Source organism: Triticum aestivum, chromosome 1A (genome assembly GCF_018294505.1).
Source record: "Triticum aestivum cultivar Chinese Spring chromosome 1A, IWGSC CS RefSeq v2.1, whole genome shotgun sequence".
Classification (NCBI taxonomy): Eukaryota; Viridiplantae; Streptophyta; class Magnoliopsida; order Poales; family Poaceae; genus Triticum; species Triticum aestivum.
The window spans coordinates 510,190,567-510,262,655 of record NC_057794.1 but is presented as its reverse complement, the minus strand read 5'-3'; the positions used below and the strand labels follow the sequence as shown (position 1 = coordinate 510,262,655).

At 46.9% G+C, this 72,089-nt stretch overlaps 1 protein-coding gene and 1 long non-coding RNA gene across 5 annotated transcripts; one reads left to right on the top strand and one right to left on the bottom strand.

Moving 5' to 3' along the window:
- The first annotated feature begins 43,630 nt into the window (after window positions 1-43,630).
- LOC123061239 (probable serine/threonine-protein kinase PBL7) lies at window positions 43,631-46,452 on the top strand. Of its 2 annotated transcripts, XM_044484249.1 has the most exons (6): window positions 43,647-43,813; window positions 43,923-44,389; window positions 44,710-44,891; window positions 45,009-45,198; window positions 45,311-45,702; window positions 45,857-46,452. In XM_044484249.1, exons 1-6 carry the CDS (start codon window positions 43,653-43,655, stop codon window positions 46,169-46,171), a joined length of 1,707 nt encoding a protein of 568 aa, XP_044340184.1. In that variant the 5' UTR covers window positions 43,647-43,652; the 3' UTR covers window positions 46,172-46,452. The 2 variants fall into 2 exon arrangements, with proteins under 2 accessions (XP_044340177.1, XP_044340184.1); XM_044484242.1 differs by having other exon boundaries at window positions 43,631-44,389; window positions 45,857-46,449.
- Window positions 44,445-47,468, bottom strand: LOC123061250 (uncharacterized). Of its 3 annotated transcripts, none has more exons than XR_006428819.1 (3): window positions 47,078-47,433; window positions 46,781-46,983; window positions 44,445-44,625 (listed from the first exon to the last, which is right to left on the bottom strand). It is a non-coding gene; the product is annotated as an uncharacterized lncRNA (long non-coding RNA). The 3 variants fall into 3 exon arrangements; XR_006428821.1 differs by having other exon boundaries at window positions 46,836-46,983; XR_006428820.1 differs by lacking the exon at window positions 44,445-44,625 and having other exon boundaries at window positions 46,574-46,983; window positions 47,078-47,468.
- Between the last annotated feature and the right edge of the window lie 24,621 nt (window positions 47,469-72,089).

The window sequence follows — 72,089 nt, the reverse complement described above, 5'->3', positions numbered from 1 at the left end:
GTTTATTATGACACGCATCATCATTGACATATTGCCTTGCATGATCATGTAGTTGACATCGTATTTGTGGCAAAGTCACCGTTCATCATTTTTCATACATGTCGCTCTTGATTCATTGCACATCCCGGTACACCGCCAGAGGCATTCATATAGAGTCATATTTTGTTCTAAGTATCGAGTTGTATTTTTGAGTTGTAAGTAAACAGAAGTGTGATGATCTTCATTATTAGAGCATTGTCCCATGTGAGGAAATAAAAAAGAAAAATGAAGTCCAAATAAAAAAAGAAGGCCCAAAAAAAGAGAGAGAAAAGAGAGAAGGGACAATGTTACTATCCTTTTTCCCACACTTGTGCTTCAAAGTAGCACCATGATCTTCATGATAGAGAGTCTCCTATGTTGTCACTTTTATATACTAGTGTGAATTTTCATTATAGAACTTGGCTTGTATATTCCAACGATGGGCTTCCTCAAAATGCCCTAGGTCTTCGTGAGCAAGCAAGTTCGATGCACACCCACTTAGTTTTTCATTTGAGCTTTCATAAACTTATAGCTCTAGTGCATCTGTTGCATGGCAGTCCCTACTCACTCACATTGATATCTATTGATGGGCATCTTCATAGCCCGTTGATACGCCTAGTTGATGTGAGACTATCTCCCTCTTTTTGTCTTCTCCACAACCATCGTCTACTCCACCTATAGTGCTATGTCCATGCACGCTCATGTATTGCGTGAAAGTTGAAAAGGTTTGAGAACATCAAAAGTATGAAACAATTGCTTGGATTGTCATCAGGGTTGTGCATGATTTAAATGTTTTGTGTGATGAAGATGGAGCATAGCCAGACTATATGATTTTGTAAGGATAAGCTTTCTTTGGCCATGTTATTTTGAGAAGACATAATTATTTTGTTACTATGCTTGAAGTATTATTGTTTTTATGTCAATATTAAAATTTTGTTTTGAATCTTACGGATCTAAACATTCATTCCACAATAAAGAGAATTACATGGATAAATATGTTAGGTAGCATTCCACCAAAAATTCTGTTTTTATCATTTACCTACTCGAAGATGAGCGGGAATTAAGCTTGGGGATGCTTGATACGTCTCCAACATATCTATAATTTTTGATTGTTCCATGCTATTATATTATCTATCTTGGATGTTTTATATGCATTTATATGCTATTTTATATAATTTTTGGGACTAACCTAGAGCCTAGTGTCAGTTTCTGTTTTTTTCTTGTTTTTGAGTTTCGCAGGAAAGGAATATCAAACGAAGTCCAATTGACCTGAAACTTCACGATGATTGTTTTTGGACTAGAAGAAGCCCCCAAAGAAAAAGAGTTGGGCCAGAAGAGCCATGAGGCCTCCACAAGGGTGGAGTGCACGCCCTCCGATCTTGTGGTCCCCTCATGGACTCCCCTGACTTGTTCTCGACGCCAACACCTCTTATATATCCCCAAACCTCCAGAACAGAACCTAGATCGGGAGTTCCACCGCCGCAAGCCTCTATAGCCACCAAAAACCAATCGGGGCCCTCTTCATCATCCCAGCAGTCTCCATGACGAGGAGGGAGTAGTTCACCCTCGGGGCTTAGGGTATGTACCAGTAGCTATGTGTTTGATCTCTCTCTCTCTCTCTTGTGTTCTTGATATGGCACGATCTTGATGTACCGCGAGCTTTGCTAGTATAGTTGAATCATATGGTGTTTTTCCCCTCTACCTTCTTGTAATGGATTGAGTTTTCCCTTTAAAGTTATCTTATCGGATTGATTCTTCAAGGATTTGAGAACACTTGATGTATGTCTTGCATGTGTTTATCTGTGGTGGCAATGGGATATTCACGTGATCTACTTGATGTATGTTTTGGTGATCAACTTGCGGGTTCTATGACCTTGTGAACTTATGCATAGGTGTTGGCGCACGTTTTCGTCTTGACTCTCCTATAGAAACTTTGGGGCACTCTTTGAAGTTCTTTGTGTTGGTTTGAATAGATGAATCTGAGATTGTGTGATGCATATCGTATAATCAAACCCGCGGATACTTGTGGTGACATTGGAGTATCTAAATGACATTAGGGATTTGGTAAGGTGTTATTTTAGTACGAACTCTAGGGTTGTTTGTGACACTTATAGGAATAGCCTAATAGATCGATCAGAAAGAATAACTTTGAGGTGGTTTCGTACCCTCAATAATCTCTTTGTTTGTTCTCCGCTATTAGTGACTTTGGAGTGACTCTTTGTTGCATGTTGAGGGATTGTTATATGATCTAATTATGTTATCATTGTTGAGAGAACTTGCACTAGTGAAAGTATGAACCCTATGCCTTGTTTCCAAGCATTGCAATACCATTTTCGCTCACTTTTTTTACTTGCTACCTTACTGTTTTTATATTTTTAGATTACAAAAATCCATATCTACCATCCATATTGCACTTGTATCACCATCTCTTCGCCGAACTAGTGCACCTATACAATTTACCATTGTATTGGGTGTGTTGGGGACACAAGAGACTCTTTGTTATTTGGTTGTAGGGTTGTTTGAGAGAGACCATATTCATCCTATGCCTCCCACGGATTGATAAACCTTAGGTCATCCACTCGAGGGAAATTTGCTACTGTCCTACAGACCTCTGCACTTGGAGGCCCAACAACGTCTACAAGAAAAAGGTTGCGTAGTAGACATCATGGCCCCCTCCTAGTATTTCTTCCTCCAATATTTTTTATATATTCAATAATAATTCTCCATAATTTTTCAGGTCATTAGGAGTTGTGCAGAATAGCTATCTCTGTTGTAGCATTTCTAGTACTTCACTTATATCTTTTTAGAGCACGGCGATGGTTTTATTTTATAGAAATTAATAAACTCTCATGCTTCACTTATATTATTTTGAGAGTCAGCATGGTAATTTGCTTAGTTGTGAATGTAGTCCTAATATGATGGGCATCCAAGGGAAATATAATAAAAACTTTCATATAGAGTATTGAATACATGAGAAGTTTTATTCCTTGCATTTGTTTTGAGATACGAAGATGGTGATATTAGAGTCATGCTAGTAGTAAATTGTGGAGTCAAAGAAATAATTGTGTTAAGGTTTGTGATTCTCGTAGCATGCACATATAGTCTTCTAGTTATGTGATGAAGTTGGAGCGCAATTTATTCTTGATTGTCTTCCTTTGCATGAAAGTCGGGAGCGCATGATGGTTAACTCCTACCAACCTCTCCCCTAGGAGCATGCGAGTAGTACTTTGCTTCGAGGGCTAATAGATTTTTTGCAATAAGTATGTGAGTTCTTTATGACTAATGTTGAGTCCATGGATTATACGCACTCTTACCCTTTCACCTTTGCTAGCCACTCTTGTACCGCGCAAATTTCGCCAGTGCATTAAACCCACCTTATACCCTTCCTCAAAACAGCCACCATACCTATCTACTATGTCATTTTCATAGCCATTCCGAGATACATCGTCATGTAACTCCACCATGATGACCCACAAGTATAGGGGATCAATTGTAGGTCTTTTCGATAAGTAAGAGTGTCAAACCCAATGAGGAGCAGAAGGAAATGGCCAGTAGTTTTTAGTAAGGTAATGTCTGCAAGTGCTGAAATTGTAAGTACCAGAGTAGTTCGATAGCAAGATAATTTATAACAAGCAAGTAATGATAGTAGTAACAAAAGTGCAGCAAGGTAACCCAATCCTTTTGAGGCAAAGGACAGGCCAAAACGGTCTCTTATAATAAGTAAAATGTTCTTGAGGTACACGGGAATTTCATCTAGTCACTTTCATCATGGTGGTTTAATTCGTGTTTGCTACTTTGATAATTTGATATGTGGGCTGACCGGTGCTTAGGTGTTGTTCTTACTTGAACAAACCTCCTACGTATGATTAACCCTCCCGCAAGCATCTGCAACTACGATAAAAGTATTAAGAATAAATTCTAACCATAGCATTAAACTTTTGTATCCAATCGGTCCCTTACGGGATAGCGCATAAACTGGGGTTTAAGTTTCTATCGCTCTTGCAACCCATCATCTAATTTCTACTCCACAATGCATTCCCTTAGGCCCAAATATGGTGAAGTGTCATGTAGTCGACGTTCACATGACACCACTAAGGGAATCACAACATACATACTATCAAAACATCGAACGCATTTCAAATTCACATGATTACTTGCAACATGATTTCTCCTGTGACCTCAAGAACAAAGGTAACTACTCACAAATGATAAACATTCTCATGATCATAGGGGTATTAAATAGCATATTGGATCTGAACATATAATCTTGAACCAAATAAACCATATAGTAATCAACTACAAGATGTAATCAACACTACCAGTCACCCACAAGTACCAATCTATAGTTCCGGTAACAAGATTGAACACAAGAGATGAACTAGGGTTTGATAGGAGATGGTGTTGTTGAAGATGTTGACGGAGATTGCCCTCCCCAAGATGGGAGAGTTGTTGGTGATGATGATGACGATGATTTCCCCCTCCGGGAGGGAAGTACCCCCGGCGGAATCGCTCCGCCGGAGGGCAAAAGTGCTCCTCCCAAGTTCCGCCTCGAGACGGCGGCGCTCCATCCCGAAAGTCCTCTCCTTATTTTTTTTCTAGGTCAAAATGACTTATATACCAAAAGATGGGCACCGGAGGTGGGCCGAGGAGGGCACAACCCACCAGGGCGCGCCTGGGCTCCCTGGCACGCCCAGGTGGGCTTGCCCACCTGGTGGGCCCCATCTGGTAGTTATTTGCTCCAATAATTCTTAAATAATCCATAAAAATCTCCGTGAAGTTTCAGCTTGTTTGGATTTGTGCAGAATAGGTGGCCTGGCGTAGCTTTTCCAGGTCCAGATTTCCAGCTACCAAAATTCTCCCTCTTGGTGTATACCTTGCAAATTATGAGAGAAAAGGCTTAGAATTACTCCAAATAGCATTGTTATGGATAAAAACATTATAAATAACAGTAAGAAAACATGATGCAAAATGGATGTATAACACCGTTCCGTTTATTATGACATATACCATCATTGACATATTGCTTTGCATGATCATGTAGGTTGTGTAGTATTTGTGGCTTGGCCACCTTACTCTTTATCATTGCACATCCCGGTACACCACCGGAGGCATCCATATAGAGTCATATCTTTGTTCTAGTATCGAGTTGTAATTTTGAGTTGTGAGTAAATAAAAGTGTGATGATCATCATTATTAGAACATTGTCGCATGTGAGGTTATAAAAAAAGAGGCCAAAAAGAGCCAAATAAAAAAGAATAGAAAGGAAAAAAAGAGAAGGGACAATGTTACTATCATTTTCTACACTTGTGCTTCAAAGTAGCACCATGTTCTTCATGATAGAACTTTTCATTATAGAAATCGGCTTGTATATTCCAACGATGGGCTTCCTCAAATGCCCTAGGTCTTCATGATCAAGCAAGTTGATGCACAACCACTAGTTTTATTTTGAGCTTTCATACACTTATAGCTCTAGTGCATCTGTTACATGGCAATCCCTACTCACTCAATTGATATCAATTGATGGACATCTCCATAGTCCATTGATTTTCCTAGTTAATGTGACACTTTCTCCCTTATTTTGTCTATTACCACCTTCTACTCCACCCATGGTGCTATGTCCATGGCTCACGCTCATGTATTGCGTGAAGAGTTGAAAAAGCTGAAGCGTGTTAAAAAGTATCAAACAATTGCTTGGCTGACACCAGGGTGGGCATGATTTATACTTTGTGTTAAGAAGAGAGAGCATAACAATACTATATGATTTTGTAGGGATAACTTTCTTTAGCCATGTTATTTTTTAAGCTTAATGATTTGCTTTTTAGTGTGCTTGAAGTACTATTGTCTTTGTGTCAATGAACTTTTGTTTTGAATCATACGGATCTGAATATTCATGCCAAATAAAAGAGTTTGCGTTGATAAATATGTTAGGTATCATTCCACATCAAAAAAATTGTTTTTATCATTTACCTACTCGAGGACGAGCAGGAATTGAGCTTGGGTATGCTTGATACGTCTCCAACATATATATAATTTTGTATTGTTCCATGCAATTATATTATCTGTTTTGGATGTTTTATATGCATTAATATGCTATTTTATATTTTTTTGGGACTAACCTATTAACATAGAGCCCAGTGCCAGTTTCTATTTTTTCCTTGTTTTTGAGTTTTGCAGAAAAAGAATATCGAATGGAGTCCAAATGGAATAAAAATTTACGACGATTTTTCTTAGACTAGATACCCGTAGGACTCGAGAACCAAGTCAGAAGAGTTCCGAGGCAGCGGCAAGGGTGCAGGCCGCGCCCTAGGGGGCGCCCCTGCCTTGTGGCCCCCTCGGGAGTCCACCGACCTACTTCTTCGTCCTATAAATTCATATATATTCCAAAACCCTCAGAAGCACCCATGAAAATACTTTTCCACCGCCGCAGGTCTATGACCTTGTGAGATCCCATCTGGAGGCCTTTTCTGGTACTCTATCGGAGGGGAATTCGACCATGGAGGGCTTCTACAGCAACCCTATTGCCCTTCCAATGTAGCGTGAGTAGTTTACCACAAACCTTCCGGTCCATAGCTAGTAGCTAGATGGCTTCTTCTCTTTCTATGATTCTCAATACCATGTACTCCTCAATGTTCTGTAGCATCCCAAATTTTCAATTTGGATGTTAAACATAGGTCATCATATGCATATCATATTTTATTTGCATTTTGGTTGTGATCCTATAAATCTTAAGCAACTCAAGGACCCAAGGAGAGAGTTGGAGATTTCATTTATTTTCATATTTGAATTTTCTCAAATTTGAAAAGAGGGTCATTCTAATTTTAATAATTTTTCTCTCCAAAATATTTCCAATATTAAAATAAATGAGAGGAGATAATATGACTTCTCCAAATCAGAGGGGAATATTGGAGGAAAGATTTTAAAATCAAATTAATATTTTATTTGGATTTTATTCGAGATTTTATTTGAATTAGAAAAATATGCATTTTTCAAAAATTGCATTTTTAGGCCGGAAAAATGTTCACTTTGTTCTAAATATTTTATTTAGACAGTAAAAATTGTTTTTGGCATTTTTAGATTTTTTTATATTTATCTAGGATTTTTTGGCGGAACCTATTTATAAAAAAAGTTCAGGGACGGTGTCGGTGTCAAAACCGGCGGATCTCGGGTAGGGGGTCCCGAACTGTGCATCTAAGGCGGATGGTAATAGGAGGCAGGGGACACGATGTTTACCCAGGTTCGGGCCCTCTTGATGGAGGTAAAACCCTACATCCTGCTTGATTGTTCTTGATGATATGAGAAGTACAAGAGTTGATCTACCATGAGATCAAAGAGGCTAAACCCTAGAAGCTAGCCTATGGTATGATTGTATGTTGTCCTACGGACTAAAACCTCCGGTTGATATAGACACCGGAGGGGGCTAGGGTTACACAAGGTCGGTTACAAAGGAGGAGATATACATATCCGTATTGCCTAGGCCTTCCACACCAAGTAGAGTCCCATCCGGACACGGGACGAAGTCTTCAATCTTGTATCTTCATAGTCCAATAGTCCGGCCAAAGGATATAGTTCGGCTGTCCAGAGAACCCCTAATCTAGGACTCCCTCAGTAGCCCCCGAACCAGGCTTCAATGATGTTGAGTCCGGCGCGCAGTATTGTCTTCGACATTGCAAGGCGGGTTCTTCTCCAAATCTTGAATGTCTGTTAAGTAGTTTCCGGCCCATAAATGCTGGACTTCTTGGCTTCTGTGCTCAATAAGGGTTATCTTCCACGCATCGAACAAATACGAGGAGCCAGGGCATTTTTACATTCGCCCCCCTAGCTAGGTAAATAAATTGTCTATTAAAGGGATGGGGATTCTTAGATCCAATCCATACCATCCTCCCACGGCGAGAATCCATCGGAGCGCGCTTCGGAAAAATCCACTTCAACATGGCCGACCATCGCAGCTCCTCCTCCCGCCCCCGTAGCCCTAAGCCCGGTGATTGGGAGACGTGTTCCGTCCCACACAGTCAATTAGTAGAGCTGCAGGCTCAAGGATTTCTCCCTCCAGCGTATATGGTCCCCGTCCGAGTCGGGCTCGCCACCTATAATGGCGGGGAGCAAGCGGAGAGCTTCCCCGGCCCCTCTAAGGGGGAGCGGGTGTGCCTTGTTCCTTACTTACTAAGGGGACTCGGATTCCCAATTCATCCGTTCCTCCGCGGGCTCCTGGAGTTTTCCGGCCTCCAACTGCATAATTTCACCCCTGCTTCCATATTACACATCACCGGCTACGTTGCCCTTTGTGAGCTATTTCTGGGCTGCGAGGCTCATTTCGAGCTGTGGAAAAGGTTATTTTGCCTTGTGCCCCGCACACAGAAGGGGTCACTTTATCAAGTGGGCGGAGCCGAAATATGGCGCATCGCCGAAACCGGATACCTATTTGGTACTCCGAAGAAGACATCCGAAGACTGGCCTTCGTAGTGGTTTTATATGGAGGACGTCCCCCTTCCAGACCCTATTCGGCGGGGTCTTCCTGAGTTCAACAATGCTCCTCTGAAGAAATGCCGAAGCTGGCGCCCACGGAGCCCCTAGGAGGAAGACAACGGAGAAGTCCTTTACCTGATGAACCGGATTAAAGCACTGGCTCAATCAGGATTGACAATAATCGAGGTTATGTCAATATGCATAATGCGGGGAGTGCAGCCACTTCAATATCGAGGGCACCCCCTGTGGTGTTTTAACGGGGAAGATGATGCCACCCGTTGCGGGCGTAAGGGACCGGACTCCGCTGCTGCTTTCGCAAAAATTTTGTTCGAGTTGTTCAAGGGAGAGGAAGAGGAGTTCATCAGTATCAAGCCACGGGATGGATTCTCCATGTACAACCCTCCAAGCTGGGTGAGTTATACCTCTTTACTCTCATTCTTCCCGCATTCTTCGTCGTAGGTACTCACCTTGCCATTTTACGGCAAGAACTGCAAAAAGCTGTAAGGGAGGTCAACAGCCCATCTCCACAACCAGAGGACCCTGGCCGGGCCCTCGGTCCCAGACTCGAAGAGAATCCGAACATATTCGTGGAGCTGATAGATAGGCAATTCTATCAATTGAGCTGCGATGACGCCATGGTGGCCATAACGGCCGACTATCCCGGGCTGCTCCCTGCGTCGCACGTAAGAAAAAACAAAATCCCAACTCCAAAAATAGGATCTCCTTTTATACACTTCACCTACCATACACATATGGTGTTTTACAGGGAAGGCATTTGGGACGCCATGCCAAACCCGCAACAACTCGCCAACAAGAGGCACCAAAGCCGGGTAGGCCAAAAAGGAAGGCGATTAGGACGGAGACGCCGGAGCAGAGGTATGACACAAAACCTCGCTCGTGGTTGTCGTCTTTCTCAAAATGCAATGACATCCATGCTTCTTTAATAAAAAACACTCGCCGGAGTATATCGGGAGAGGCTGCCGATCACGCCTCCACCAGTCGGGCTCCAGGGCCGGACATAGAGGCGGAAGCCAACATGGGGGGACGCTGGATGCTCCTCCTACAGAGGATGCGGATAGACTATACGCTACAAATTCAGAAGTGGAGAGCGCCATGAATCATAGGCGTCGCCGGGCGGTACTCCGTGATGCTTGCTTCTCACCAGAGGCATTTGATGCCTTCAATTCTAGAGACGCGTACCTCCGTGTTGCTCAAAATGGTGTAGCCAGAGCCACGGACTAGTATGTAAGGGATATACGGGTAAGCAAATCTGACGATTATATGTATCAGTAGCCCCTGAGACTTGAAACAGTTGACGCAACTGATTTAAGGATCATTATTTGTGCAGGTTCTTACGGAGAAGAATTCCCAACTGTCTCAAGAGCTGGAGGAGTGCAAGGCCCAGCTGGAAGCCATTGTTGCCGCATTGAAGGAGTCCAAAAAGGGCCCCCCTGGTAACTTTTTGTCTATTGCAAAGAATATCGGTACCAGGTAGTATGCGGCATGTATGCACACCTAACAATAGATGTTGCAGGTGGCCCCGGAGTGAATCCGGAGGCCATGGAGGCGAATACGGCATGTGATGATCGACAGCTAAATGTTGGCGAGCGCGTGCTGACGCGAGTCAGGCAGGAGAAAAGTGATCTCCAAGATGCCAATATTCGGCTGGGCATGGAACTGAAGGATGTCTGGGCCCAGCTTGCGGACTCCGTGAAGGAGAATAAACGGCTTTGGCGCGGCATTTTTAGTAAGTGCTTGAACGAACTTTTTAAAGGAGTTCGGCAAAGAAGCCTGCTAACAGCGTTATGTCTGCAGGTATGCTGATGGGTCGTCCCGCGGAGGAGATGCCCGGGTCTTCGGGTGATCTTCTACCTGAGCTCTCAAAACTGTACGAACAAGTTCGGTAGGTGATGCAGAGTATTGCTCAAGCCTTGTGGCCATCCGCGTCCCCGCCAGGAGGCATGGGGGAGCTTATAGAGAAGCTCAAGGGAGCGCGACGGCACTTCCGATTATGGAAGATATCAGCCTGCCGACAAGGTGCGAGGGAAGCCTAGGCTATGGTGAAGACACGATATACCAAGGCTAACCCAAACCATATGGCCGAGGTCAGACCTGTGGGGTCCAATGGGAAAGAGATCCCCGTTAGTTTAGTGTATGATCAAGTAGAATTATCCACAAAGTATTCCCAACAGGATTGTAGGCTAGACAGCCTGTTGGATGGTATAGAAGAAGAATTTAATCAGTCTTAGTGACTGTGTACTTCAAGTGACATATCTAATGTCCCTAGCCGGATTGTAAATCATTTGTCATGGCAGACCTTTTCGCTTCAACCTCTGTGACGTCCCTGATTTGACCGTACACTAATCATGCACGCAAATGTGTACGATCAAGATCAAGGACTCACGGGAAGATATCACAACACAACTCTACAAATAAAATAAGTCATACAAGCATCATATTACAAGCCAGAGGCCTCAAGGGCTCGAATACAAGAGCTCGATCATAGACGAGTCAGCGGAAGCAACAATATCTGAGGACAGATGTAAGTTAAACAAGTTTGCCTTAAGAAGGCTAGCACAAACTGGGATACAGATCGAAAGAGGCGCAGGCCTCCTGCCTGGGATCCTCCTAACTACTCCTGGTCGTCATCAGCGGGCAGCACATAGTAGTAGGCACCTCCGGTGTAGTAGGAGTCGTCGTCGACGGTGGCGTCTGGATCCTGGGCTCCAACATCTGGTTGCAACAACCAGGTAGAAGGGATAGGGGGAAAAGAGGGAGAAAGCAACCGTGAGTACTCATCCAAAGTACTCGCAAGCAAGGAGCTACACTACATATGCATGGGTAAATGTGTAAAGGGCCATATCGGTGGACTGAACTGCAGAAAGCCAGAATAAGAGGGGGATAGCTAATCCTGTCGAAGACTACGCTTCTGGCCACCTCCATCATGCAACATGTAGAAAAGAGTAGACTGAAGTCCTCCAAGTAGCATCGCATAGCATAACCCTAACCGATGATCCTCCCCTCGTCGCCCTGTGAGAGAGCGATCACCGGTTGTATCTGGCACTTGGAAGGGTGTGTTTTATTAAGTATCCGGTTCTAGTTGTCATAAGGTCAAGGTACAACTCCAAGTCGTCCTGTTACCGAAGATCACGGCTATTCGAATAGATTAACTTCCCTGCAGGGGTGCACCACATTCCCCAACACGCTCGATCCCATTTGGCCGGACACACTTTTCTGGGTCATGCCCGGCCTCGGAAGATCAACACGTCGCAGCCCTACCTAGGCACAACAGAGAGGTCAGCACACCGGTCTAAATCCTATGGCGCAGGGGTCTGGGCCCATCGCCCTTTGCACACCTGCACATTGCGAACGCGGCCGGAAGCAGAACTAGCCCCCTTAATACAAGAGCAGGCTTACGGTCCAATCCAGCGCGCGCCACTCAGTCGCTGACGTCACGAAGGCTTCGGCTGATACCACGACGCCGGGATACCCATAACTACTCCCGCGTAGATGGTTAGTGCGTATAGACCAAATGGCCAGACTTAGATCAAATACCCAGATCTCGTTAAGCGTGTTAAGTATCTGCGAATGCCGACCAGGGCCAGGCCCACCTCTCTCCTAGGTGGTCTCAACCTGCCCTGTCGCTCCACCACAAAGTAACAGTCGGGGGCCGTCGGGAACCCAGGCCCACCACTACCTGGATGGAGCCACCTGCCCCTTCAGCCCCCATCTCCGATCAGTATCACAGGTAATGTAACTGTGTAAAGTATATTGTATATGCCCGTGATCACCTCCCGAAGTGATCACGGCCCAGTAGTATAGCATGGCAGACGGACAAGAGTGTAGGGCCACTGATGGAACACTAGCATCCTATACTAAGCAGTAGGATAGCAGGTAATGGTAACAACAGTAGTAGCAAGGATAGGCTATGCATCAGTATAGGATTAACGGAAAGCAGTAACATGCTACACTACTCTAATGCAAGTAGTATAGAGAAGAGTAGGCGATATCTGGTGATCAAAGGGGGGGCTTGCCTGGTTGCTCTGGCAAGAGAGAGGGGTCGTCAACACCGTAGTCGTACTGGGTAGCAGCGGCGTCGGTCTCGGTGTCTAGCAAGAGAAGAGGGGGAAGAAACAATAAATATAATGCAAACAAATGCATGACGATGCATGACATGACAAAGCGTCGTGCTAGGTGTGCCCTAACGCGGTACGAGGTGGTACCGGTGAAGGGGGGAAACATCCGGGAAAGTATCCCCGGTGTTTCGCGTTTTCGGGCAGAGGAGCCAGAGGGGGGAAGTTGCGAGTTCGATAGGTTAGGGAGGTGTGGCGGACGAACGGTTTGCGTATCCAGAATCGTCTCGACATTCTGAGCAACTTTCATGTTGAAAATATTTTAATCCGAGTTACGGATTATAAGATATGATTTTCTAAAGATTTTATTAATTTCTGGAATTTAATTAATTATTTAAATTAATTCAGAAAACAGATTAATGACATCAGCATGATGTCATGCTGACATCAGCAGTCAACAGAGTTGACTTGGTCAACCTGACCAGTGGGTCCAGTGGGACCCACCTGTCATACATTGTTTATGTTAATTAGCGTTTAATTAACCTAACTAATTGATTAGATTAATTAACAGGATTAATTAACTTAATTAATTAATTAATTAATTATTTTAAATTTTTTTTTTTATTATTCATCATTTATTTTTCTGGGGCGGGGCCCGTTGTCATAGGCCCAGGGGGCCTATTGGGCGCGGTTAACGGGCGTGCGCCCGTGCGAGGGCACGGGGCAACAGGGGCGTCGGCGAGGCCATAACCCGGCACGGTGGTGCAAGGCCGTGGCCTCGGAGAGGCCAGCAGGGGGCACGGGCGCGGCGCGGCCTGGGGCCAGGCGCGCGACGGCGGTCGACGGCGGTGACCGAGGCGGCTTGAACGGCGTCGAGGAGGGGTACAGGCGCGGCTGGGGGCGGCAAGGGCCATGGTGACCGTGAGCGGGAGCTCGTGCGGCGGCAGAAGCAGATGCAGCAGAGCCGCGGGCGAGCGCGGCACGCGGACACGGGAAGGAGGAGGACCGGGACGCGAGGCGCTGGGGGGGCGCCTGACGCGGCCAGCGGGCGCAGGGGCCATGTTGAGCGTGGGTGCTGGGGCGCACGAGCTCGCGCGGTCGCGCGTCGAGCAGGGGAGGGAAGGAGAAGGGGGGCTCATGGCGCGGAGCAGGGTCTGGGGCAGTGGGGGTCGGGGATGACGGGCGGCGACGGAGTCGTGGCGCGCGGTGGTTCCGGCGAGCGGTGACGGCGGCCTGGGACGGCACCAGCGACGGTGTCGGGGAGGCGACGAGCAACGGCGTCGGCGGGCAACGGCAAGCGGCGTCGGGCAGCACCGGGTGGCGGGGCACGGCCGTCGGGGCGGCGTCAGGGGCAGCGGCCTCGGGCGCTGGGGGGGTTCGATCCCGCCCCCAGATCGGATCGGGAGAGGGGGAGAGGAGTCGGGGTCGTGGGGTAGTGGGGGGGAGAGGGGCTAGGGTTTCTGGCGCCCGAGGGGATTAGTAGCGGGCGCGGTTGGGCCGGCCTGGCGGCCCTGTAGCCTGCTGGGCCGGGGCCCAGCTCGGGGGGGGGGGGGTCTTTGTCTCTTTTATTTTTTTGTTGTTTATTTTCTCTTTTCTTTTATTTATTCTTTTAGTTCTTATTTGTTTTATTTTAGTTTCCAAAAATACAAAAGTGGCACCTAAAATAGTGTTACAATTCATGCCACTGCCACAAACCGTTTAGCACTCAAATAAAAATAGTTTTAAATCGTTTATTATTTTAAAGCATTTGAATAATTGCTTTGCTGCTGTTTTATTCATCTCATATTATTTAAACATTTTATAAAGGTGTGGTTTCTCCACCATAATTATCTATGCAATATTTGGTTCACTCCGAACATTTTAGTTTTAGTATTTGAAAACGTCTATTGTTTGCTTGATTTTGAATTAGAATTTGAATCGGTTCCGAACTAACACGAGATTAGCGACAGTAATCGAAGTGACGTGGCATCATTAGCAAAGAATTACTGTAGCTTAAATATTCGGGCGTCACAATTCTCCTCCACTACAAGAAATCTCGTCCCGAGATTTAGGAGGGAGTAAGGGGGAGGGATTGGGTTACGAAAAACCTAACGGATCTTCTCGGTCTTGGTTGCTCTTCTCGAACAGGTCGATCCATAGCGTCGATGTCTTCATTCCTATGCATCAATGCATCATGATGAAGTTGTCGTCCTTTCTTCGGGAACTCCATCGTACTTACAAAAGGGTAAGAAGGGAAAACTCTATATGGATGGATTCTAACAAGATCGAGCATCAGACGGTTAACTCAGGGAAGAAGCATAAGTATCTCTCGAATTGAAACTTAAGAAGATATCGAGAGCAAAGTAAGAAGGTACCATGAGAAGTTTCAAACGGATAGGCAATCATTCGATGCCTAATCAGAAGGTGAAAGGGTTTCAGGGCAACGAGAATAGGTATTGTGCCACATACCAGAATAGATCATTAGACAGGTGGTCCGTGAATTACATACGAAGTCAAGTGCGAGGAACAACCTTGGGAACAGGTGGTGTACAGGAGTGTCAGGTTTCGATCCTATGAAACTGTGGGTTATGGGCCCACCATGTTGTTCTTTTTTTTTATAGGAGCAGTGACATCTTGCACGGTCATGATAGCAAGGCATGTCAGGGAGTACCATGTCAGCTATGTCGGCAACAACGTTGGTACCAAGGGCGAGGGACGAAGAGAACCATTTTCCTGCTCGTTGAACGAGGCGGGCCAATAGGCAAGGTTCCCATCCATCGGTGGCTACCGAAATGTCATCAACAACAGTAACAGGGTCTTGGTGACAGAATTGTACACCAAGGTATATACATAAGCAGGAGAATATTACTGCTTAGATCATATAGATCACAAGAAAGGTTAAACCAATTAATGGAAAGGAAAATGCGTTTAAATACATATATCAGGGGTATATCCTCCCCAAGGACAAGCAGAGCATGATATCCTTGGCAGGATATAATAAAAACTCTTTAGGAAAGGGGAAAGAAATTTCATGACATTACCCATGCAATGGTGTTTGGATAATTGAGCAGGTAACATTTAGCATTATGCTTCAAATGTTTTTATTGAAAATCGAAGTACCACAGACATGCTTCGAGATAGCATCGACATGGTCTTCAAGCAAAGATCGGACTTTGGATATGCAAAGGATCCATCAGGAACAACTTATAGAATAAGTCTTATAGTTTCCTCGTGGAAGAATGGCTAACCTTGCTAATAAGAAAACTATAACAGTAGGTCCTCCGGCCAGGTGTGCTGGCATGACATCACCTTACCAGGTCATATGAGGATCAATGTTATAACTCTTGAAAGTATGTTCCAACCATCATATATGACCGAGATTCAGATCTGATCGGTGTTAGGAAACCTCGGACTCAAGATTCCTGAGAAGAAAAGGTGCAAGACAAATTGACGAGACGACATTGTAAGATCCTCGGGAATTGAACTATGGAAGCAAGTTCTGAATCATGAGTTCATTATTAAATCAAGGATATAATGAGGAGGTGGCTAAGGGAATCAGCGACAATTCATTGAGATTAACAAAACATGGATTTCCACAATTAAGTGAACAAGGAGATAACATTTGTCAGATCAAATGATATAAGGAAGTATGCTCACGGAAAACATACACAATTAAACATTGGTTGAAAGGTGCGCCCAAAATATGGGTTGGGTTGCACGACCAATGTCAGAATGGTGATTCAATAATCAATAGTCTAAGAATGAACGGCCGACCATTAACTTCAAAGCAATAGGGTTGCTAGAAGTGCAGAATCCAAACAACACTGTTCACTTGTTGGTACCCCGGTTGGAATCAACACGAGGACCAAGAAAGAATGGTGATGGTGAGAAGTATCACAATACCAAGAATCCTTAAGAGGTGGTGAAATTCTCACAACATTCTTGACATAAAAGATGGTAATACTCCAAGGTAAAGGAGAACAAATGCTGGATAGCAAGGATCTCAAGGTATAACACCAAACACGAACAAGTTTGTGTTGAACGGAAGGCAATCGAGTGGTCGATGATAACACAAATCATCGAGGGCAAGGATGGTATTTCTCATCAGGAATTCAATTGATATCCTTGAGGAGCTCGAAATGTTGATGATGATCATGACAATTTCTGTCGAGAGGTTTCATGGAGATGTAATCGGTCGGCGATGACATCAAGTCAAACGAATGATGAAGCGAAAGGTTATTGGAACCATGGGTGCGACACAAACTTGAAATCAAGTTTGTTGTTTGAGGTGAAACAATAAGACAAGGAAGATCGATGTAAGCTTAGCCCATCGTCGAAATTGTGCTCCGGAAAGAAGGACCAGGTAGCACAGTTAAAATTTGGCACGATAATGATATAGCCGAGTAGGCTCGGAATGACGTGATCGAGTTCAGACTCGTAAGTAATGAAGGTTACCAAGAGTTGTTGAATCATAGTGCGGACTCAATTCAGTTGTCGGTGTCCTTGAGGGGTTCTAACAACTGAGAACCCGTTGGAAAAATGGAATCAGCAAGAATATTAGTTGATGAAGAACTCATAAGAAGTTATGTATCCCGTGGTATCCTCGAGATACCAGGGGGGGTAATACTTGATGACAGATCAAAGTAGAGGTTGGACTGGGGTATTGCTCTACAGAAGACAAGCGCTTAAACTTGCACGCGAAATGGTATTTAAAGGAGAACATGGTCGGAACCACGATTGAAAAAGGTCAGATCCCAGATATAAGATGAACTTATACCAAAGGAATAATTTAATCTAAGAGAAGCTTTAATGATAAGATCTACATCGTGTCCATGGGCATGAACACAAAGTTCAAGGTTGACTCCCACTTCTTCAATGCATAACCTTACATTTACCTCCCCTTTTCGAAGTTGTAGTGTTGAAAAGTTATCTGACGAAGCGTCAGCAGGGTATAACCCGCATAAATTTCGAGGTCACACAAATTAAGGAAGGCATAGGTTCAACCCGTCAGGGTATCGTGGAAACATATACCACAAGCTTTGAGAGTAAATATTACCAGCTCGAAAGCAGAGCATGGTTGGCAAAAGGAGAGGATACAAATTACCAAAGGCATTATGTATCGGAGACAGAACTCACAAGGTCATTAATTATGAAGGACATCGTCGGATAATAATCCAACAGTGGATATGGTGATCCACAATGGAGCTGATGTGAGTATCGATACCCAATCAGAGGAATAAAGAATGCAAATGCATCGTTTTACAGAACATCTGAATAATTCAACGTTTAAATAACAAAGGAATTATGATTTTCAAATCAAGGGATCAGGAGCAAACGCTCCGATCAAGGACGGACAAGTTGGATAGACTTAGGGGTACAATCGATGGCAATCTGATTGGTCGAGAACCAGCTCATGCTTAAAATGATGTCTGAGCCGGAAAGATGATTTAAAAGGATCAACTGATGATTGCGTGCATTCGCACTCATGTTGAATCAATAGGATCAAAATGATGGTGTCTAACGATACTAACGAATATTGCCAGACATATGGAAAGCATCCATAATGCAAGCAGACAAGTATTGCAGAGCAATAAGCTACTAAGGATTTTTGGAGGATCGAATAGTATTTCGAAGACCATTGCGAAACACATGGACAACTGGGGGATGAGCAGATACTCGATAAGCGCGAGAATTATCCATAGGGGTATTCAGGTGACAAAGAACATCAAGGCAGTAAGCTCAAAGGATTATTGAAACTACGACGAGTATTTCGGGGTATCCTGTAATAACAAGACCAACTGGGAATGATTGTAAGATTAACAACTGAAAGTAGTTATCCATAAGGGTTGACGGTGGAAGGGGAATTGCAAACGCGATGAATACAAGTCCTCGGGTTAACAGCGGAGAGTATCTTCAGGGTCTTCACGTGCAGCAGACGATCATCAGTAATAAGGGGCTCTCCAGGTTGAAGTGATAACGAGATCCTAATGTTAGATTTATCAAAATTCATTTAACCCGAATAGAAGAGAGGTTAGAGTCCCAGAGTAAGGGTCGAGGAGCAAAAGATCCTAGTAACACCCGATGGCGACATGGGCCCAGGGGCCGCACAGCCATGTTAGTAAAACTTTTTGCAATGTCTAGACTCGACTTCGGCCAAGGAGTGTGGAAGGGGGATTCCTACAGGCAGTCGGCTCTGATACCAACTTGTGACGCCCCCGATTTGACCGTACACTAATCATGCACGCAAATGTGTACGATCAAGATCAAGGACTCATGGGAAGATATCACAACACAACTCTACAAATAAAATAAGTCATACAAGCATCATATTACAAGCCAGGGGCCTCGAGGGCTCGAATACAAGAGCTCGATCATAGACGAGTCAGCGGAAGCAACAATATCTGAGGACAGACATAAGTTAAACAAGTTTGCCTTAAGAAGGCTAGCACAAACTGGGATACAGATCGAAAGAGGCGCACGCCTCCTGCCTGGGATCCTCCTAACTACTCCTGGTCGTCATCAGCGGGCAGCACGTAGTAGTAGGCACCTCCGGTGTAGTAGGAGTCGTCGTCGACGGTGGCGTCTGGATCCTGGGCTCGAACATCTGGTTGCGACAACCAGGTAGAAGGGATAGGGGGAAAAGAGGGAGAAAGCAACCGTGAGTACTCATCCAAAGTACTCGCAAGCAAGGAGCTACACTACATATGCATGCGTAAATGTGTAAAGGGCCATATCGGTGGACTGTACTGCAGAAAGCCAGAATAAGAGGGGGATAGCTAACCCTGTCAAAGACTATGCTTCTGGCCACCTCCATCATGCAACATGTAGAAAAGAGTAGACTGAAGTCCTCCAAGTAGCATCGCATAGCATAACCCTAACCGATGATCCTCCCCTCGTCGCCCTGTGAGAGAGCGATCACCGGTTGTATCTGGCACTTGGAAGGGTGTGTTTTATTAAGTATCCGGTTCTAGTTGTCATAAGGTCAAGGTACAACTCCAAGTCGTCCTGTTACCGAAGATCACGGCTATTCGAATAGATTAACTTCCCTGCAGGGGTGCACCACATTCCCCAACACGATCGATCCCATTTGGCCGGACACACTTTTCTGGGTCATGCCCGGCCTCGGAAGATCAACACATCGCAGCCCTATCTAGGCACAACAGAGAGGTCAGCACGCCGGTCTAAACCCTATGGCGCAGGGGTCTGGGCCCATCGCCCTTTGCACACCTGCACGTTGCGAACGCGACCGGAAGCAGAACTAGCCCCCTTAATACAAGAGCAGGCTTACGGTCCAATCCGGCGCGCGCCACTCAGTCGCTGACGTCACGAAGGCTTCGGCTGATACCACGACGCCGGGATACCCATAACTACTCCCGCGTAGATGGTTAGTGCGTATAGACCAAATGGCCAGACTCAGATCAAATACCCAGATCTCGTTAAGCGTGTTAAGTATCTGCGAACGCCGACCAGGGCCAGGCCCACCTCTCTCCTAGGTGGTCTCAACCTGCCCTGTCGCTCCGCCACAAAGTAACAATTGGGGGCCGTCGGGAACCCAGGCCCACCACTACCTGGATGGAGCCACCTGCCCCTTCAGCCCACATCTCCGATCAGTATCACAGGTAATGTAACTGTGTAAAGTATATTGTATATGCCCGTGATCACCTCCCGAAGTGATCACGGCCCAGTAGTATAGCATGGCAGACGGACAAGAGTGTAGGGCCACTGATGGAACACTAGCATCCTATAGTAAGCAGTAGGATAGCAGGTAATGGTAATAACAGTAGTAGCAAGGACAGGCTATGCATCAGTATAGGATTAACGGAAAGCAGTAACATGCTACACTACTCTAATGCAAGCAGTATAGAGAAGAGTAGGTGATATCTGGTGATCAAAGGGGGGGCTTGCCTGGTTGCTCTGGCAAGGGAGAGGGGTCGTCAACACCATAGTCGTACTGGGTAGCAGCGGCGTCGGTCTCGGTGTCTAGCGAGAGAAGAGGGGGAAAAACAATAAATATAATGCAAACAAATGCATGACGATGCATGACATGACAAAGTGTGGTGCTAGGTGTGCCCTAACGCGGTACGAGGTGGTACCGGTGAAGGGGGGAAACATCTGGGAAAGTATCCCCGGTGTTTCGCGTTTTCGGGCAGAGGAGCTAGAGGGGGAAAGTTGCGAGTTCGATAGGTTAGGGAGGTGTGGCGAACGAACGGTTTGCGTATCCGGAATCGTCTCTACATTCTGAGCAACTTTTATGTTGAAAATATTTTAATCCGAGTTACGGATTATAAGATATGATTTTCTAAAGATTTTATTAATTTCTGGAATTTAATTAATTATTTAAATTAATTCGGAAAACAGATTAATGACATCAGCATGATGTCATGCTGACATCAGCAGTCAACAGAGTTGACTTGGTCAACCTGACCAGTGGGTCCAGTGGGACCCACCTGTCATACACTGTTTATGTTAATTAGGGTTTAATTAACCTAACTAATTGATTAGATTAATTAACAGGATTAATTAACTTAATTAATTAATTAATTAATTAATTATTTTAATTATTTATTATTATTATTATTATTATTCATCATTTTTTTTGTTCTGGGGCGGGGCCCGTTGTCATAGGCCCAGGGGGCCTATCGGGCGCGGTTAACGGGCGTGCGCCCATGCGAGGGCACGGGGCAACAGGGGCGTCGGCGAGGCCGTAGCCCGGCACGATGGTGCAAGGTCGTGGCCTCGGAGAGGCCAGCAGGGGGCACAGGCGCGGCGCGGCCTGGGGCCAGGCGCGCGACGGCGGTGACTGGGGCGGCTTGAACGGCGTCGAGGAGGGGTACAGGCGCGGTGGGGGCGGCAAGGGCCATGGTGGCCGTGAGCGGGAACTCGTGCGGCGGCAGAAGCAGATGCAGCAGAGCCGCTGGCGAGCGCGGCGCGCGGGCACGGGGAGGAGGAGGACCGGGACGCGAGGCGCTGGGGGGCGCCTGACGCGGCCAGCGGGCGCGGGGGCCATGGTGAGCGTGGGTGCTGGGGCGCACGAGCTCGCGCGGTGGCGCATCAAGCAGGGGAGGGAAGGAGAAGGGGGGCTCACGGCGCGGAGCAGGGTCTGGGCAGTGGGGGTCGAGGAGGAGTTGGGGATGACGGGCGGCGACGGAGTCGTGGCCCGCGGTGGTTCCGGCGAGCGGTGACGGCGGCCTGGGACGGCACCAGCGACGGGGTTGGGGAGGCGACGAGCAACGGCGTCGGCGGGCAACGGCAAGCGGCGTCGGGCAGCACCGGGTGGCGGGGCGCGGCCGTCTGGGCGGCGTCAGGGGCAGCGGCCTCGGGCGCTGGGGGGGTTCGATCCCGCCCCCAGATCGGATCGGGAGAGGGGAAGAGGAGTGGGGGTCGTGGGGTAGTGGGGGGAGAGGGGCTAGGGTTTCTGGCGCCCGAGGGGATTAGTAGCGGGCGCGGTTGGGCCGGCCTGGCGGCCATGTAGCCTGCTGGGCCGAGGCCCAGCTCGGGAGGGGGGGTCTTTGTCTCTTTTATTTTTTTGTTGTTTATTTTCTATTTTATTTTATTTATTCTTTTAGTTCTTATTTGTTTTATTTTAGTTTCCAAAAATACAAAAGTGGCATCTAAAATAGTGTTACAATTCATGCCACTGCCACAAACCGTTTAGCACTCAAATAAAAATAGTTTTAAATCGTTTATTATTTTAAAGCATTTGAATAATTGCTTTGCTGCTGTTTTATTCATCTCATATTATTTAAACATTTTATAAAGGTGTGGTTTCTCCACCATAATTATCTATGCAATATTTGGTTCACTCCGAACATTTTAGTTTTAATATTTGAAAACATCTATTGTTTGCTTGATTTTGAATTAGAATTTGAATCGGTTCCGAACTAACACGAGATTAGCGACAGTAGTCGAAGTGACGTGGCATCATTAGCAAAGAATTACTGTAGCTTAAATATCCGGGCGTCACAACCTCTGGACCCGATAGTCCGGAGTGTATCCGAATACCCACTTGGTTATATAAAAACCGGGGTATGCATGGAAACCAGGCGTAGGGGTCATAAGTGCTTGAACAGACAAGTACCCAACTAGCTATGTTATATTACGTGGATAGTAAGAAACATCTTCCAGGGAGAATAGTTTCGTTAAGGGTTCCTTTCCCTGGGTACGCATGCCCTAATGTGCATGTCCGAACTGCGAGATGCAAGCAAAAAACATCTGGGGGCGTGTAGTAATTGAAATGAAAGTCATCTTTTATTCACCGACCGAATATTCCCTTAAGAACGCTAGCTTTCGGCTTCACCCAGTCTGAGGTACACATCCGGCTGACCCGACAGTAACAATCGCAGAGGTGCTCCCCTTATGCCCTAGCCGAATTAGCTGGAATGTAGGGCATAAATACATGAGCCAGGCAACCCAGCTTGGACAAAACTTAAGTCATATTGATGCATATAATGGCGAAAAAACGTACATGCAGAAGAATAACACATGTGCGGGGCATAAAGCCCGGAAAGGTAATTAAATTAAGCTTCTGTATAGGAAGCCCCCAGGTATATTGAGCGCGGTTAGCGCGTCAAGATTGTGTAACCAAGACACAAGTGTAGCTCTTTAGGGCCTTGAAGAGAAAAGAGAGAAAGAAAGAGAGAGAAAACAGATGTGCAAAAAATTCATGGAGGTAAGGAGACGAACATAGAGTCCGGCGCTAGGCATAGAATCTTCGGAGTCTGGCTACGTTCCATGGGTTTGGCTCGAGTCAATTATTCGATGCATCCCGCAGTCGGTACGCTCCACCGGTCAGAACCTGGTCGATAATGAAGGGACCTTCCCATTTGGGCTTGAGCTTGTTCTTTTTCTTCTCCAGTAGGCATAGAACTAGTTCGCCAACATTATAGGTTTTGGCCCGCACTTCTCTGCTTTGATACCTTCGAGCCTGTTGCTGATAGAATGCGGAACGGGCTTTTGCCATGTCGCGCTCCTCCTCCAGGGCATCCAAACTGTCATGCCGATCAAGCTCGGCCTCTCTTTCTTCGAACATGCACACTCAAGGTGAGTCATGAATTATGTCACAAGGCAGCACCGCCTTGGCGCCGTACACCATAAAAACGGTGTGTATCCAGTAGTGCGATTCGGCGTGGTCCGCAGACCCCAAAGTACGGAGTCGAGCTCCTCTACCCAATGAGTGTCTGATTCCTTTAAAGACCGGACTAATATGGGTTTAATGCCGCTCATGATAAGACCATTCGCTCATTCGACTTGACCGTTAGTTTGTGGATGATAGACGGAAGCATAATCGAGTTTGATGCCCATGTTGCTGCACCAAAGTTTCACCTCGTCGGTTGTAAAGTTCGTGCCGTTGTCAATGATGATGCTGTGGGGGACGCCATAACGGTGTACAACCCCGGATATGAAGTCTATCACCGGTCTGGATTTGGCCGTTTTGACAGGTTTGGCTTCTATCCATTTGGTGAATTTATCCACCATGACCAGTAAGTATTTTTTCTTATGGGTTCCCCCTTTGAGGGGTCCGACCATATCGAGCCCCCAGACCGCAAAGGGCCAAGTAATGGGGATTGTTTGGAGGGCGATAGGTGGCATGTGGCTTTGGTTTGCAAAAAGCTGGCAACCGACACAATGTTGTACCGGATGTTGTGCATCTGCCCGGGCCGTCGGCCAATAAAAACATATACAGAAGGCCTTGCTTACAAGGGCCCGGGCTGCGGCATGGTGGCCGCCGAGTCCGGCATGGATTTCTGCCAAAAGCTTCCGCCCTTCCTCTTCGGAGATGCACCTTTGAAGGACTCCGGTTGTGCTTTTCTTATAAAGCTCTCCCTCATGGACCTTGTAGGCTTTAGATCACCGCACTATGCAGCGGGCTTCATTTTGGTCCTCGGGTAATTCTTGTCTAGTTAGGTAGGCCAGGAATGGTTCTGTCCACGGGGCGATCACGGCCATTATCTCGTGGGCTGAAGGTGTTATTTCGGTGGCAGAGCCTCCGATTGTGTCAGAGTATTCGGTATCTGGGGTTGAGGCCGGGTCCGGACTATTTTTGTCGGTGTCCCCTTCCCATACCACCGATGGTTTAAACAGTCTTTCTAGGAAGATGTTCGGTGGGACAGGGTCGCGTTTAGCGCCAATACGGGCTAGGATGTCCGTCGCCTGGTTGTTTTCCCGAGCCACGTGGTGGAATTCGAGCCCCTCGAACCGAGCTGACACTTTGAGGACGGCGTTGCAATATGCCGCCATTTTCAGATCCTTGGCATCGAAGTCTCCATTTATTTGGGATATTGCGAGGTTCGAGTCCCCACGCACCTCTAGGCGTTGGATGCCCATGGATATTGCCATCCGGACACCATGTAATAGGGCCTCGTATTCGGTTGTGTTATTGGAGTCTGTATATAGTATTTGGAGCACGTATTGCACCGTATCTCCAGTGGGGGACGTCAAGACGATGCCAGCCCCCAGACCAGCCAGCATTTTAGAGCCGTCAAAGTGCATGATCCAATTGGAGTATGCGTTGTACTCTTTAGGGAGTTCGGCTTCTGTCCATTCGGCTACGAAATCAGCCAGTACTTGCGACTTAATGGCTCGTCGTGGTTTATGTGTTATGTCGAACGGGAGGAGCTCGATGGCCCATTTGGCAATCCGGCCCATGGCATCGCGGTTGTTTATTATGTCATTGAGTGGTACTTCGGAGGCCACCATAATCGAACACCCTTGAAAGTAGTGTCGTAATTTCCGGGATGCCATAAATACCGCGTATGCTATCTTTCGGTAATGTGGGTACCGTGATTTGCATGGAGTGAGGACGGTGGATACATAATATACCGGCTTTTGAAGTGGGAATTTATGTCCGTCCATCTCTCGTTCGACGATGAGCACTGCGCTTACAACTTGGTGAGTTGTCGCTATATATAATAGCATTGGTTCGCCAACAGTTGGCGTGGCCAGGATTGGGTTGGTGGCCAGGATGGCTTTTATTTCTTCCAGTCCGGCCGTGGTTGCGTCCGTCCACTCGAAGTGTTCGGTGCGCCGAAGAAGGCGATAAAGGGGGAGTGCCTTTTCTCCTAATCAGGAGATAAAGCGGCTTAAAGCCGCCACACATCCAGTCAATTTCTGGATTTGCTTGAGGTCAGTTGGGATAGCCAACTGCGACAGAGCTCGGATTTTAGCCGGATTTGCTTCAATTCCTCTACTGGAGACGATGAAGCCCATGAGCTTTCCGGTGGGAACACCGAAAACGCATTTTTCTGGATTAAGCTTAATGTCATATGTTCGGAGATTGGTGAACATGAGCCTCAAGTCGTCTATTAAAGAGTCGACGTGTCTGGTTTTAATGACCACATCGTCTACATATGCCTCCACAGTATTACCGGTCTGCTTTTCCAGACATGTCTGGATCATGCGCTGATATGTTGCGCCGGCGTTTTTTAGCCCGAAGGGCATTGTGTTAAAACATAAGGGGTCGTATGGCGTGATGAATGTCGTTGCGGCTTGATCAGACTCTGCCATCTTAATCTTGGGGTAACCGGAGTATGCATCGAGGAAGCACAATGATTCGTGTCCTGCGGTAGCATCGATGATTTGATCGATGCGAGGGAGTGGGAAGGGATCCTTTGGGCAAGCCTTATTAAGGTCTTTGAAGTCGACACATAGGCGCCAGGATTTGTTCTTCTTTGGTACCATCACCAGGTTTGCTAGCCAATCCGGATGTTTTATTTCTTTAATGAATCCGGCTTCCAGTAGCTTGGCCAGCTCCTCTCCCATGGCTTGTCGCTTAGGTTCAGAGAAACGCCAAAGAGTCTGCTTGACCGTCTTGAATCCTTTTAGAATATTAAGGCTATGCTCGGCCAATCTGCGTGGGATTCCTGGCATGTCTGAAGGATGCCAGGCGAATATATCCCAATTCTCGCGCAGAAACTCCCGTAGTGCAGCGTCTACCGTGGGGTCTAACTGTGCCCCGATGGATGCTGTTTTTGTAGGGTCCATTGGATGGACTTGGAATTTAACTATTTCGTCCGCTGGCTTAAAGGAGGTGGACTTGGATCTTTTGTCTAGTATCACGTCGTCCCTGTCTACCGTGGAGCGCAGCGCAGTTAACTCCTCCGCCACAAGGACTTCGGATAATGCCTCGAGGGCTAGTGCAGCTGTTTTGTTCTCGGCGCGGAGTGCTATGTACGGATCACTAGCTAGAGTGATAATTCCCTTGGGTCCGGGCATTTTGAGCTTCATGTACCCGTAATGGGGTATGGCTTTAAAAATCGTGAATGCCTCCCGCCCTAGAAGGGCGTGGTATCCGCTACTGAATGGGGCCACTTGGAATGTAATTTCTTCGGACCTGTAATTCTCCGGAGTGCCGAATACCACATCAGTGTGATTTTCCCAGCGCAACGTACCTCCCAACTAGGGATGATTCCTCGGAAGGTCGTACTGCTTTGCTCAATACGGTTGCTGCCTATTTCCATTTTTTGGAGAGTCTCCTCATAAATGAGGTTTAATCCGCTGCCGCCGTCCATGAGCACCTTAGTGAGCCGAAAGCCGTCCACAATTGGACTGAGGACCAAAGCGGCTGGTGCTCAGGCTGTTCGGAATTTAGGTTCGTCACTGGCATTGAAGGTGATAGCCGTGTCGCTCCATGGATTTATTGCTGCCACGTGGCAGACTTCGGCAAGGCTGCGGAGTGCTCGTTTGCGCCTATTATTTGAGGCGAAGGTCTCGAAGACCGTTAATACTGTATTGTTATCCGTGGGAAGATGCTCTGAGGTATTTTGGGTGAGAAGATCATCACCGCTTTTGGCCACCTGCCGGAGTACCCAACATGCTCTAAGGATGTGTGTTGATATGGTATCCGGTGTACTATGGATTTTGCAGGGCCCGTTAAGCCATCCCTCTAATACGGTTCCACGCCCTGTAGTGGGTGTTTGCTTCTTTGTAATTGAGTCAGGCGACTTATGAGAGTGCACCCTTTTAGTTCGTACTGGGGGTTTTGTCAGAGCCGGATTATCCCAAAATTGCGTTTGGGTTTTCCAGGAACCTTTCATCGCACAGTATTTTCATACTATGGCCGCCAGGTCAGCGAAGTGTGCTACGTCACGGCGACTTATGGCGTTGAGGACTCCCTTGTCCGTGCAATTGTTGCAAAAGAATGAAATTGCATCTTCCTCGCGACAGTCCTTGACCTTGTTCATTACAAGGAGGAATCTGGCCCAATAGTGATGTACTGTCTCTTGGGGCGCTTGCCTAATGTGGGAAAGATCATTTGTATCTAGGTGGGTGGGTGGATTTAAGTCCAGACCTTGACCCAATCTATGATCCCGGGGTAGGGGAGTTTCCGATCTTGGAAGTTCAGGCTCCGAGATGTTGCCCTGTGGGTTCGGTATGCAGCCTGATTCTGGATTCAGGGTTAGGGCGGTGTCCTCCCGTGAGAGAGTATCCTATTCGGAGAGCTCGGGAATACGGACATAGTTCGTCCTCGGGATAGAAGGAGAATCGCCGCATTGCTCCTCCACCACCGCTATCTGATGGGTGACCGGCAGAGAGTTAATCTCCCTTTGGTCGGGTTTAAGCCCGATCCGGTCGTAGTCCGTAGTGACTCCCAGAGCGGCAATGCGATCCAAGAGCTCGTTCAAAGAGGAGAGCTCCATTTGATCCATCTGCTCGGCAAATTTCGAGCAGATGTGGAGGCTTTTTTCGATGACCCGAGAGGTCATCGTCGGCGCAGTGGCCGAGTGGGCGGTCATGACGAAGCCGCCTAGTCGGAGAGTTTGGCCTATAGCCAGGGCTCCCCCAGGGATGATGTTGTCCTTGACAACGAGGCGAGCCATCCTCCTTATGATGACGACACAGTGGAACTCTCAATGAAAGCACCAATGTCGGTGTCAAAACCGGCGGATCTCGGGTAGGGGATCCCGAACTATGCGTCTAAGGCGGATGGTAACATGAGGCAGGGGACACGATGTTTACCCAGGTTCGGGCCCTCTTGATGGAGGTAAAACCCTACATCCTGCTTGATTGTTCTTGATGATATGAGTAGTACAAGAGTTGATCTACCACGAGATCAAAGACGCTAAACCCTAGAAGCTAGCCTATGGTATGATTGTATGTTGTCCTATGGACTAAAACCCTCTGGTTTATATAGACACCGGAGGGGGCTAGGGTTACACAAGGTCGGTTACAAAGGAGGAGATATACATATCCGTATTGCCTAGCTTGCCTTCCACGCCAAGTAGAGTCCCATCCGGACATGGGACGAAGTCTTCAATCTTGTATCTTCATAGTCCAACAGTCCGGCCAAAGGATATAGTCCGGCTGTCCGGATACCCCCTAATCCAGGACTCCCTCAGACGGCCCGAGCCAAGCCGGGCCACGCCCATCGCGCCGCCACCTCCCCTCTCCGACTCGGGACAGAGTCCCGAGCCGCGCCGCCGCACGCCGCCGTGTCCCACCCGGACACCGCTGCCCATGCCCCCTCCCACAAGCCGAGCCCCCCCTCCTATAAGTAGCCGCCGCCGCCCCTCTCCACCCCATCCGGAGCCGCCGCAGCCGCCCACCGCCACCGCTGCCGTCGCTGCAGCCCGCGCCGCCGCCCGCCGCTACTATTGCTGCTGCGCCGCCGCACGTCGCCGCCGCCGGAGCCCCCCTAGCCCCGCCGCCTCGCCGTTGACCACACCGCCGACCGGTTTTTCTCGGTTTTTCATCGATTTATTCGGTAAACCCTAGATCCCACTAGGTTTTTTATAGATCAGTTTTCCCGGTTTTCTTTGGTTTCGTCGTTCGCCCGTAAGCCTCTGTTTACGAACACGTTCGTTCGTTTGTCTCTATTAACGAACGTTAGTTCGTTAGTCTTTTCTTTTTATTTTATTTTCGGCCAGGGACCTATTTGCGATTATTTTTATAGTAGATTAGCCGCTGACCTTCAAACCCTCACAGTTTTTCAACCGTTCGTCCAAATCTAGTGAAACCAACGCCAAAATCTTCGCCTCGAACCCCTCTTTCTAGTTAACCAACTTGAACATGATTTTGACAAATTAAAATTTGGTTGCAAGCAGATTTGAATTCGAACTTCTTTTGACCGCAGTTTGAGTTTCGTAGCTCTGATTCAATTGATTCTTTTTGCAAATTGAAGCACTTCAGTTGAACTTTCGATTTGGATATTTTCTCTTGAGTTTTACCATTGCATCTATTGCTTGAGTGCTTATGTATGTTATTGCTTGTTTGCGATAGAGTTTCCGGAGTGCGAAGCGTGCTACTACGAGTCACTAGGGTTTTCAGATCGTCAGCAAGGCAAGTAACACTTTGATCATACCCTTTATTACCCAGTTTTTATACATTAGTTTAAACCCTCAAACATTGAATGGTTAGGACTTGATAACATGTGGGTATTGGGAAGTAGTAGTTGAGGTAGTACCTATTGCCCTTTTCATTCAAACCCTGGGAGTTACTTCTACGTTATGCTTATACTGCTATGCTATGCTCGTAGACGTGGTTTGGGTTGAGTGATTCATGACAGTTGTGAGTATTATTATAAACTAAGGGTTTATTTAAGGTGGCTACGTTAACACACATCTGGGTGGATTGTTTGTGGGCACCTGGGTCAATCCAGTGCTGTCCAAGGAGATCTCGGGGAATCCGTGTGATCATCCTATGGTCCGCCACCCAGGCTCAAAGGGATCATATTGTTATTCATGCTGGAAACTTCTGTGTGCAACCACAAGCCATTATGGGCTCTGGCATAGTTGAGTATGTTGCGTGACCTCTTTCAGTGGTAAACTAGCAGATGTAGGGGATGTAGGTGGTACGATTTACCCGTCGAAAGGGCTAATGCTTCTGAAAGACTGTGTCTCGGTCATCCGTTTCTCAAACATCATGTAGTGCGAGAAATTCAACGGAGGAGATCGAGTCTTATGGGGAAAAGTGCGCAAACCTCTGCAGAGTGTACAAACTAATCATGATTAGCTGTGTCCCCGGTTATGGACATCTTGAGTATCTGGTGCTTGAATTATTATGTTGATCTCATCACAATAATGAATTAACTTGTTGGGTTAATGATTACTTTAATTGGGATTGAGATGGGGTTACCATTCTCAATGTTTATCAACTACCATGATAGTTAAACAAAATATATTCCTTTTTTGTAGGAAAAATGGCTTTTCGCAAAAACATGAAAACCGTAGAGCCTCCACCAGCCAAATATGCATGTAGTTATAATTGTTTCATGTTCATTGCTCTACAGTGTTATTTTGCCAGCATATTCCATGTGTTGTATTATGTTGCAGACTTTTCAGGCGAAGATTAAGGTGCGCTAGGTCATTGTCGTGCACCCAGCTATGCCGTTGGAGTTGATGGACTCACTTTAGCTTCGAAGCCTTCCGTTGTTATCTTATTTAGATGGGCTTAAGCCATATTATTGTAATAAGTTCTCTTTTGAGACTATCGATGTATTAAGTGTGTGATTGAAACTCTGTTATAAATCCTTCAAGTACTGTGTGTGTCAGCATTACCGATCCAGGGATGACACTTATGCACAGAGATTTGATCGTTTGAGATCGGATCGCTACATGTTCTTGGAGATCTATTCGATGTAATCTTCTTTTGTGGTGTGTTTGTCAAGATCCGATGAATTGTGGATTTATGATCAACTTATCTATGAATATTATTTGAATCTTCTCTGAATTCTTATATGCATGATTTGATATCTATGTATTTCCCTTTGAATTATTGGTTTGGTTTGGCCAACTAGATTGGTATTTCTTGCAATGGGAAAGGTGCTTAGTTTTGGGTTCAATCTTGCACGATTTCACCCAGTGACAAAGTAGGGGTAGCGAAACACGTATTGCATTGTTGCCATTAAGGATAAAAAGACGGGGTTTTCATCATATTGCTTGAGTTTATCCATCTACATCATCTCGTCTTACTTAAGGCATTACTCCGTACTTTACGAACTTAATACTCTAGATCCATGCTGGATAGTGGTCGATGTGTGACGTAATAGTAGTAGAGCAGAATCGTTTCGGTCTACTTGACACGAACATGATGCCTATATGCATAATTATTGCCTTGGATATCGACATAACTTTGCGCTTTTCTATCAATTGCTCGACAGTGATTTGTTCACCCACCATATTATTTGCCTTCAAGAGAGAAGCCTCTAGTGAAACCTATGGCCCCCGGGTCTATTTCCGTTATATATTTTCAGATCTATAAATCAAAAATACCAAAAATATATTGCTGCAATTTATTTACTTTTATTTTGTTTTACGTCTTAGCAATCTTTTATACCTATCTCTATCAAGTATCACCTTCGCAATTGACCTTGAAGGAATTGACAACCCCTTTATCGCATTGGGTGCGAGTGTTTGATTGTTTGTGCAGGTACATAGATTGGAGACTTGCTTGTACCTCCTACTGGATTGATACCTTGGTTCTCTAACTGAGGGAAATACTCATCTCTACTTTGCTGTCTCACCCTTTCCTTTTCATGGAAAAAAATGACGCAAGCTCAAGAAGTAGTAGTGTGATGTACTCCTTCTGTTGCAAAATAATTGAAGTTCCAGAATTGTCCTAAGTCAAACCTCTTCAAATTGGACCAAGCTATAGAAAGAATGCTAATATCCACAATGTCTAATATATATAATATGACAATATATTTCATAATGAATCTAATGAAGCAAATTTGGTGTCGTAGATGTTAATATATTTTTATATAAACTTGGTCAAACTTAATGAAGTTTGACTTAGGACAAACCCATAACTTCAATTATTTTAGAACAGAGGGAGTATACATTATATGATTAAATATTTCTTTGAATCCCGGTCGCCTGTCTTGATAGCATTTTTAATGCAAATACATTTAATCTAGTAATAAATTGGATAAAATCTTAGGTCAAATTTCGTAAAAAGACAAACAAAATGAAGTGAGTACATATTCTAAGGGTTTATTAGTTACATCTCTTGTATACACATACTAATTATCACTATTGATGTTTATATTATGGGGCCTCGGTTCTAAGTTTCACGGGGCCCCGAAATCCCAAGATCCGCCATGTCATTCCCTTCTCTCCCCATTGCGGGGCAGCTCCTGGCCTCCACGTGTGCGCCCAACTCCATGGTCTTCCCACGCCGCTCGTCTGGTGCACTCTCCTCCTACTTGTCGGGGTCACCACAAGGACCGGTCATGCAACCTGCTACAAGCGGGACACGCCTTGTTGTTATTCATCCACTATTTCTGCAAAGCGGGTGACGCATGATGTTGTAGGTGGCGGTCGCCGACGATGGAAGCTAGGAATCGTGAGCTGCAAGGTCACACGACGATGCTAGAGCTGAAGCCAACCACGCTACAAGGTTTCCCGACAATGCTCCATGTCCGGGTCAAAGATTCCCGGAGCGGCAACAATAATGTTGCATGTTCGCCTCGGCGGTGTTGTGGGCGGTGGTAGCGATAGGTCGAACTCACCACCACTGTTGCATGTCGACGGGCAACAATTGCAAGCTTGGCAAGTTTTTTCATGCTGCCAAGTGAGATGTGGTTTTTTTTCTCGCCATGTGCATGGTAGGAGGGGCGAACGGGACAATGTGGCGGTGAGGTTATCGCTCGGCTGGCAAGGCGGCCGATCGGGCGATCCGGTTGCTCCTAACGCTGAAACAACACATTCTCGCCACAAATAGTGAAAAAACAACACTCATAGCAACTTGTGTTGTATATCCGGCAACGTGGTTGCTCCTGGTTCTCCTTTCCAAGTACGGAAGTAAACCCATTGTGAGATTCCCACATGATCTCGTGCCTAAATATTCCCTCACCTGTTGCGGGAAGCCGTCGGCGAGGGCTCCCATCCAACCGAAGTTGAAATAAGGCAGTGGTCGGACGACGTAGCGGCACCTCACCGAAGTGGACCGGAGTAGTATCGACATATATTCTCGTCTTATCAGTTAAGTTTTTCGTTTGGAAAAGAGAATCAGAAATACCACTCAAAACCAAACTCGAGAGGAAAAGTACAACTAAAGCTGATCGATTCACCCTTGCATTGTTCCTGTGTCAGATTAGAAAACCTTCAAAATTCATTTGTGAAATGTACAAAGTACAAACAAGATTATCATACGTGACACTTCTCAAGGAATTATTATTATTATGGATAAAGTCGATACATGATCCTCATCATCGTGACTCATGACTAGTGCAAAAGACGTTAACATGCTAAGGACATCCATACTACACGATAAAGAGTGTTGGCAGTAAAAGCAACTTTCCAGCTCATCCAACATCATCCGGAAAACATGTTTCAATCTCAATCTCTTCAACATCTCACCACACAACAAATAAACCACAAACGGAAAGGCAGTCACATTTCATACTGGAATCGATATATGTAAGTTCGTCATCCGGAAAACACGGCGCCGAACATGTACACCTCGGCGCAAGCGCCACTTAGTTTGGCGCCGATGTGTACATGTTCGGCGCCATGTTGTGCGGCGCTGATCCCAGGGGCCAGATTCCGAAATAGTTTTGCCTGGAGGCTAGACATGCCTGAAGTTGCTCAAAGGGGCTAGATTTGTCAAAAAATACTTCCAATTGTAAGGCTGACAGAGCCAGACAACTGATTGTGTGGTGGTCCCTCCCTCGCTCAGCCCATCTCTCTTGCTGGACACCTCACAATTTCTCTTTGTTCATTAGGATACCCAGCCGAAGGAGAGCGCCGCCGCACCAGAGCTCGACCTGCATAGTCGGCCGCCACCCCCGCTCCATGTCTCCCTCGGATCCCGATGCTCTCCATTCTCGTGATGCCGGCTACTGTCGTTGCCGCTTTTTTCATCATCTCTCCTCCACAAATCTCGCACATCTGGCAGTGATTCAAGAGGAAGAAGATCACAGGTTCACGGTGGTCTTTGATGGAAAAGGGTTTCCCCCCGCTTTAGATTATAAAGCAACCGCACCAACAACATCGAGCTCAAGATTCAAGCAGAAACAAAAGCAAAAGCAAAGTCGAAGAATGCAAATAGGTTCAGCTGGGGACACAGCACAACAAACCCCTATAAAAGAAGCAATGAACTAGCTAATCCGGCTCTGGCAGTGGAGGGGGCAGTGGCGCAATGGATCCGGCAGTGGAGCGAAGTCCCACAATGATCATGTCGATGTTGTCCCGATCGTATCGCTTGCTAAGCGGTCTCCAGAGCTGTAAGAAACCACACAGTTTATATATCGCGTCAGTCGCACAAGAAGGAATCACATGCTCAATCACTAGTTTATTGCGCACATTCCATAATGTCTAGGCAAGCGAGCCCATCACTACCCAAAGGGCGGGGCGCATCCTACAATCCAGACTTAGGATCTCTTGGAACAAATCAGGAAGATTGTCGTGGCACCAGTTGCCACCAACAGTAACTTGAAGGCAACTCCAAAGGAAGATCGCCGCCGGACAACGAAAGAATATATGGTTAGAGTCTTCCGGCACTCCGCATAATGGGCATAGCCTGTCCCCGGGGCCGTTACTTTTAAGGACCTCTGTACCCGAAGGAAGGCGGCCATGCACCCGTTGCCAGAGGAAGATGCGAATCTTCAGTGGCAGCTTAATCTCCCATAGAGGAGTCAGCTCGGTCGAGCCCAAGGTGGCCATAAGTGCATATAGGGATTTTGTGGAAAACCTCCCACCTGGTTCAAGTGACCAGGAAATCGCATCCTCCTCAAGGGTGGGAGAATGGAGGGCTATGCATTGAAGCAGCTCCTCCCACTGGTCCTGCTCAAGCAGGCCAAAGGTGCGGCGGAAGGCGATGCACCCCAGGTCCTTTAGGGCCGCACTCACCGTGAGTTGTGGGCGAGCACAAATACTAAATAGTGCATAGAACTCTTCGGCGAACGGTCTATCGCCCGACCACCGATCTAGCCAAAACAGAGTGTTGGTACCCATCCCCACTGCGATCGAAGATCCTATCCGAAGAACTGGCATCAGCTGAATGATAGATTACCAGAACTAGGATCCACCCGTTTTGGGTGCAAAAGCTAGGGCTTTCCCATGCAAGTATTTTGCACGGATAATCTGAAGCCACAACCTGCCTTCACCAACCTCAATGCGCCATAACCATTTGGACAACAAGGCAATGTTCATCCACTTGGATGAAATGACCCCTAGATCGCCTTGGTCCTTTGGTTTTTGCATATCTCAGACCATTTCACCATGTGGTATTTCTGCCTATTGCCCTGACCTGCCCAAAAGAATCTGGACAAGTATTTGGCGATTTCCTGGTGAAGGGATTCATGCAGGCTATAGAATCCCATCATGTACATCAATAGGCTAATCAATGAGTACTTCATCAAAACTACCCGCGCCGCTTTGGAGAGCCAACGCCCCTGCCACGGCTCGACATGGTACTGAACCTTAGCCACCGTGGGACAGAGATCTTTCTCCTGGAGCTGGGAGTCACTAATCGGCAAGCCGAGATAGGTAGTTGGGAATGATCCTAATCAATAGTTAAGCCGGTTGGCTATGCGAAGGGAGTCCTCCGCGGAATAACCTAGTACCATCACCTCGCTCTTAACAGTGGTCTTTATGAGGGAGATGAAGATGGAGGATTTGTAGGGAAGTTGTGTGTTTGTTTCAGGTTGGGGCACACCTGGGGCAGGTAGTGGAGACGGTGACCTTGTTGCGGGGTGTACAAGGCGAAGCTGGCCAACATCGAGCTGCCCCTGCTGCTCGAGGGAAAGAACTACAAGACGCTGGGTCATGCAATCCTATCGTGTGGCACATCGGGGTTCAGAGGTGAGCGGCACTAGAATTGGTGCCTCTCCGAGCCTTAATCAGGGATGGATGTACTACTTCATCCGCCGAACACTCCATGACCTCCTCCACCAGGGTTATTTATTTGGTGAAAGGATTTGTGTTATTTCTTTGATCCAAGTGGAAGACAACTTTTTTCAAGATTGTTGGTGACCTGCTTGTTTTGTCCATTATTTTCTACAAAGAATTTGTATGGATTGGTGCTGGTGTTCATCCATTCCCTGCAAATGTTTTGATCCGAATGCTACAGGTGGAGACCTCATCATTTAGATGTAGCCTAGGAGAAATTTGTTTACAGTACCATCTTGACTAGATATATATGGGATGATATGATTTTGAACAAAGTTCGGTTAGGTGATATCAAGCAATACTCTCTTTTTATTAGAGGCGAATGTGGTCTGCTGGTACTGATTTCAGTTTCAAAACTGTTCAGGATCTAATTTGATATGTAATTGCTTCCTGTAACTGATATCTTATATTACCCCTAGTTTTGTGCAAGCCGATGATTGGAAATTCATGTACGAGTGATGTTTAATTATCATCAGTTTCTTGGTTTCTCAAAGCAGCGACATCAACAGACAATGGCCCTTCTAGCACAGATTTACTATTCTAAATGGACAAGCAAGACAACAAATTTTGTGTATGTTAATTTGTGCTTCTGTATATCTTTAGAAGATTGCAGGCTTTGGTTGTTCTGTTCATACCTTTAACCAAAGAACCAACCATGCCTCCTGAAATGGGAACTTTCTTTCCATTTACTTCAATGTCAGAGTTGATTCGTGCTGAAATAGACTACCACAGCTTGTAGAAAACTGAAGTGAACATTTATGTTCGGGGAAGCGAAGAGCATCTTGCTGATAGAGGGCTAGTTCGAGAGGAAAAAGAGCTAGGATATAGAGATTGAAAGTAATTTGTTCGCATGCTTGAATTGATGCGATTAGCACTATAGAGAAATATGCGGTGCATGTCTATCATGCTTGAATTGATAATTTGTAGTAGTGCCACAAGTTGACTGGGGTTGACCTAGATAAGGCTTTCATTAGGCGGTTCACCCACAGGTAGTAACTGTAATTTCATCTCTCATGCATTGGGTTGGGATCACTGAATTGTTGCCTATTGGTTGCTAATCATTTGATTGGTAATTATTATCACTATTGTAGGCCGATGATAAAGTTACGTGATGCATCAAATAGAGAGAATTTTTTTGAAGTAATTTTGGAAGAAGTGGGTGAAGACTCTTATCTAGAGTCACTTGCCATTGCCAATATGAATTATGGATATTGAGGAGGTGAGCTGAAGGTGTGTTTGGTCTTATTTCGGCCTCTTATAGATGATATCCTCCTAAAAATAACAAATTAATAAACGGAAGTTGTTTTCATACTTGTCAAACCAGTTTGGTTGTCAAAGTTTGCATCACATATTCACAACACATCCCTGGAAATAAAATGTATGCAACTGTTGATGTGCCCTTGCTTGAATTCAACATGTGTTGTAAATTAAGTGCTACTAAAAAAGTCGTATGCATTGTCAGTTTCTTCTTCTGCCAAACGGAATTTAAGCCTTTGTGTAAACACACATGAGACTACTACAAACAACATCTCTGAAGAATTTAGCCAAATACATTGTAAACTATCTTAGGATATGTGCAAGGTCTGCTGGTATCTCCTTGCATGACGCGATAGTAAAGTAGCTTCTTGAATAAGATATGAAAAGTTGCTTCTTTTGTCTAGCGAATATACTTTTGTCTCGAGATAATGGCCAATCATTTACACTGGTGTTCTGGTATTTGTTGTAAAAGAGATATTCATAGTGACCGGCAAGACCAGAGGCAACGATTATGGGGCTGCAAGGTGCAAGTTGGCCCGTAACTGCATAGCTGATCGGGAAAGAACACTCCCTCATGAGTTGTATGCGGGTGTCAATGGTTTGACACATGATCTTCTTTCTTAACCAAGTTACAGCTGACCCCTCATGTTGTTCTTGACAATATTGTTTTTTCTTTGTATTAAGTCAATTTTTTCTTGATGATATTGTAAATCTAATTCCAGATAACTAATTCGGATGCCATCATTTTCTTCAGCGGCAAGGTTTTCTGTAATGTTCAGTTTGCCTTTGCTGAACTCCAGATAATGATGGCAAGGTGGTGGCTAATTGTGAAGCTCTCTTATTTAATTCCTTATTCTCCCTAATTTGTGAATTCTGAAAGTCAATTGAGGTCTCCAATTTGAAATTGAATCATCGGATTTTGACCGAGCCAACAATAGTTTTTTTCCCTCTGAAGGAGCACTCTCATTCAATTCTTTTAATTCATTATGCTCCCTAATTTTGGAGCTCTCCCATCCGATTGAAATATTCAATTTTAGATTTGGTTCATAATTTTGACCGGGTCGATGGTATCAATCCCGCACATCCTCTCACCACCGAGAAAAAAGAAACGTCAATATATGATATTGTAGCATCAATACATTACATGTAGCCACCGACATAGAAAACGTCCCTGCATAAGTATGGTTGATTAATAAAAAACTCATAATCACACCGTGAAAGGCTCATCGAAACCCGCATTATTATAAATAAAAAGAAAATACACTTCATCATCTCCCTCGCTCGCCAAGCCAAATACTCCATCTGTTTCTTTGACCAAGTTCACAACCAAAAACATCAACATCCATAATACTAAATAAATAAAATATGAAAATTTGTTTCATGCTTAATCCAGTGATATCGACTTGATATTATGGATATTGATATATTTCTTTACAAATTTGATCAAACTTTAAAAGGTTTAACTTTTCGGAAAACTAATACACCTTATATTTTGAAACAGGGGGAGTAGTTTTTTTACCCCAACAACACCAACAAAGCAGCAAAGCGTGCCCAACCCTTCTAGTCTAAATAACTAGCCTCCACTAACACATTTCTCTCGACATGCAAGCATGTCACATAAGAAAATGCCTACCTCAATATGCAACCATGCATAGAAGAAAGCTCAGCTCAGCGGATGTGGAGTTTCTACACCCATGAGCACAAATGCTTAGTAAAAACAAAAAAAACAAAAAAAGTTCAAAAAAATCTGAAATTTATTTGTGGCATACTTTCACAAATGTTTGTTGTACATGCAAAATTTCATCACAAAATCACATTGGTGAAAGGCGTGATAAAAAAACAAAATCGATGCTCTAAAAATGTTACTTACAAAAGCATTTTGGAGTTTCGATTTTGTTTTTTTTGGCACGACTTCCACCAACGTGATTTTGCGATGAATTTTTGCGTGCACGATAAACATTTGTTAATGTCACAAAAAAATTTGATTTTTTATTATTTTTATTTTACTGTTCACACCAGGAGCATTTGCTCCTGGGTGTATAAAGGCACTTTCGCAACTCAGCATGCAAACATGCAACATAATTTACTTTTTACTTGGCTAATTATATTTGATAAATATTTCACAAATATACAATAATCAAACACAATAAATTATATGTGTTTTTAGTTTTAGTTCTCATATCCAAATATACATGTTTCATACAACCAAATCTCATTCAAATATATAAAACATTCCAGCAACAACTTGTGGGGTATATCTAGTTACAAGGGAATATTAGTGATGGCGTGAGCAAGCGATAAGGCCAAGGAGAGAAGAAGTGTATCGTCTACGGAGGCTAGGGAAAGACAATGGACATGCAGAGAGGCAAGGGCGGGGAAGAAACACTTGGAGATCATAAAAGAAGATAAGAGGTTAAACATAGGAGGAGGATATAATGGACAATTAAATCTGCATTAATTGAACTCATTTGGGAAGTAAACAAATTCTTTATTCTGTGTAAATCAAACTATTTGACGCGGATTTTCTCTGAAGATCATATATTAATTTTAGACATGGTTTGGTTAGTTCATTTGTCACGGAAAGGTGTTTCCATAAGTCCAAAATTCTACCAACTTTTTTGTACGGCGCGTCATAGCATAGATAGATGTTGTGAGTCACTGGATAGATATTGTGAGTCATAGGATGGATTTGTGTTGCCGGGAAATCCAACTAACATGACAATCAACAAAACCTGAAATGGCCTTTAGGAGTTATCCATTTACTTGTTTCATGCAGGCTACCTTCCACTACTCGACATGCTTAGAAGCATTGAGTGGCCGCAGATTTGCAAAAGCAATGGCTAACGGACACATATTCTGCCAAACCCCAAGAAGGATAATCACTTCTCTTAGATAAAAAGGAACAGACCAATATACAAACATCCACACTTCTGGAAACAATACACCAGAACTAGGATTAAGCCGATTACGTGGCTTTAGCAGACCGTCCAAAAATCTGTTTTACAAAGCTCCAATTGCTCCTTGCTTATCCAGCTTTTTTTGTGTTGGCAAACTACACTTTTTCAACCGATTTTGTTCTTCTCACACTTTCTTCTTAGGCTAAACAAACCTTACCGTGCACGCAGCCATGGTCCTGAATCTTCACCTCGTCCCTATAAAAGCCTAGCCAACCTTCACAATCTCTTCATCACCCACAACACCGAGCATCACAAACTAGAGATCAATTCACCGACAGTCCACCGAGATGACTAAGCGGTTGGTTCTTTTTGCGGCGGTAGTCGTCGCCCTTGTGGCTCTCACCGCTGCTGAAGGTGAGGCCTCTGGGCAACTACAGTGTGAGCGCGAGCTCCAGGAGCACTCGCTTAAGGCATGCCGACAGGTCGTAGACCAGCAGCTCCGAGACGTTAGCCCCGAGTGCCAACCCGTCGGCGGCGGCCCGGTCGCGAGACAATATGAGCAGCAAGTCGTGGTGCCGCCCAAGGGTGGATCTTTCTACCCCGGCGAGACCACGCCACCACAGCAACTCCAACAAAGTATACTTTGGGGAATACCTGCACTACTAAGAAGGTATTACCTAAGTGTAACTTCTCCGCAACGGGTTTCATACTATCCAGGCCAAGCTTCTTCGCAACGGCCAGGACAAGGTCAGCAGCCAGGACAAGGACAACAAGAATACTACCTAACTTCTCCGCAACAGTCAGGACAATGGCAACAACCGGGACAAGGGCAATCAGGGTACTACCCAACTTCTCCGCAGCAGTCAGGACAAGAGCAACCAGGGTACTATCCAACTTCTCCATGGCAGCCAGAACAATTGCAACAACCAACACAAGAGCAACAAAGACAGCAACCAGGACAAGGGCAGCAACTAAGACAAGGACAACAAGGTCAGCAGTCAGGACAAGGGCAACCAAGATACTATCCAACTTCTTCGCAGCAGCCAGGACAATTGCAACAACTAACACAAGGCCAACAAGGGCAGCAACCAGAACGAGGGCAACAAGGCCAACAGTCAGGACAAGGGCAACAACTAGAACAAGGGCAACAAGGTCAGCAGCCAGGACAAAAGCAACAATCAGGACAAGGACAACAAGGGTACTACCCAATTTCTCCGCAACAGTTAGGACAAGGGCAACAGTCAGGACAAGGGCAACTAGGGTACTACCCAACTTCTCCGCAGCAGTCAGGACAAGGACAATCAGGATACTACCCAACTTCTGCGCAGCAGCCAGGACAATTGCAACAATCAACACAAGAGCAGCAATTAGGACAAGAGCAACAAGATCAGCAATCAGGACAAGGGCGACAAGGTCAACAGTCAGGACAAAGGCAACAAGATCAGCAGTCAGGACAAGGGCAGCAACCGGGACAAAGGCAGCCAGGGTACTACTCAACTTCTCCGCAACAATTAGGACAAGGGCAACCAAGGTACTACCCAACTTCTCCGCAGCAGCCAGGATAAGAGCAGCAGCCAAGACAATTGCAACAACCAGAACAAGGGCAACAAGGTCAGCAGCCAGAACAAGGGCAGCAAGGTCAGCAGCCAGGACAAGGGGAGCAAGGTCAGCAGCCAGGACAAGGGCAACAAGGGCAACAACCGGGACAAGGGCAGCCAGGGTACTACCCAACTTCTCCGCAGCAGTCGGGACAAGGGCAACCAGGGTACTACCCAACTTCTCCACAGCAGTCAGGACAATTGCAACAACCAGCACAAGGGCAGCAACCAGGACAAGAGCAACAAGGTCAACAGCCAGGACAAGGGCAACAAGGTCAACAGCCAGGACAAGGGCAGCAACCGGGACAAGGGCAGCCAGGGTACTACCCAACTTCTCCGCAGCAGTCAGGACAAGAGCAACAGCTAGAACAATGGCAACAGTCAGGACAGGGGCAACCAGGGCACTACCCAACTTCTCCGTTGCAGCCAGGACAAGGGCAACCAGGGTACTACCCAACTTCTCCACAACAGATAGGACAAGGGCAGCAGCCAGGACAATTGCAACAACCAACACAAGGGCAACAAGGGCAGCAACCAGGACAAGGGCAACAAGGTCAACAGCCAGGACAAGGGCAACAAGGTCAGCAGCCAGGACAAGGGCAGCAACCAGGACAAGGGCAGCCAGGGTACTACCCAACTTCTTTGCAGCAGTCAGGACAAGGGCAACAGCCAGGACAATGGCAACAACCAGGACAAGGACAACCAGGGTACTACCCAACTTCTTCGTTGCAGCCAGAACAAGGGCAACAAGGGTACTACCCAACTTCTCAGCAGCAACCAGGACAAGGGCCGCAACCAGGACAATGGCAACAATCAGGACAAGGGCAACAAGGGTACTACCCAACTTCTCCGCAGCAGTCAGGACAAGGGCAACAGCCAGGACAATGGCTGCAACCAGGACAATGGCTGCAATCAGGGTACTACCTAACTTCTCCGCAGCAGTTAGGACAAGGGCAACAGCCAAGACAATGGCTGCAACCAAGACAAGGGCAACAAGGATACTACCCAACTTCTCCGCAGCAGTCAGGACAAGGGCAACAATTAGGACAAGGGCAACAAGGATACTACCCAACTTCTCCGCAGCAGTCAGGACAAGGGCAACAAGGCTACGACAGCCCATACCATGTTAGCGCGGAGCACCATGCGGCCAGCCTAAAGGTGGCAAAGGCACAGCAGCTCGCGGCACAGCTGCCGGCAATGTGCCGGCTAGAGGGCGGCGACGCATTGTTGGCCAGCCAGTGATAGAACTCTCTGCAGCTCGCTTGGTGCTTAGGCATGCATGCACCTTAGCTATACAATAAATGTGGCGTGTGTTCAAGTTTTTCATGTAACTAATGTAAAGCCCAGTAATGATGCAAAATGAAAAGCTTTTTGGGCTAAAAAAAGAACAAAACTGGTGCTATATAGTATGTGCATGTCTCAGCTCATTGTCAGCCACTGAATGCGAACAGACTCCTATATTTTGCATGCGAAGAAAGAGGGTGTGGCAATATCCCTGGCTAAAACTATCAACACTTAGAAGGAAAAAAGAACAGACCAAAAATGGCTTCTTGGTTTGAGACCTATCATCATCCAAGCAAGCCTCCAAGGGAAAGGGAAACCGCCGCATTCTTCGGGTGCAGACTAGGGATACGAGAGAACAATTGTGAGCTCACCTGTGCCTCCTGCCGCTCCTTCTTACCGCCGGTGAAAATTCTTATCCGGTGATCGTAATGATCGGCATGAGAGTGCTCGCCCACTCTCGCGTCGATCCAGCAATTCGATGGGGTGCTGCTGCTCGTGGATTCGTGGTATTCGCACCGTGAAATGCAGCAGCATACGCCTCGGGTGCTGCTGCTCGTGGGTTCGTGGTAGCTGTGCTTGCTGCTGTTCATGGATCCGTGGCCTGTGCGGCAGGAAGAAGAGGGAGGCTGGGAAAGAGACATCGACACCAGAGACAAAGAAAACAAAGAGGAAGTGGAGGCGCAATTTCTGTGGCTGGACGTCACATGAAGCGGAGGAGCCATTGACATCAGAGACAAAGAAGAAGAGGGAGGCTGGGCAAGAGGCATCGACATCAGAGACAAAGAAAACAAAGAGGAAGTGGGGGCGCAGTTTCTGTGGCTGGACGTCACATGAAGCGGAGGAGCCATTGACATCAGAGACAAAGAAGAAGAGGAAGAACGGGGCATCGAGCTCTGAGCCGGACAAGAAAAGGTGGTTCAAGAACAAGATTTGGAGAAAGAAGAAGGCCAAGAACAAACAGTTGGCAACGCTTGTGAAAGAGATTTCACTCCCAAGTAATGCCCTCCATCATCTTATTATCCATCTTTGCAGAGAAACTAAATTCAGCAATGCATGTCAATATCAAGTTTATCAATGAATATTTGCCCAACACAGATATGTGACGAGCATTTAGGTACTTACATAGGAAATCTGGTGGTAAGAATTTTTAGTTCAGATACATTGCAACAACAGTTAGTGATGTTCAGGAAAGTTGTATATGCATTCCCCTCTTCTTGGACCTGCTTTCACCCTGAAATTTGTAATCCTGGATTAGTAATTCATGTTTGGGCGATTAAGTAAGCATTTCTGATTGAGAAGAAATCTTAAAATGCAGATAGTCCCAAGGCCAGGGCTGCGGCAGGGGAAATACTACGGATTGGCAACCACAACATTCCTAGCAGAGTGTTTGCGTACAGTCAACTGTCAGACGCGACCAATTCTTTCAGCCAGGAGAATCTCCTGGGAGAAGGTGGCTTTGGAAGGGTGTACAAAGGATACATTTCAGAGACCATGGAAGTAATAAGCATTCCTTCTCCCAGCTTCCTGTTCTATGTTTCATTAAGTTGGCACCTCAAGATGCTATGCTACATACAGCAGCAACACGTTTCTGATGTAAATTATGTGCGTACGTAGGTCATAGCGGTTAAGCAGCTGGACAAGGATGGGTTGCAAGGAAATCGTGAGTTCCTTGTCGAGGTGCTGATGCTTAGCCTCCTTCATCACCCACACCTTGTCACCTTGCTCGGGTACTGCACCGAATGTGACCAAAAGATTCTAGTGTATGAGTATATGCCACTCGGTTCTTTGCAAGATCATCTCCTAGGTAATACAGAACAACAATGTTGTGGTCCTCAAAAATATTCCGCAGAATTGAAAGATCAGAAATTATGATCGCGCATTTGTATCGACGCTGATTTGGTACTTGAATTCTGCAGATCTCACTCCAAAATCCCAGCCGCTGTCCTGGAATACACGGATGAAGATTGCAGTTGATGCTGCCAGAGGCCTCGAGTACTTGCATGAGGTAGCCAATCCACCGGTGGTATACCGTGATCTCAAGGCATCAAATATTCTCTTGGACGGGAACTTCAGTGCAAAGTTGGCCGATTTTGGCCTTGCAAAGCTTGGCCCAGTCGGCGACAAAACTCATGTCACCACAAGGGTGATGGGCACGTACGGATACTGCGCTCCCGAGTACGCCATGAGTGGCAAGTTAACAAAGATGTCAGACATATATTGCTTTGGTGTAGTTCTCTTGGAGCTCATCACTGGGAGGCGAGCAATCGACACCACGAAACCAACTCGCGAGCAAATTCTTGTCCACTGGGTAAGACTTACATCTAATTGACCAAGAAATACTATAGCCTTGAAATTTTCACTTGGTAGTCATATTGAATTGTGATAACCAAGTAAAACAGCTCATGCTTGAGATATACAGATTGCCCATACGGTTTGGGATTAAGATGCTGCTATATCTGCAGGCAGCGCCACTCTTCAAGGATAAGAAGAAGTTTACCAAGATGGCTGATCCAAAACTTGACAGCAAGTACCCCCTAAAAGGTCTATACCAGGCACTTGCAATTTCATCAATGTGCCTACAAGAAGAAGCAAGCAGTCGTCCACTAATCAGTGATGTGGTGACGGCCCTTACATTTCTTGCTGATCCAAACTATGACCCTCCAGATGACATTGAGCCTCTACCTATAACAGTTCCCGATTTCGACAGAGGAATTAGCCTAAGCGAACCTGAAGAGGTCAAAGAAAAGTTTGAGGGAAAACAAGTAGAGGATAGCTAAAATGGCTTGTGAGACGAACAGATGGTGAATCAAGCCAGCAAAGTTTGTAGGGGTGCAGATGGAGGCGCCGCAGGCCTTGTATGATATCTCTGTCTGTAATGTACAGCACATATAGGAAGGATGTAACAGCATATGACGTTCTTGAATGAGATTGACTTGAGTTCTTCGATTAGGCATAACCAACTTTTCAGCAGCAAGATATCCTGGCTGGTGCGAAAACTGAGCCAGTGATTGATGGCAAACTCACTAAACTGTGGTCAGCGGCATTTACTTTAACGCTTTTAGTTGCATGAAGAAGACTAAGATTAAGATAGAACTAGCGTCAAACGGCTGCACATCTGACTTGGTAAAAAATTAGATGAAATGGTGTATGAACCATTACAGTCACAACATACCAAACAATGTTTAATTTATTTCTTTGATTGCAAAAACCAAAAATGGTAATTGTGGTACAAAATTTTCCCCACTTCTCATAGAAACAGTATTTGTTTGGTTTTATTGTTAACAATACATAATCAACGGATATGCAACCATAAACGGACCCAAATATTAGCCTTTCTAGTCTAGTATTTAAGAATAAAGCAGCTGGAGATAAACAATACTCCCTACCTAAAAAATGTGTGGCTCTTCAGATGTGCAGCTCGAGAATAAAGCAGAAACTAACCGCGCCATCCAAGTAAATCGGCGGCCGTATTGCAGTCCAAAGCAATGGACTATGACAAGCAGTACTCAGGAACTACTGCAGGCAATGTCTGGTTTCCACTTTCCACGCCAGTTAAGTTGGCACCGCAACCAGCTAGTACTGCTTTCTCCTGATGCCAAACCCATATATACCAGCACCGTCAGTACAGTACAGTACAGTACAGTACAGTGTAGTGCAGCACAGCGGGAGAAATCTGAGCGCACCTGCCCGGCCCGTGAAGAAGCAAGGAATAAGTACAGCCACGGCGGCGCCGGCGAGCGGCCGCGCACGGGCACGGCCACAATTAGTTTGCCACCGGACACACGACGCCGTGCCGCCCGGGAGGGAGAGAATGCGTACGTAGCGGAGCCGTTCCGTAAAGTAGCGACGTGGACAGGACAAATACCTCGCGCTCGCGGTGCCTGCCACTACTCGGGCGGCGAGCGGCGAGCGGCGAGCGGACGGAAGCTGCGCCGCGGTCTTCTGCCGGCGGGGCCGCGTCGCCGACGAGGGGGATGAGGTGGAGCGGTGGTTGGGCCTGACAGACGGAGGCCTGCGCTGCCGAAAACATCAAGATGGCCCAGCTAGTTCTGGGCTTTGCTTTGAGGCCGGGAGCCAGGAGTTAAACTGGCCCGGCCATGAGCGATAGGTATCTTTGTCTCAAAAAAAAGTGTGAACTCGTCAAAATTGACATTTCACCCGAAAAAATGAGCGATAGATATTTCTGCTGTTGCTGCTGCTGGTTTTTCTACCCATTTTTCTCATGCACGGTCAGCAGAAAAAGACAGACTTCATCGAGAGAAATAAAAGAGGCGAAAAACAGAGATGGAAAACTACGTGGCAGCTGCACAAAGAAGGACGTTTCACCGTAGCTGTCACCAAAGCTGGAGCACGAAGCCACACACACAGCACAGAGGTCGCCCTCGCGTCGCGGCCTCGTGGCAGCCATTACATACAATACAGCAGCCGTATTTCTGTCTCTGTTTCATTTTCCCTTGGACATAAAATATCTCCAGCGCCTTACGATATTTTCAGCTGAATGAAACGGCCCAAGGTTTCGAACTGAGCCACGGCGTGAAATACCTATCTCCTTCATTGAATCAGTATAGATACAGTGATGGCGATCACAAAATATCCTCCTCCAGGAGAGCCTGCATCGGATGCTCCCTGCATACATGTTTCCTCGTGTGATCGTGTCCTTGCAGAGTCCATTAAACTGTACTTGCAGCTCGAGTAAATTGGGTAGTTAATGCGCTAATTACGCACTTCACATGTTGGTTCATGCGTCGCGCGCGCAACCACCGGCCGGCCGGCCTCTGCGCATGAATGAATGAATAGTCCTTGGAGCCAGTGATGGTCAATGCCGACGCCGTGCTTAATTGGAGGCCGGCCGGTTTGCTTTGCTCCTCATGTGAAGGCATGGCATGCCACCCACTGACTGGACTTGGTAAGCTGGATGGAGCACATGGCCACCGGCTTTAGTTTAGTGGATGCGATCGGTACTCTAACCCACCTAATCTAGCCATCGAATTAAGAGAGATGTTGAAGAAGGTTACAATATTGGCGGTCGACATGGATTGCCACTTGCAGCTCAAGTGGTGGCGAAAATGAACCCCTGTGACCATCTCTCAGTTTCCCTTTTATTTTATTTTTCCTTTTCGAAAGCAGGGAGGGAGGCTGCGATTAATAGTTATTATCAGTGGAAGGATATTCTGCAGATCTTTGCAATATACGTATTCTCTGCTGATGATAATCCATTTGCTCTGCTGATCGATCAAGCCGGCCATGTCTGGGGAATCTTGTGAGGTTGGCACGATGCCAGGCTCGATTCAAAATTCAAAATCCAAACAATAAAAATAAAATAAACATTTTAGTAGTAGTAGTAGTAGTAGTAGTACCGGTTCTATTGGCACACAGGGGGAGGGGAGGGGGGGAGAACAGCTCCATGTGCCGATTTGTCACCACCCGCTGACAGACGGAATATGCGAGCGGCCGTGGCCGTGCGTGCGGCGCCTTGCCGCCCCACTGCCACCTTCCCGTTGCTCCATGCGAGCTCGTAGAGGTACAACAAGCCTAGCTCATCACCATCGCTGCCCCCCGAACACGGCGCATCGCGCGAGACCACGCACATGCGCTGGGCATAGGAGCTCGGTGTGGACGGTAGCTGGAGAGAGAAACCGGCCTCTTGGTCTTGGATCCCCGTGAGACCGTGAGCTGGCGTAGTACGTACGTGTATAATATTTTCACAAGTTTGTACTGCTGTTTTCATTCAAATTCGAAATATAGCTTGTCAGTACTGGCCTACTACTTGGGAGCCAGCCACTAGTGTAAGTAGTTTTATATGCATGCATGCACATATGCTGTCGTTGAATTTGAGGACGGCGAGAAGGTGCTCGCCCTTTAGTGACACTTGTGTGTGTGTGGCTAGAGTGCGTTGCAACAAAAGCGCAAAGTTAAGGGATATGTGCTGCCGGGAAGCCCGGGGCAGTGTGGTTGGGAGGTGGATGGATGGATATGCACGAATGACGAACTTGCCTTTCATGCGTTTCTTTGCTAACCCACTGGACTGGGTGCTGACCTGGAGTAGTTACGAGCCATGCATGTCTCACCAACTTTACACACATTTGATTCTCAAAGAAAAGAAAACGTTACACACTTTTTTTCCTGAGTAATTTTAGGCCAACTCGAACGTGCACGACCCATTTGTCTGCCCGCATCCGTTTGAGTCCAAACGGACACAAAACGCGACCAACGCACACACATGGATGTCTGTTTTCTTTTCTGTTTGGACTCATTTTGGCCCAAATTTGGGTCGGGTTTGCGTCCGCGCGGATGCCCACAACGTCCTCCCATGTCCTCCCCCTGGCCCTTCAGTCTGTGGCACAACGGCCATGCCCCCCCCCCCCTCCATTTCACACACACACACACCACCCTGGCCTCATCACCCTCACCGCCGCCACCTAGTTTTGCCCGCTTCGTCACCGCCCCATCGCCACCGCATCCACCGTCGCCGACTTTTGTCGGCATTTGTGGCCTACCCAGGTCGCTGGCACCGCCTCTGCCTCTACCGCTCCACGGTCAACACTGGAGGGCGTGTGCTTCAACAGGCCTGCTGCATGTACAGGGAGATGGTGTTTCCCTTCACCGGCCGCGACTCGACCCGCCCGCCTCCGTTGTTCCCCTCAAGGTGTTCGGGCGTTTGCCCACAAGGTACCATGGTGGACAGCTCGAATGAATTATTTTACAACAAGTTCATATGTTCATCGATGAATCCAACAATGAGGATTTTGTGGTTGCTATTTTGGTTGTTAACAAGCACATTGATAGTCAGCGGCCTAGTTTTAGGGGATCGGTCATGGGCCATTGCTCTGGGGTTGAATCATAACAGAGAGTGCAGCCATTTCCTACTCTACAACGATTATTTCAAGTTCATTGACCCACTATTCCCTCCCAAGCTTTTCCGACGACGACTTCCGGATGGCGACACATGTGTTCAACCATATTCGAGAGGAGTGGTGGCGTATGACGATTACTTCAAATGCAAGCATAATGCCATGAAAAAGGTTGGCTTCTCTTCTTATCAGAAATGTACTACACCTATTCGGATGCTTGCATACGGAATTTTCGGTGATCTTGTGGATGAGTATGTTTGCATGAGTGATTCCATATGCCTAGCGTCATTGTACAAGTTCTGCAAAGTTGTGCTTGCAGTGTTTGGCCCGGAGTACTGAAGGAAATATGCCCTAGAGACAATAATAAAGTTCTTATTTTATATTTCCTTATTCATGATAAATGTTTATTATTCATGCTAGAATTGTATTGATCAGAAACCCAAATACATGTGTGAATACATAGACAAACACTGTGTCCCTAGTGAGCCTCTACTTGACTAACTAGTTGATCAAAGATGGTTAAGGTTTTCTAACCATGGACATGAGTTGTCATTTGATAGCGGGATCACATCATTAGGAGAATGATGTGATGGACAAGACCCATCCATTAGCTTAGCATATTGATCGTTCAGTTTTATTGCTATTGCTTCCTTCGACTATGAGATTATGCAACTCCCGGATACCGGAGGAATACCTTGTGTGCTATGAAACGTCAAAACGTAAGTGGGTGATTATAAAGATGCTCTACAGGTATCTCTGGAGGTGTTTGTTGGGTTGGCATAGATCAAGATTAGGATTTGTTACTCCGAGTATCGGAGAGGTATCTCTGGGCCCTCTCGGTAATGCACATCATAAGAAGCCTTACAAGCAAAGTGACTAATGAGTTAATTACAAGATGATGTATTACGAAACGAGTAAAGAGACTTGCCGGTAAAGAGATTGAACTAGGTATGTGGATACCGACGCTCGAATCTCGGGCAAGTAACATACCGATGACAAAGGGAATAACATATGTTGTCATAATGGTTCGACCGATAAAGATCTTCGTATAATATGTAGGAGCCAATATGAGCATCCAGGTTCCGCTATTGGTTATTTACCGGAGAGGCGTCTCGGTCATGTCTACATAGTTCTCGAACCCGTAGGTGAAGGAAATATGCCCTAGAGGCAATAATAAAGCTATTATATTTCCTTATATCATGATAAATGTTTATTATTCATGCTAGAATTGTATTAACCGGAAACTTAGTACATGTGTGAATACATAGACAAACAGAGTGTCCCTAGTATGCCTCTACTTGATTAGCTTGTTTATCAAAGATGGTTATGTTTCCTGACCATAGATATGTGTTGTCATTTGATGAACGGGATCACATCATTATAGAATGATATGATGGACAAGACCCATCCCTTAGCTTAGCATTATGATCGTTTAGTTTTATTGCTATTGCTTTCTTCATGACTTATACATGTTCCTCTGACTATGATATTATGCAACTCCCGAATACCGGAGGAACACCTTGTGTGCTATCAAACGTCACAACGTAACTGGTGATTATAAAGATGATCTACAGGTGTATCCGAAGGTGTTTGTTAAGTTGGCATAGATCGAGATTAGGATTTGTCACTCCGTGTATCGGAGAGGTATCTCTGGGCCCTCTCTGTAATGCACATCACTATAAGCCTTCCAAGCAATGTGATGAATGAGTTAGTCACGGGATGATGCATTATGGAACGAGTAAAGAGACTTGCCGGTAATGAGATTGAACTAGGTATGATGACACCGACGATCGAATCTCGGGCAAGTAACATACCGATGACAAAGGGAACAACGTATGTTGTCATGCCGTTTGACCGATAAAGATCTTCGTAGAATATGTAGGAGCCAATATGAGCCTCCAGGTTCCGCTATTGGTTATTGACCGGAGATGTGTCTCGATCATGTCTACATAGTTCTCGAACATGTAGGGTTCGCATGCTTAACATTCGATGACGATTTATATTATGAGTTATGTGATTTGATGACCGAAGCTTGTTTGGAGTCCCGGATGAGATCACAGACATGATAAGGAGTCTCGAAATGGTCGAGAGGTGAAGATTCATATATTGGAAGGTTGCATTTGGACATCGGAATGATTCCGAGTGGTTCGGACATTTTTCCAGAGTACCGGGAGGTTACCGGAACCCCCCCCCCCCGGGGAGAAGTTATGGGCCATAAGAGGGAAGCACACCAGCTCACAAGGGGCTGGTGCGCCCCCCCTTGGGCAGGAGGCCGATTAGGACTAGGAGAAGGGGGCCGATGTCGGTGTCAAAACCGGCGGATCTCGGGTAGGGGGTCCCGAACTGTGCGTCTATGGTCGATGGTAACAGGAGACAGGGGACACGATATTTACCCAGGTTCAGGCCCTCTCTATGGAGGTAATACCCTACGTCCTGCTTGATTGATCTTGATGAATATGAGTATTACAAGAGTTGATCTACCACGAGATCGTAATGGCTAAACCCTAGAGGTCTAGCTTGTATGGCTATGATGATGAATCTCTATCCCTCTCCTTCGGACTAAGTCGTCTGGTTTATATAGACACCGGGACGATCTAGGGTTACACAAGGTCGGTTACAAGAAAGGAATCTACATATTTGGTCGCCAAGCTTGCCTTCCATGCCAAGGAGAGTCCCATACGAACACGGGTGTAGTCTTCGGTCTTCGTGTTCTTCACGGCCCATCAGTCCGACCCATGGCTAACAGGCCGGACGCCCGAGGACCCCTTAGTCTAGGACTCCCTCAGTAGCCCCTGAACCTGGCTTCAATGACAAGGTATCCGGCGCGTAGATCTGTCTTCGTCATTGCAAGGCGGGTTCCTCCTTCCGAACTCCAAGATAGTCTTCGGACAATACAAACGTGTCCGGATCTGCAACACACAGCCGTAGAGAGTATAATATTTCACGAATCCAATCTGTTGACCACTTTAGTAACGTGACGTCACGCTTGCCCGGTTATTATTTCAAACCGGTTCCCGTCCCGCCGTTCCACTTTCGGGGCGTGGTTTTTGTTGGCATGTCCTGTCGAAGCAGAGATCGTGCCCCCTTATCGCGGAATTCTCATCAATACGAGCGTGGGTAACCCAACCGTCCTGTGGGAAAGATTCCTTAGGAATATGCAGGTTCTTAGGCTTAGGAGGAGGCGTTCAATACCCACTGCCTTTATAAAGGAACCAAGGGCTGTGTTTTTAATGCCAAACCTCTCCTCGGCCTTCCCAACCTCGAGTTCTAGCGCCCAAGGTCCGACTTCATTGCTTCAAGCCTCCCCATCATGTTAGGACCCAGCCCTCAAGGCCGGTGGGTGGCTTCCTCCATTACAGAGGAGGATATTGTGAAGCTTAGGGCGGTCGGATACTTGACCGCGGATATCCACCATAGGCTTCCGGCTCAAGGACAGGTTATTCCAACCCCCAGATCTGGCGAGAAGGTCGTATTCATCTCCCACTTCCTCTGAGGGCTAGGGTTTGCTCTTCACCCCTTCGTCCAGGGGCTAATGTTTTATTACGGACTAAATTTTCATGATATATCTTCAGACTCTTTCCTCCACGTCTCGGCGTTTATTATTACATGCGAGGCCTTCCTCCGAATCCCCCCACACTTTGGCTTATGGCTCAAGACTTTCAATGTGAAGCCGAAGGTGGTCGACGGGGAACAGGCAGAGTGTGGTGGTGCTATAGTGAGCAAGCTTACCAACACCTTCTAGCCAAAAGGCTCTTTCACCGAAACCTCCAACCAATGGCAGCGAGAGTGGTTTTATGTCACGGAACCCCGTAGCACCAAGTGGGCAGCTATACCTGCGTTCTGTTCCGGCCCTCCGCCACAGCTTGCATCATGGATTAACAAGGGGCTGCACTGGGGATTAGTTGATGAAGTGCAAACTCTATAGAGCCGCATCCGAACCCTCCTTGAGAGAGACATCGATCTTGTCAACATGATTCAAGTGATGCCAGTTCGCCAAATCCTTCCATGCCAGCGCAGGTCTCGCCGCATGTGGGAGCTTAATCCAGAAGGACCACGAACCCTCCAACACTTCTTCGGCACTACGCACGAAGGGATGTCGAAGTTGTTTTTCGGGAAGCGAAAACATTGGCCGGACACTACTGAGGACGCTAGCCTTGACTACCACCGTCTGGATACCCGAGTAAGCACTTGTCTTCCGAACACTTTGTAGTTACGCATACCGTAATATGGTACTGAGCAAACTATCTTCTTCCAAGGCTGGATAAAGAAAGCGGAACTAATCATGTGTTTGGCCCCCTTGCCCGAAGGCCCAGTGAATCCTGTTTTTATCAAGGATGCTGGCCCTGGTACCATACCAGATGCCTGCGAAGGGGGGCAAGGCGGAGAGGACCAAAGATGGCCTCCATCCCGAAGGTGCATCCGACATTGTGTCCGGAGGAATCAAGATCCCATCGTCCGAAGACAAAAATGAGGGGGAGGTCAACGCCTCTTCCCCCCATGGAAAAAAGGCCGCCTTCGGAGATTGGGAGGAAAAGGCTCCTAAGAAAGGCAAGATGCCTCTGTCGGGCGGCTCAGGCTTGGAGGACGTCGACGCGCAGTCTCATGATGAGGACAAGCCTCAGGCCAAATCGTAAGTAAACAAGGATGTTTTAGACATGTCTCGTTCTCTTTATTGTGATGCCTAGAATATATATTTTTTGTAGTTCGGCACGCAGTCTTCTTCAACAATCCTCTTCCTCTAGGGACCTTCTCCCAAAGATGATGGAAAGCGAGACGCCTCCACCGGCCTCTCCACCCCATAGGGCGTACGACTTCGAGGTGTCGTCGCGGAGGGTCTCCCCCGACCAACAGGTGGTGCGAGGGACGATGAAGATATTACCCGAAGGTGATACTTCGGTGGCCCAGGGTCCGAGGACCAGTAATGTAGGCCCCGAACAATCTGGTCTATAGCTGGATATGAATAAATGGATCCCTCCAAAGGGTGGCCGTACTCCTACAGCAGCCTCCGGAGATCCAGAGGCGCCGGATATACTGACTAACATGCTGCAGCAGGCGTCCGTCTCAGAGGAACATCGTACCTTGATGGGCACGGTGGTTGAAAAGGTCCTGTCCGTGAAGCGCGGATTGAATGAGGCATTTGTGGGCCTACTAAGAGGTTTCGAGGTTTGTACTGTAATATGTTCAATTGTGTTTTATTCACGAAATGCACCTATGTATAGATAGTAGCCCCTGAGACTCTGATTGGCTTCCCGAGGGAGGTAATCAGAGGATCAAAAGAAATGCCCAGGGACTGACCTGATTAATTGGAACACAGGTTGTTTCTCCCCTGATGACTGCCCGGACTACGGATATTGTCGAGCTGCAGCGGAAGCTTGATGTGGCAGGGGATGACATTGCGTTAATCAATAGGCGTCTTGACGAGTCACAAGGTATGTATTCGGAGCAGTCCTTATACATACGTGTCTGTAATATAAGCATGACGCTGAAAATTGCATACTGGGATATATATGGCTGCAGATGGTGCCGCCGCCGTTGAGATTCTTCGGGCGGAGCTGGCCCAAGCCAAGGAGCAGGCCCGGTTTAGTAATGGGGCTGCCGAAAAGGCATCACCCGAGTTAAAGGCCGAACGAGCTGCTCGGCACCAAGACATGGAGAAAATATCCACGATGGCGCTCGAACTAAAGAATGCTACTAGCTGCTGTGAATTCTTTGAGAAGGCGAATAAAGCCAAAACGGCCGATCTTGACAAGGCCTTGCGGGAGGCGTAAGAAGCGCGGTCAGAATCTAGAGCGGCCCGTGAGGAGATCCGGCAAGCTGGGGAGATTGCGGCTGGTAAGCCCTTTTTATTACAGACTAAGTTCGACGATACGAATTATGCTCAGCTTAACCAAGTGTGGAGCTCTCCAGACGCGTTTTTGGACCTGCCAAAGAGTTCTTCTGATGCGGTGCAGTTTTACCAGGCGCAAGAGGGATATGCAATGGAGAAGCTTTTCTGGTCGCAGTTTAGTGCATCAAAACACCCTCTGCTGCCGAATGAACAGATGCCCCAATGGGCCGAGCTTCATAGGATATCCGGCGCTGCCATGAAGAACGTCATAATCCGGCTGTGGACGACTGGGCCTATTCCGAATAGCTACTTCGGCTTGGTGTGGTGGCTTGTTGATGCGGCGCCACGTATCGACGATGTTAAGCGGTCGGCATGCATTGAGGGTGCACGAATGGCCTTTGCCCGTATGAAGACATACTGGGGGAAGATGAAGGCCATCGATGTTGCAGCGAAGAGTCAACCCAAGGGCAAGGACCATCACGCACCGGAGCATTATTTTGAGGACATCTTAGAGGCTGCCCGCTTGATAGAGGGCCAATGCTCAGAAGACATAATATTCGAGTGAGGTGTATGGGAATTGTAAAAGACAATTTTATATTTAATCTATTTTTAAGTTTTGCTTGAAAGCTTTTGTTCCTTCTGTGCGGTCATTTTTATATAATCTGAAAGTTTTCCAGTCGTCGGCTTTAGCCCCCTTGTAGGAAGTACGGGGGTGTTCGGAAAAGCATTTGATCACTCTTGACCCAACATCTTGGTCCATGAAGGAGGTGACAATGCGGCGAACCAGGCAATCAGACTATAGGGTGTTAACACTTTCGCTTAGCCATAGGAGTTTTATGGTGGGTCTACGATATAGCCCCTGGACATACGCGGCCTATTTTTAATAAGATGCGTTGCAAAAAATGATCTGAAAAAGATCCTTCGTATGACACGGAGAGAATCGCTAAAGATTCCGATAAGTCGTCGAGTGGTTGACCAGCTCTCGCTGCATCATGACAGCCAGTTTTTGGCTTTCTCTACTGAGGTGCTTGACCAGATGAACTATAAGCACAATCACAGTAGTTCTCCCTTTACTACCCTAGCCGATAGAGTGGAACGTAGGGTGCTGCCTCTTGAGCACTGCGTTGGTTTTCCCCAAAGAGGAAGGGATGATGCAGCAAAGTAGCGTAAGTATTTCCCTCAGTTTTTGAGAACCAAGGTATCAATCCAGTAGGAGGCTACGTATACGCGCGAGTCCCTCGTACCCGCACAAAACAAATAAATCCTCGCAACCAACGCAAATAGGGGTTGTCAATCCCTATAGGGCCACTTACGAGAGTGAGATCTGATAGATATGATAAAGATAATATTTTTGGTATTTTTATGATAAAGATGCAAAGTAAAATAAAGGCAAAGTAAATAGCAAAGTAGTAGGAGGACAATATGATAAAGATAGACCCGGGGGCCATAGGTTTCACAAGTGGCTTCTCTCGAGAGCATAAGTATTCTTCGGTGGGTGAACAAATTACTGTTGAGCAATTGACAGAATTGAGCATAGTTATGAGAATATCTAGGCATGATCATGTATATAGGCATCATGTCTGAGACAAGTAGACCGACTCCTGCCTGCATCTACTACTATTACTCCACTCATCGACCGCTATCCAGCATGCATCTAGAGTATTAAGTTAAGAACAGAGTAACGCCTTAAGCAAGATGACATGATGTAGAGGGATAGCTAGACTCATGCAATATGAAGAAAACCCCATCTTGTTATCCTCGATGGCAACAATACAATACGTGCCTTGCTGCCCTTACTATCACCGGGAAAGGACACCACAAGATTGAACCCAAAGCTAAGCACTTCTCCCATTGCAAGAAAGATCAATCTAGTAGGCCAAACCAAACTGATATTTCGAAGAGACTTGCAAAGATAACCAATCATACATAAAAGAATTCAGAGAAGATTCAAATATTATTCATAGATAGACTTGATCATAAACCCACAATTCATCGATCTCAACAAACACACCGCAAAAAGAAGATTACATCAAATGGTTCTCCACAAGAGAGGGGGAGAACATTGTATTGAGATCCAAAAAGAGAGAAGAAGCCATCTAGCTACTAACTATGGACCTGTAGGTCTGAGGTAAACTACTCACACTTCATCGGAGAGGCTATGGTGTTGATGTAGAAGCCCTCCGTGATCGATGCCCCCTCCGGCGGAGCTCCAGAACAGGCCCCAAGATGGGATCTCATGGATACAGAAAGTTACGGTGGTGGAATTAGGGTTTTGGCTCCGTATCTGATCGTTTGGGGGTACGTGAATATATATAGGAGGAAGGAGTATGTCAGGCGCGCCCCCTACCTCGTGGCCTCCTGTTTCGTGCCTTGACGTAGGGTCCAAGTCTCCTGGGTCTTATTAGATGAGAAAATCACGTTCCCGAAGGTTTCATTCCGTTTGGACTCCGTTTGGTATTCCTTTTCTTCTAAACCCTAAAACAGGCAAAAAACAGCAATTCTGGGCTGGGCCTCCGGTTAATAGGTTAGTTCCAAAAATAATATAAAAGTGCATAATAAAGCCCAATAATGTCCAAAACAGTAGATAATATAGCATGGAGCAATCAAAAATTATAGATACGTTGGAGACGTATCATAGGGTAGCAAGCACAGGAGCCGGGCAACCCAACTATTGACCCAAGACATGATTCGGAGCTGATGCATATAAGGCCAAACTCGCGATGCTGAAGTACGCTATAAAGCTGTTCGGACTTGCCGGCAACTCATTTGTTCCCATACCGAGCCCCTGGCGGGTTATGCCGAGGTGTGTGTGTAAAAGAACTACAGGAGCAAAAATTCGGGTCGATTAGGAAAAAGTCAATATTGGACACTCGTTACTTTTACTGGGAGCTGGGTGATATGCCAATTATTATATAGATAACAAAGCCGCGACTCTGGCTATTTGACATGCCAGGGGTCGAAGGCTGAGGAAAAAGGCACTTTACAGGCTCGGAATAGAGAGCGCAGTCTACAAAAAGTTATTTTGGACCTCCTGTCGCACGTCTGCGCCGCGTGTCCTCGATTAAGGGATTCCTTGATAGGAATAACCCTTGGGTGATTGTATGAACCCGAACTCTGGTAGAGTCCTCGGGGTGACCGGCCCTTGAGCTACCTGTAGAGGGAATAATAAAAAGGAAAAGGGCAGTTAGAAAAGTAGTGGGGTTTGCAGGCCCACCCTCATTGTGCTTCCACCGATGCCCAGGGTATTTCAAGTGCATAATTATGTATGCACGGTACCCACTTCGAAGGCATATTAGGCGAACGGCGGAAGCCGAATTGCTAGTCCAATATGGACATTGATCGGTCATGTTGAATGGAGACCAGCGGTATGATGGCCGTCATGGTATGCGGCGTGATAAGGCCGCTGCGTAGTTCGGCTGAGGTAGCTGTAGTATGATCTCCTATGCAGAGAGAGTGTTCCGTGCGCTCACCTCTAGGTGTGTGTGTGTCACGTATACCATGTTTACTGTTTTTGCGTCGGGGGAAACTGCTCTGACCCCCGTTGTTCAGTTGGTGAGCCTGTTCGTCGTCGCTATCACCGGGCGGCCTCTTCCCCTTGTGTTCGGCATTTAACTTGCCGGCCTGTTTGAAGACCCAACAGCTTCTGTTGATGTGATTAGCTGGTTTATTGGGGTGGCCATGGATCTGGCAGGGCCTATCCAATATTTTATCTAAATTGGATGGTCCGTCTTTGTTTGTCGTAAATGGCTTTTTCCGTTGGCCGGGTTTGGGGCCGCTGAATCCAGCGTTGACCGTTGTGTCCTATGTGCCCTCATTATTATTGCGACATTTGTTTTTATTGCGTCGTGGTTTTCCATTACCGTCCCGCACTTCGGAGGTGCCCGGATCGCTGGCGCTATTGCTTCTACGGGCGAGCCAGCTGTCTTCTCCCACGCAAAAGCGGGTCATCAGAGAGGTAAGGGCTAACATAGACTTTGGTTTTTCCTGATCGAGGTGGCGGGCAAGCCACTCGTCCTAGACGCTGTGTTTGAAGGCCGCGAGGGCTTCCGCGTCCGGACAGTCAACAATTTGGTTCTTTTTAACTAGAAACCTAGTCCAGAGCTTTCTGGCGGACTCTCCGGGCTGCTGGACAATGTGACTTAGGTCATCGGCATCCGGTGGCCGGACATATGTACCTTGAAAGTTATCGCGGAAGGCATCTTCCAACTCCTCCCAGCTGCCACTTGAGTTTTCAGGCAGACTGCTTAACCAGTGCCGAGCTGGTACTTTGAGTTTTAACGGGAGGTATTTGATGGCATGAAGGTCGTCTCCGCGGGCCATGTGGATATGTAGAAGGAAATCCTCAATCCATGCCGTGAGATCTGTTGTCCCGTTGTATGATTCAATATTTACGGGTTTAAACCCTTCTGGGAACTCGTGACCCATTACTCCATCAGTGAAGCAAAGAGGGTGTGCGACGCCTCTATATTGGGCCGCATCACGACGTAGCTCCGATGGAGTCCGCCTGTAGTTTTCGGCCCGGGCGTGGCTAGGTTTCTTGCATCCGAATAGATAGCCATCGTCGCGTGTCGCGGTACGTCCTTGCGATCTGTAGATCGATCTGGTGTATCCTGCTTTTACTGTCCAGGTCCTGCCGAAGGTCGTGTGTATCACCCCGAGCTGTTGTTTCTGTTTTTACGTGGCGGTGGGGCGGGTTGCTGTTCGTCTTGAATTGCCGCTTTATCCTGGCCAAGTTGTGGTCGACCTGTCGCATTGTCCCGACCGCGCTGTAGTCGGTTGGCCGCGTTGCGCGAGTGAGGTATGAGCTCTAGCGCCTACTCATCAAACTGGGGTAGTAGTTTGCGCTTCGGGTAACTCCTAGCTCGGAGCTTGAGGCCGTATTCTTTGGTTGCCAAGACATTAGTCCATCTGTCGTTGAGCAAATCTTGGTCCGCTTGAAGCTGTTGTTGTTTCTTTTTTAGGCTCCTTGCAGTGGCTATTAGCCTGCGCTTGAAGCGCTCCTGCTCGAGAGGTTCCTCGGGCACGATGAAATCCTCGTCGTCGAGGCTTACCTCATCTTCGGAGAGCGGAAGATAATTATCGTCCTCCAAATCGTCATGTATGGCCTGTTCATCAGGGCTAACTTGCCCATTTTCTCGTTCCTCCTGTTCGGAGGTTACCTCAACAGGGTCTTTATTATCTTCGGGTTCGTCCAGAGTACTATTTTTCCCCGGTGCCAGTGTTACTATCCTTTGAACGATGTGACTTAGAGCGGTGCCGAGGACGCTGGTGTTTTTGCTGTGTCTCGAGAGGTTTATTCTCAACTGGATTTTCTTTGTCATCGTTGTTGGTTGTTTTGGATGTGTCCACCATGTACGCATCGTACGAAGAGGTGGCCGTCCAGCGTCCAGTGAATGGCGGACTTTGATTTTGCTCCTCATCAGCATCGTCGTCAATATCGCCGATGTCTTCGGAGTCGTAATCGAGCGTGTCGGTTAAATCCTCGGTTGTGGCTATGAAGTGGGTGGCAGGTGGGAAGCAAGATTCTCCATCATCAGCCCCTAGTTCAAACCGTACATAGTTCGGCTATGAGTCCCCTACCAAGGATAGGTTTTTTAATGAGCTTAGCACATCACCCAAGGGTGAGTGCTGGAAGATGTCTGCGGCGCTGAACTCGAAGATCGATAAATGATCAAGTTCGGCATCCGTGGACTCACATGGTTCAAAACTTACACCCAGAGACGAGTCCGGGGTTCCGGTGACACAAATATTGTGTAAGTTTAAGTCCATGTGCGGCTCCAACGCTGGGGAATCTGTGGCCTCCGTGGTGGGGTTGAACCTCCAGTCCTTAGATGTCGCCGTAAGCTCCAGATCTAAGGCCAGAGCAGTTACGTGAGCTATCTCCTGAATGTGGCCCGATGACAGATTTAGGTCATGCTCATCAAGGTGACCAAGAGCGATCGTCGCGGTCTCGAATCCAGCGAAGATCAAATCTCCATGGATGTCCGTGACGTAGTTCAAGCTCCCAAATTTGACCTGATGGCCAGGGGCATAGCTATCGATCTGCTCCAGATGGCCAAATGAGTTGGCCCGTAGTGTGAAGCCACCTCTCCCTCTCCCCCTTTATATACGGAGGCAGGGGGCACCCCAAAGACACACAAGTTAATCTTTTAGCCGTGTGCGGTGCCCCCTCCATAGTTACACACCTCGGACATATTGTTGTAGTGCTTAGGTGAAGCCCTGCGTCGGTAACTTCATCATCACTGTCACCACGCTGGCGTGTTGACGGAACTCACCCTCGGCCTCAGCTAGATCAAGAGTATGAGGGACGTCACCGAGCTGAATGTGTGCTGATCGTGGAGGTGTCGTGCATTCGGTACTTGGATCGGTTGGATCGTGAAGACGTTCAACTACATCAACCGCGTTACTAAACGCTTCCGCTTTCGGTCTACGAGGGTACATGGACACACTCTCCCCTCTCGTTGCTATGCATCTCCTAGATAGATCTTGCATGATCGTAGGTAAAATTTTGAAATACTGCGTTCCCCAACAGTGGCATCCGAGCCAGGTCTATACCTAGATGTTATGTAACGCCCCAGATGTAACTTTCCATATTTGTATCCAACTCTTGCCGTTTCCGGTGTCAAGTTATATTTATTTCTCGGGTTCGGGTCCTTGTCTCCGTGTGTTGTTTTCGTTTTCATGCATCTCATACCATGTCATCACGGGCATTGCATTTGCATACATGTTCATCTCATGCATTCGATCATTTTCCCCGTTGTCCGTTTTGCATTCCGGCGCTTCGTTCTCCTCCGGTGGTCATTTCTACCTTTCTTTCTTGTGTGGGGTTTAAACATTTCCGGATTGGACCGAGTCTTGCCAAGCGGCCTTGGTTTACTACCGGTAGACCGCCTGTCAAGTTTCGGGTCATTTGGACTTCGTTTGATACTCCAACGGTTAACCGAGGGACCGAAAAGGCCTCGTTTGTGTTGCAGCCCAACACCCCCCAAATTTGGCCCAAAACCCACCAAACTCTGCTCCATGTCCTAGAGCGTTCGATCACGATCGTGTGGGCGAAAACCGCACCTCATTTGGACTCTCCTAGCTCCCTCTATGCCTATATATACACCCCTCCGTTTTCGGATCTCTCCCTCTCCCCGAAACCCTAAAAAAAAACATCCCCGCCAGATCCGCGCCGACGGACGTGTCCGCCCCCGGCCGGACAACGTCCGCCCGCCGCCCGCCTCAGCCAGCCGGTCGCGCCACGTGGCCGGACCACTTCGCCGCGCCGCCGAAGCCCGCGGGCCCACGCGGGGCCCTCCCCGGCCCGCGAGACGCCGCCGCCCCCGCTGTCCGCCGCCGCCTCCGCCCCTCGTCGCCCCGGCGCCCGACGCCGCCGTCCCTCTTCCTCCGGCGAGCCGCGACGAGCTCCGGCGACGCCCCGTTGCTACAGTGTTCCGGCGCCGCCTCGGTTTCCGTGAGGTTCCAGATCTCAGATCCAACCCCCCCCCCCGTTGACTTTTGTCCAGAAACCCTAGTTTTTATGCGATGTTTGACTGCTCGTATCTCCGCAACCGTAGATCCGTTTTAGGCGTATGATATATCAAAATCTTCGCTCGACATGTACATCATTTCATTCCATTGCATCATTTGCATTTGAGGTCATCTTGATACCCAAAATGCTGTTAGAAGGAGGCTTCGTGAGTTAAATTGCAGATCCGTTAGTTCATCATGCACTTTTGTCATTTTTGCATGTTTAATTCGTGCATGATATGCCTGTGCCCCTTTGGGATGAATTGTGAAGCATTTTGTCTTCTTTCCAGAGGTGCCACCCATGCATTTTTAGGATGTGTGTGTTGTCTTGTGCAAGCTTGCGAAGAGAGGTACCTGAGATTGCAGATTTCAGGGACTTAGTGATTTTCACTAAGTCTGGGATATTTTAGTTCATGATGCTATATGTCCAGCTTGTTTCCTAGTGATCCGTGCCTCTTTTGAGGATGATCAGTAAGGGAGTTTTGATATTTATGTTATGCTCTATCCATCCATGTCTTTGTTGGCATTTGTGGAGTGCTCTAGGTTGACTCAATCGAGCTCAACTTTTGCTTCGTTGTTAATCTGGGCAGATCGTCAACTTGTTTGCGATTTCGCCGATGCTACCGTTAGTGTTCCATGCATGCTATGCCTTCGTTCTTGCCATGTGTAGCTAGCACTTTGTGCCTTCTTGCTGGTTATATGATTTCCTTGCCATGACTTGCACCGTAGTGAGTGCATCGAGCTCGTTTACATGCCTTCGTGAGTTAAATTTCAGCATGTCTCAGTTTTCACTAAGTCTGAAAACTGATTGTGTTCGAGCGATGTTCGTGAGCTCGGTAGAGTATTTTGTGAACCCTTTTGGCCCCAGGTCACTTTGGGTGTTTTATTAAGCTTGTTGAATAGCTCCATGCCATGTTCTTACTTGTCATGTTCAGGTTTTCTATCATGTTGTTTTGCTGCTCCGAAGAGAGCATCGTGATCTGAAATTTCAGACTAGTGTTAATTTCACTAAGTCTGAAATCTGTTTTGCATTTGCGTTTTAGCCATGCTTGTTTGAACCTCTTAATGGATGAATTTGCCTATGGCTCAGTGCTAGTGTTTTGTCAACCATCTTGTGTACATCACTGCCATGTATTTTGTTTTCATGTTTGGTGGCTGTAGCATGTTCATTTCGTTGCATTTAGATGCCTACTTGCTGCAAATCGCAGACCGGTGTCATATCTTAAAACGCTTGCCATTTCTAAACCGTAGCTCCGATTCCTTTGATCTTTATATCGTTTTCAAGCGATTTCATCCCCTCTATCCAGTGGCACACTTGGTTTTCCAAGTTGATGCCAGGTTCATGCATTTCCTGTCATATCTTGCATTTTGCATCCCGCATCGCATCCCGCATAGCATATCGTCATTTCATCATATTGCTTGGTCTTGCCCGTGGTTGATTGTATCCTTGTTGCTTGTTTGTCTTGTTGGGTAGAGCCGGGAGACGAGTTCGCTACCGAGGAGCCCGTTGAGTTTGCTTGTGAGGATCCAGTCAACTCTGACAACTGTGCAGGCAAGATGATCATACCCTCGAAATCACTACTATCTTTGCTATGCTAGTTTGCTCGCTCTTTTGCTTTGCCACTGCTACGATGCCTACCTTTTGCTTGTCAGCCTCCCAATTGCCATGTTGATCCCCTAACCCACCATTGTCCTAGCAAACCGTTGATTGGCTATGTTACCGCTTTGCTCAGCCCTTCTTATAGCGTTGTTAGTTGCAGGTGAAGATTGGAGCCGTTCCTTGTTGGAACTTTTATTTACTTGTTGGGATATCACAATATATCTTACTTAATTAATGCATCTATATACTTGGTAAAGGGTGGAAGGCTCGGCCTTATGCCTGGTGTTTTGTTCCACTCTTGCCGCCCTAGTTTCCGTCATATCGGTGTTATGTTCCCGGATTTTGCGTTCCTTACACGGTTGGGCTATTATGGGAACCCCTTGACAGTTCGTCTTAAGTAAAGCTCTTCCAGCAATGCCCAACATTGGTTTTACCATTTGCCACCTAGCCTTTTCTTTCCCTTGGGTTCTGCAGACTCAAGGGTCATCATTATTTTACCCCCCCCGGGCCAGTGCTCCTCTGAGTGTTGGTCCACCTGTCAGCTACCGGTGGCTACCAGGGGCAACTCTGGGCTGGCCTACCCGTACCTAGGACAATCTGAGTGTGCCCTGAGAAAGAGATATGTGCAGCTCCTATCGGGATTTGTCGGCACATTCGGGCGGTGTTGCTGGTTTAGTTTTACCCTGTCGAAATGTCTTGTTGTACCGGGATACCGAGTCTGATCGGAATGTCTCGGGTGGAGGTCTATTCCTTCGTTGACCGTGAGAGCTTGTCATGGGCTAAGTTGGGACTCCCCTGCAGGGATTGAACTTTCGAAAGCCGTGCCCGCGGTTATGGGCAGATGGGAATTTGTTAACGTCCGGTTGTAGAAAACCCGAAGTTGACCTTGTTTAAAATACGTCAACCGCGTGTGTAACCGTGAGGGTCTCTTTCCGGCGGGGCCCGGGAAGTGAACACGGTTGTTGGAGTTATGCTTGACGTAGGTAGTCCAGGATCACTTCTTGATCATACTTTTATCGATCGTGCTTCGCCTTCTCTTCTCGCTCTCTTTTGCGTATAAGTTAGCCACCATATATGCTAGTCGCCTGCTGCAGCTCCACCTATATTCGCCTTATCCATTCCTATGAGCTTAAATAGTTTTGATCGCGTGGGTGTGAGATTGCTGAGTCCCTGTGGCTCACAGATACTACAACTCCAGATGCAGGTCCAGGTGTTTCTGCTCCAGTTGACGATTACGAGCTCAAGTGGGAGTTCGATGAGGACTCTCAGCGTTACTATGTGTCTTTTCCGGATGATCAGTAGTGGTGCCTAGTTGGGGTTGTCGATTCAGGACCTTGTCGCATGTTGGGTTCTTTTCTATTTTGGCGCCGTAGTCGGGCCATGAGTGTTTGTTTGATGGATGTTATTTATGCACTCTGATGTGACGTGGCGAGTGTAAGCCAACTATGTTATCTCCCCCTTTTATTATATATTACATGGGATGTTGTAATGACTGCCTGACTTGCGACATTGCTTTCAATGCGGTTATGCCTCTAAGTCGTGCCTCGACACGTGGGAGCTATAGCCGCATCGAGGGCGTTACAAGTTGGTAATCAGAGCCATCCCCGACCTTAGGAGCCCCATTGCTTGATCGTTTTTAGCAGCCGAGTTGTGTCTAGAAAAATGTTTTGAGTCCTTAGGAATTATATATCGGAGAGCTTAGGAATTCTTTTTACTTCCCAGTCTCCTCATCGCTCTGGTAAGGCATCCTGACGTAGAGTTTTGACTCTTCTCTTCTCAAATTTCACTAAAATTTTTTTTAGGATCACGCGAGTATCTTGGTTTTGTTCCGATGGTTTTGTGACGAGAACATTGTTCTTGGTGCCTCCTGTCTTTAGGGGTTGTGGCAGTGTCCCGGGGAGTTGAGCTCCGAGGTGTTGTCGTCACAATTTTATCGTTGCAATTCTGGTATACTTGAGATATGTTCGCCGACATCGAAAATCTCTTTTATGCAGTTCGTTGGTGAGATAACCTCGACGCCACCCAGTACTGGGGCGGGAGTTCGGGAGTATCGCCATAACTTGTATAACGGATGCTTTTCGAAGGTTGAGGTAGATGGTTTCCGAAGTTTTCCTGGTTATGTGTTGAAGGATGGATACAGCTGGATGTAGGATTTGCTAGTTTGGGTGAGATATTGTGCTTCCCCTGTATCCCCAACACCTGATTGCATAACCAGAAAGGTTCGGGAATTTCATAGGTGGGAATTCTAGTAGCTCTAGTTCTTCTTCCACGGATATTGGTTTGAGATTGGGATTTCTTACCGATTATTCGTTCTTGATCCGTACCTTGTTGATTATTTCTCTACCTTAATTCTTCGTGGCTTCTCAATTTATGGATATGTGACCATTTCAAGAGAAATGCATTCGTTCATTCTGTTCGGATGTGAAGACTATATGTTGCAATTTTCATTCCGTTGGATTCAGCTTCTATATTGTTGTCTATCATGTGCTAATGGTGGTCAACCTCTTCAGGATGGCTCCTCCAACGCGCACGACTCCGAATCCTAATCCGCCTCCACCTCCGCCTCCTCCGGAAGCATGGCAAGCTGTGATGGCCGCTACTAATGCAAACACACAGTTGATCATGCAAATCCTCCAAGAGCGCAATCAAGGCAGTCAAGGGAATCAAGGCCATAATCAGCACCACTTTGCTACTCTGAACCAGTTCCTTGCTAATGGCCCAAAGACGTTCAGCGGTTGTGTTGAGGCTACAGATGCTGACGATTGGCTAGTGGATCTGGGCAAGCATTTTGAATGCAGCAACGTCAGGCCTGAAGATTTCGTCAAGTTCGCTTCTTTCCAGCTCAAAGATCAGGCTGCAGAGTGGTTCCAGCAGTACAAGGATTCCAGAGGTGGACGTGTTATCACTTGGAACGATTTCCGTCAAGATTTCCGCGCTCATCACATCCCTCAAAGTGTGGTTGAGAGTAAGCGTCAGGAATTCCGCAATCTGAAGCAAGGCTCTTTGTCTGTCTATGACTACAACAAGTTGTTCCAGAAGCTCGCCCGTTTTGCCAAGCAGGATGTTCCTGATGAGAAGAGCATGATCTATCAGTTCAGGGGTGGTCTTCGTGAGGAAATTCAGCTCGCTCTTGTCCTCTTTGAGCCGTTGAGATACGATGAGTTCTACAACATGGCACTGAAGCAAGAGGCTGCTCAGATGAGGTGTGATGCTTCCAGGAAGCGTGCCAGAGATGTTACTCCGTCTTCCTCTACTCAAGTGGTCAAGCAGCAGAAGTATTGGCTTCCTCCTCCTCCGTTCCGTCAGCCGTATCAGCAGAAGAGCAAAGGTGGCAGTGGTTTCTCCCACCCACCCAACCCAGGCTTTCAGAACAAATCTTCGTCTCAAGCGCCAAGATCGAGTGCTCCGTATCACCGTCCGCTTTCAGAGGTCACGTGCAACAAGTGCCAACAGAAGGGTCACTATGCCAACAAGTGTACCAACCAGAGGCGTCTTCCTCCTCCTCCTCCTGTCAGATCGGCAAGTACAGCTGTGGTCAAGCATAACCCCAAGTCCGCCAAGGTCAACTTGATGAATGCAGCTCAGGCAGAGGACTCGTCAGATGTGATCATGGGTAACCTTCCTGTTAATGATATTCCTGCAAAAGTTCTTTTTGACACTGGTGCATCGCATTGCTTCATCTCGAGACCGTTTACAAATAGGCATGAATTGGTCTCACAAGTTTTACCTAGTCCTTTAGAAGTTGTCTCTCCCGGTAAGCGCATGCAGGCTAACTCCATCGTTCCGGATGTTTCTATCACTCTGGGTGACTACAAGTTCTTGGCTTCTCCTACGGTTCTTGGCAACTCGGATATCGATCTTATTCTCGGGATGGACTGGCTCTCTAAGCATAGAGCTCAGCTTGATTGTGCAGCCAGGCAGATTCAACTGACTCATTCGTCTGAGGATGTCATTGTCTTTGCCGCTCGGGATAATACCATCCGGTTGTTTTCTCTCAATGAGAAGGGTGAATTGGATGCTATTTCGCAGATTCCGGTTGTTTGTGAGTATCAAGACGTCTTTCCAGAAGAGCTCCCAGGAATGCCTCCGCACCGGCCAGTTGAATTCGTTATTGAACTTGAGCCTGGCACGGAACCTGTGTGCAAACGTCCTTACAAGCTCGGACCTGAAGAGTTGAAGGAGCTGAAGAAACAACTCGATGAGCAAGAAAGATTGGGTCTCATTCGGCCTAGTACTTCTCCGTGGGGTTGTGGTGTTCTTTTTGTGAAGAAGAAGGATGGATCGAGTCGACTTTGTGTTGATTACCGTCCAGTAAACAAGAAGACCATCAAGAACAAATACCCACTTCCCAACATCAATGAGCTGTTCGAACAACTCAAGGGTGCTCAAGTATTCTCCAAGCTTGATCTCCGTATGGGTTATCATCAGATTCGTATTCGTGAGCAAGATATTCCCAAGACGGCGTTCAGAACAAGCTTTGGTTCATATGAATACACCGTCATGTCTTTTGGCCTCGCCAACGCTCCTCCGACGTTCTCTCGCATGATGAACTTCATCTTCAACCCCTACACCAATGAATTCGTTTTGGTCTATCTCGACGACATTCTGGTTTTCTCGAAGAACAAGGAAGATCATGCCAAGCACTTGCGTTTGGTTCTTGACAAGCTCAGAGAACATCAGTTCTACGCCAAGTTCTCCAAGTGTGAATTTTGGCTCGATGAGGTTCTTTATCTTGGTCATATCATCTCTGCCAAGGGCATTTCCGTGAATCCTGAGAAGGTGTCTGCAATTGTGAATTGGGAACCTCCTCAGAACGTGAAGCAACTCCGCAGTTTCCTCGGTCTCGCAAGCTATTGCAGAAGATTCGTTGAAAACTTTTCTAAGATCGCCAAGCCTCTCTCAAATCTTCTTCAGAAGCACGTCAAGTACGTTTGGTCTCCGGAGTGTGATATGGCTTTCAACACTTTGAAAGAGAAATTGATCACTGCTCCAGTTCTGACTCCGCCTGATGAAACCAAGCCGTACGAGGTCTTTTGTGATGCCTCTCTCCAAGGTCTCGGTGCTGTACTGATGCAAGAGAAGAAAGTTGTTGCTTATACCTCTCGCCAGTTGAAACCTAATGAGAAGAACTACCCCACTCATGATCTCGAGTTGGCGGCAGTTGTGCATGCTTTGTTGACTTGGAGACATCTTCTATTGGGAAGGAAAGTGGATATTTTCACTGATCACAAGAGTCTCAAGTACATCTTCACTCAGCCTAATCTCAACCTCAGGCAGACTCGATGGGTCGAAATGATTCAAGAGTACAATCCGAGTATCGAGTATACTCCAGGCAAGGCTAATGTGATTGCTGACGCTTTGAGCAGAAAAGCATATTGCAACAGTCTGATTCTCAAGCCTTATCAACCCGAGCTTTGTGAAGCTTTCCGCAAACTTAATCTGCAAGTTGTTCCTCAAGGTTTCCTCGCCAACCTTCAAGTCTCTCCTACCTTAGAAGACCAGATTCGCCAAGCCCAACTTCTTGATGCTATGGTGAAAAAGGTGAAGATTGGTATTGCAAAGAGTCAGTCCAAGTACAAGTGCTACCGACTTGATGACAAGGACACTCTCTTCTTCGAGGATCGAATTGTTGTGCCCAAAGGTGAACTTCGTAAGGTGATCATGAACGAGGCTCACAACTCTCTCCTCTCCATCCACCCTGGTAGTACGAAGATGTATCAGGACCTCAAGCAAGCTTATTGGTGGACTCGAATGAAGCGCGAGATCGCTCAATTCGTGAACGAATGTGATGTCTGCAGAAGAGTGAAGGCAGAACACCAAAGGCCAGCAGGTCTCCTCCAACCTCTTGCCATTCCAGAATGGAAGTTTGACCACATTGAAATGGACTTCGTGACTGGGTTTCCAAAGTCCAAGCGTGGCAATGATGCTATATTTGTTGTCATCGACAAGCTCACCAAAGTGGCTCACTTTCTGCCTATCAAAGAGTCGATCACTGCAGCTCAATTGGCGGAACTCTATACCTCTCGCATTGTCTCTCTGCACGGTATTCCTCAAGTGATATCTTCAGACCGTGGCAGCATCTTTACCTCCAAGTTTTGGGATTCTTTTCAGAAGGCCATGGGCACCAACATCCGCTTCAGCACAGCTTTCCATCCTCAAACGAGCGGTCAAGTCGAGCGTGTCAATCAGATTCTTGAAGATATGCTCAGGGCTTGTGTGATTTCTTTCGGCATGAAGTGGGAAGATTGTCTTCCTTATGCTGAATTCTCTTACAACAACAGCTTTCAAGCAAGTTCGGGCAAGGCCCCTTTTGAAATTCTATATGGCAGGAAGTGCCGTACCCCTCTCAACTGGTCTGAAACCGGTGAACGTCAGCTGCTGGGTAATGACTTAATCACAGAAGCAGAAGAAATGTGCAAAGTCATTCGTGATAACCTCAAAGCAGCTCAATCCCGCCAGAAGAGCTACTATGATAGTAAGCACCGTGATCTGGTTTTCGAGATCGGAGATCATGTTTACCTCCGCGTCTCTCCCATGAAAGGTACTCGTCGCTTCGGTATCAAAGGGAAGCTTGCCCCTAGATACGTGGGACCTTTCAAGATTGTCAGCAAGAGAGGCGACCTCGCCTATCAACTCGAGCTTCCTTCAAACTTTGCAAATGTTCATGATGTGTTCCATGTCTCTCAGCTTCGAAAGTGCTTCAAGACTCCTGACCGCACCGTCAACTTCGAGGACATTGAGCTCCAAGAAGATCTCTCTTATCGTGAGCACCCAGTTGCTATTCTTGAAGAGACTGAACGCAAGACTCGCAACAAGTCAATCAAATTCCTCAAAGTTAAGTGGTCTCACCATTCCGACCGTGAAGCCACCTGGGAACGCGAGGATCACCTCCGTTCTGAGTACCC

Excerpts from the sequence above, each read along its gene's own strand:
- LOC123061239 (XM_044484249.1), top strand. The coding sequence starts at position 43,653 with ATGGCTTCTTGGTTTGAGACCTATCATCATCCAAGCAAGCCTCCAAGG. Across the intron at positions 44,390-44,709 it reads GAAAGAGATTTCACTCCCAA|ATAGTCCCAAGGCCAGGGCT; the intron begins GTAATGCCCTCC and ends CTTAAAATGCAG. Across the intron at positions 45,199-45,310 it reads TTTGCAAGATCATCTCCTAG|ATCTCACTCCAAAATCCCAG; the intron begins GTAATACAGAAC and ends TGAATTCTGCAG.